General features: G+C 31.7%; 9 protein-coding genes and 1 pseudogene across 11 annotated transcripts in view; 6 read left to right on the top strand and 4 right to left on the bottom strand.

The window, feature by feature from the left end:
• LOC130813060 (dolichol-phosphate mannose synthase subunit 3) overlaps positions 1 to 5,257 on the top strand; it is a 5,317-nt gene extending 60 nt beyond the window's left edge. Inside the window, exons 1-4 of the mRNA XM_057678766.1 lie at positions 1 to 218; positions 1,036 to 1,162; positions 1,280 to 1,387; positions 4,921 to 5,257. The exon at positions 1 to 218 is cut by the window's left edge and continues 60 nt beyond it. Of these exons, the coding sequence (XP_057534749.1) occupies positions 1,061 to 1,162; positions 1,280 to 1,387; positions 4,921 to 4,980 (270 nt within the window). The 5' untranslated portion in view covers positions 1 to 218; positions 1,036 to 1,060 and the 3' untranslated portion in view covers positions 4,981 to 5,257. The remainder of the gene's footprint in view (positions 219 to 1,035; positions 1,163 to 1,279; positions 1,388 to 4,920) is intronic.
• Positions 5,258 to 5,778: 521 nt separating this feature from the next.
• On the top strand, positions 5,779 to 12,069 carry LOC130813061 (DNA-directed RNA polymerase subunit 10-like protein). Its single transcript, XM_057678767.1, has 4 exons — positions 5,779 to 5,972; positions 6,124 to 6,182; positions 8,165 to 8,259; positions 11,576 to 12,069. The coding sequence occupies exons 1-4, from the start codon at positions 5,937 to 5,939 to the stop codon at positions 11,599 to 11,601; spliced, it is 216 nt and encodes a 71-aa protein (XP_057534750.1). The 5' UTR covers positions 5,779 to 5,936; the 3' UTR covers positions 11,602 to 12,069.
• Positions 12,070 to 12,556: 487 nt separating this feature from the next.
• LOC130813059 (protein-S-isoprenylcysteine O-methyltransferase B-like) lies at positions 12,557 to 15,993 on the top strand (annotated as a pseudogene).
• Positions 15,994 to 17,427: 1,434 nt separating this feature from the next.
• Positions 17,428 to 18,190, bottom strand: LOC130813058 (probable calcium-binding protein CML44). Its single transcript, XM_057678763.1, has one exon. It carries the CDS (start codon positions 17,991 to 17,993, stop codon positions 17,517 to 17,519), a length of 477 nt encoding a protein of 158 aa, XP_057534746.1. The 5' UTR covers positions 17,994 to 18,190; the 3' UTR covers positions 17,428 to 17,516.
• A 724-nt stretch (positions 18,191 to 18,914) lies between these two features.
• On the bottom strand, positions 18,915 to 25,186 carry LOC130813057 (ethylene-responsive transcription factor-like protein At4g13040). The gene is made up of 7 exons (XM_057678762.1): positions 24,791 to 25,186; positions 22,573 to 22,625; positions 22,379 to 22,479; positions 21,452 to 21,575; positions 20,637 to 20,817; positions 19,344 to 19,465; positions 18,915 to 19,226 (listed from the first exon to the last, which is right to left on the bottom strand). Exons 2-7 carry the CDS (start codon positions 22,616 to 22,618, stop codon positions 19,210 to 19,212), a joined length of 591 nt encoding a protein of 196 aa, XP_057534745.1. The 5' UTR covers positions 22,619 to 22,625; positions 24,791 to 25,186; the 3' UTR covers positions 18,915 to 19,209.
• A 7,506-nt stretch (positions 25,187 to 32,692) lies between these two features.
• On the top strand, positions 32,693 to 35,367 carry LOC130813056 (wound-induced basic protein). Its single transcript, XM_057678761.1, has 2 exons — positions 32,693 to 32,866; positions 35,007 to 35,367. Exons 1-2 carry the CDS (start codon positions 32,796 to 32,798, stop codon positions 35,077 to 35,079), a joined length of 144 nt encoding a protein of 47 aa, XP_057534744.1. The 5' UTR covers positions 32,693 to 32,795; the 3' UTR covers positions 35,080 to 35,367.
• A 3,603-nt stretch (positions 35,368 to 38,970) lies between these two features.
• LOC130813053 (uncharacterized) lies at positions 38,971 to 41,346 on the top strand. Its single transcript, XM_057678759.1, has one exon. It carries the CDS (start codon positions 39,743 to 39,745, stop codon positions 41,087 to 41,089), a length of 1,347 nt encoding a protein of 448 aa, XP_057534742.1. The 5' UTR covers positions 38,971 to 39,742; the 3' UTR covers positions 41,090 to 41,346.
• Positions 41,347 to 41,822: 476 nt separating this feature from the next.
• On the bottom strand, positions 41,823 to 46,404 carry LOC130813054 (fructokinase-2). The gene is made up of 5 exons (XM_057678760.1): positions 46,168 to 46,404; positions 44,866 to 45,276; positions 43,076 to 43,210; positions 42,838 to 42,954; positions 41,823 to 42,110 (listed from the first exon to the last, which is right to left on the bottom strand). The coding sequence occupies exons 1-5, from the start codon at positions 46,333 to 46,335 to the stop codon at positions 41,979 to 41,981; spliced, it is 963 nt and encodes a 320-aa protein (XP_057534743.1). The 5' UTR covers positions 46,336 to 46,404; the 3' UTR covers positions 41,823 to 41,978.
• Positions 46,405 to 48,762: 2,358 nt separating this feature from the next.
• LOC130813052 (galacturonosyltransferase 8) lies at positions 48,763 to 52,003 on the top strand. Its single transcript, XM_057678758.1, has 3 exons — positions 48,763 to 49,163; positions 49,620 to 50,867; positions 51,411 to 52,003. Exons 1-3 carry the CDS (start codon positions 49,032 to 49,034, stop codon positions 51,684 to 51,686), a joined length of 1,656 nt encoding a protein of 551 aa, XP_057534741.1. The 5' UTR covers positions 48,763 to 49,031; the 3' UTR covers positions 51,687 to 52,003.
• A 3,529-nt stretch (positions 52,004 to 55,532) lies between these two features.
• On the bottom strand, positions 55,533 to 66,588 carry LOC130813051 (nuclear transport factor 2-like). 3 transcript variants are annotated; one of them, XM_057678756.1, is made up of 10 exons: positions 66,294 to 66,588; positions 66,108 to 66,174; positions 65,881 to 66,018; positions 59,225 to 59,513; positions 58,851 to 59,116; positions 58,284 to 58,443; positions 58,042 to 58,163; positions 57,897 to 57,956; positions 56,605 to 56,671; positions 55,533 to 56,162 (listed from the first exon to the last, which is right to left on the bottom strand). In XM_057678756.1, exons 2-10 carry the CDS (start codon positions 66,162 to 66,164, stop codon positions 55,888 to 55,890), a joined length of 1,434 nt encoding a protein of 477 aa, XP_057534739.1. In that variant the 5' UTR covers positions 66,165 to 66,174; positions 66,294 to 66,588; the 3' UTR covers positions 55,533 to 55,887. The 3 variants fall into 3 exon arrangements, with proteins under 3 accessions (XP_057534739.1, XP_057534740.1, XP_057534738.1); XM_057678757.1 differs by having other exon boundaries at positions 58,851 to 59,113; positions 66,294 to 66,582; XM_057678755.1 differs by having other exon boundaries at positions 66,108 to 66,166; positions 66,294 to 66,576.
• Between the last annotated feature and the right edge of the window lie 3,757 nt (positions 66,589 to 70,345).

Genomic DNA, 70,345 nt, shown 5'->3' with positions numbered 1-70,345 from the left:
TTGTAATATCCTCTCTCTCAATAAATAAAACTTTTCTTAAAAAAACAAATTCATACTCATCTGCAATCCTAAAACATTGCAGATTCATACTCGATTCATCTGCAGTCCTACAAATTCATCTACAAGGACAATTCTTGACTTTAATCATATAGTCCTACAAGCTATAAGAACATTTCTTTGCTTGATTCATCAGTATCCTTCTATAATTCATCTAATAGGTCAGTCCTTCGATCTCTCAAATGCAGCTATCGATTCATTTTATTGCTAGAGTTTCTAGGGTTTTGCAAATTAGAGTTAGATCTTCCTTTTTTTTGTTTGTATTTTCATCAATTTACGAACTTTGACCCATAACTTTAATTGTGTTTTGGTCTTTTTGATTGATAGTATTTGGCAACAAATGGGAATTTATGTGATTTCTTTTGTTTATATCTTTGGAAACATAAGGGAAGAATAATAAGAAGATCTTACTAGAATATGCCATTTTTCTTGGCATTGTTGGCATGAAATATTAATATGAGATGAAGGGCCTGTTATTTAGAGCTAGTAAGAACAAACAAATCAATTGAATGGAGCAAAGTTGAACTCAAGTGAAATGACTACGACTGAATTGAATTGATTTGTAGCGTAGAGACATGACCGAAACCTATTAGGGCTATGAAGTTTTCGGAGGCTGTAAAGGGCACAAAGAAAATGAAATTACTAAGAAGAAAATGAATGTAAGATCCCTAAAAATGTTAGGCCAGTAGACCTTACATAGCATAAATAGACTAGAAAGATTAACACAGTATATACAAATTTCATAAACTAGCATAAGGAATCAAAAATTAACCATTGCTAATCTAGTATAATGAAATTTTCTTTTTTGATGTCGTGCATTGCAAGGATGTTAGACCACTGAATAATTGGTATTACTATAAGAAAAAATGGTGGTTATATATTGTAATGACATTTTACAACCTTTCCCCTTGGGGGACTTTTTGTATTGGTTTCATCTGATGCATCTTGCTTTGCGTTGTTATACTTTATCAACGTCAGGACACAAGCTTTCTTTTTTATTTAAATGAAGCATATTGTGAAGATTTTGTCTATACTGGTGGCAATTGCTGCGTTATGGATTAGTCTCCTTCGTACTTCAGTAGTACCACAAAACCAGACTTGGCTGGTGAATCTCTAATCTTTATATTTTACATGTTCTATGCTATATTCTATCGATGTCCTTGCTTGTTGTTCTTATGTCACTTTGCATTGGTCTCAAATGAACTCACTTTCTGCTTTCCAGCTGCCTGTTTACTTGATTATATCATTAGGATGCTATGGCCTATTGATGGTTGGCATAGGTTTGATGCGCTTTCCCACCTGTCCTCAGGCAGCAGTGTTGCTACAAGAGGTAAGTCTTCGTTTTTCAAATAGTCATGCTTACTTGCTTCCATCTTGAGATATAAATTTGTTTCCCTAGCTCTGTTTGTGGGGTTAATGGAAACGGGAGGGAGAGGCTTGATACAAGACAGAAAGGCACGTTTTTATATGGGGCAGAAAGAATATGAAAGCAGACTTCTGACCGAGGGGCGAAACAGGGAGAGGACTGCCTCTCTAATTTTGAATTCTTTAATATTTTTAGTTTGTAAATGCCGAGGTTAAATTTAACTCGGCTCCCTTAAATTTGTTGAAATAATTTTGGCCTCTCCACATGAAGTTTCTGGTTCCACCCTGCTTGTGCCTTGTAGTTCTCAGATCTTGAACATTCCTAGATATGAGGGTGCTTTTTTTACTAACCCCTTGATAAGAGAGAAATCTACATCTTACATCTAAGCTTTGGATAATTGTAACAAAGAAAATCAATTTTGGTTATTGGAATTAGAGATTTGCTAAAACCTAACAATTTAATGTTGACATTCATATTTGGATTTTTCTTTTCCTTTAAAATCACTTCTCATTTACTCCTACCTTTTGATTTTAACTTGATAAATTTTGGATTTTGCTTTTCCTTCAAAACCATTACTCCTACATTCATATTTGGTAGAACTATAAGATGTGTGTATAAGAGTGAAACAAAATGGTGAAGACACTATCCGAAATAGAAATGTTGCGAAGTTAAAGGAACAAACTAAAATGAATATAGTGAGAATAGGGAGTATAATAAGGTTGCATAAAAGTGCACCAATGTGAGCCAAATAATGTGCCTCACTCTTCCCAAAACTAAATTCAAATTAATCACTGTATAAGTTGGATCCTTTTTATGGTTTATAAAACCCATTGTAATTTGAGGGAATATAATTCTATTTAATCAATTTTGGTTCTATTACTTCTATTACTTCTATACATATTTATTTCATTTGATCAAATCTTATTTATGGTCTATTTTCTTCGACTTACTTGCTACTAATTTTAACAGCAGAACAAAACTTATTTGAAGTATATAAATTCAAATTTTAGATTATTTTCAATTCTAAATTTTTAGTGCCAAAATTCAATTTTACTTTCATTTGATAAATTCCCTTCAGTGTGACACTAATAACTCCAACACTAATTAGCTCAGTTTACTTGAGTTGAAGAGAACAATCCCTAGTGTTTATACAATGTAGTTTGGTGTTTTGTACGAGCTTTGATATTCTAGTTGAATAAATTTTCTTTAATAGGATTGCGTTTGATTTTAACATATCAAATTTGGTTAAAATTATTTTATTAGGACCAAAGATTTATAGTTCTCGAGTTTCGGGTTATAATGGATTATAATAAAAGTGGCTCATCAAATTGTGTGCACTTCTTATTTACGTGAAGTTGCAGTCGATGCTTGCTATCAAGGGTCACTGAAACAACATCGTTGTTATCACTGACAAGCTAGGTTGCATGCTTCAGACTCCCTAAACAGAATTTTCTAACCCATATAGTAGTGTTGGTCTTATGTTTACCCTTAATGGCACATCTAGGTAGCATAATAATTCGTATTGCAAATCTCCATTTAAGCTACCCATATTGAATACTATGTTTAATATCCGTTGTGTGAAATTGAGCTAAGGTTCTCAAAAAATTCACATCGAATGATCTTCTTCATATCTAGTTTTCCAACATTGTGCTTTAATTCTCTATGACGAAACGACAAATCATACACTGTCACTTGGTTAATATTTAAATCTTTTGATTATAATGCTTCCATCCACATCTCTAGTTTAGCATTGACCACATCTCTAGTTTCCTCCAATAATACAATATCAATAGGTTTCAATTTCATTTGCTTGATCCACATGAGCAAACTCTCATACTCTACATATCAATATCAAATCTAATGAGTTTGGGGGGATTTGAAGATAACTCTTGGAAAATATCAATATCAAATCTCCTTTCTATTCATGCTTTGGGGGGATTTATCCTAGCAAACCACAATTCTAATGAGTTTTATAAGTCCTACTTTAATCATAACTATAAGTACATGAGATTAAAATTAGAATATAACTTCAATAAACTACTAACAAATTAATATATTGTGTAATTACTATCTTAATAGTAATTAATCTTTTAAGATAACTAAACTTTCCCCTGCCTAGCCGTTGTATGCGCAAAATTGACAAATTGAGTCAGAATATTGTGTCAACTCGGTGATTTTAGGCGAACATTCATCACCTGCTTCTGTGTGTCTTTATAATATGCTCGTAAACGACGTCTTAGCATTGCTCTCTTCTAAATCTTTGGCACTATTCTTTCATAGGCAACTACTGATTGCCAATAATCTGTCACTCGACAATGGAGGCATCGACTCAGTGCTGATATGGTTCATGTACGTGGGGATGCTAAGCTAGAGTTGTGGAGGCAGGCGTGTTAGAACCAAGTAGAAATAAGACCCTGCATATAGAATGTCGTTATGGCATAGAGATCATAGATTTATAGCACAGGGGATGTCAAGTTTGGTACAAAGGAATTACTTTTAAATGATTTTTTCAAGTAGTTTGACTCATTTCGCAAAACGGAGATTTGATCTTAATGTTAAGTATCTAATTCAGTGGTGTGTCTTGAATTGAGAGTTTCAACCAAAATATACTTGGTGATTAAGTTTAAAGGGAACATTGTATCTGCCATCAAACCAACACTATAAGAGTCTTGCCTTTAGAAGAGATCATTGTAAGAGGATGGGGGAAGTTGAGATCCATATGTTAAAGTTGATGCAACACCCTAAAGGATATAATTTGAAAAGAACACGTAAGAAAGGGTCTTGTAGCTGAAGATTTGAAGATAAAATGGGAGAATGGTGTTTACTTTGGTTTGGTTTTGTGCAAAGATATTCAAAATGCACTTGTTAGAAATGTGACCCATTAACTTTGAGGGGCTTAGAAGAGGAAGAGGTGAGAGAAAGACGACTTGGATAACAACAATGACGAATGACACAAAGAACTGCAAAAGGGAGGGTTGCAAGTTCAATATGATCCTCATTTCAGATACGGTTAGGTTGGGAAAATAAGTTGCAAATTTGAGTGAAGTTTAGGGTCCCTATTCTTTTCCTGTAACATTTTGGTAATTCGATCGCAAGGAATGCAAGTCTTTTTTGTATCTTTTACAGAATAGTAAGGTATTTAATAGATTTCCTTTCGTATTGATCATCAGAGACACGCTAAATCCTTCTTGCATTTTCCATAACAGTAGTATTCATTCAAGATTTTTATGGTTTTGCTTTGTTTTTCCTTAAGTTTTTTGTTAGCCTCTTAAAATGTATAGAAAATGTGAATGGGTTATATCCTTTTATGCAAATTAGTCCTTCTAAGTAGTTCATGGACACTTCAATATTGGCAGTCGTTTGTCATGATTTCTTGCTGATACTGATAAATTATCATGGTTGATAAGTTCCCACTCCCAAGTGTTCTGTTTCTTTTTTCACATTTCCTGTTATTAATACGGTAAATTTAACTAAACGTTTTTATTTTTATTTTATAGGACATTGTTGAAGCCAAGGACTTCTTAATGAAAAAAGGAGTCGATGTCAGTTGTGATTGATCGGCTTAACAAGTGTGGCTCAATTTGTGCGAGAAAGCAACAACAAAGTGTGTTATATAGATCATAGAAAGCAGCCTTTATCAGAACAAATCACGTTTTAAAGATTTTAGTCTAACTAGACATGGCGATGAGTCGGGTTTGCTAAGTAATTGTATTTTGAGGCTCAGTTGCTTTTTTAGTCATCTTATGGATGGCACAACTCTTCTGATTCCATCTTCAATGTTGAAAATGCGTACCATAAACTATTAAGATTAATGTATATGGAGTCATTAACAAAGACCTTGTTCTTTTTTTTTTTTTTTTTTTTTTTTTTTTGAGTGGTGTTCATTTGCTTGATCTAAAACATAGCGAAACGCCATTTTGAGTAATTATTTTCCATTATGTTTGTGGGAGCATGGAATAGTTTGCTGATACTCTTCTGTAAGATGGTGATATCATATAGTTGTAGCCTCAATTTTATAAAAAATAAAACAAAACAAAAAATACACATTTTAAGAAAATTGATATGATGTCAATTTTGATTGTTTAAACCCTCATTTTTGTAGTTAAAGTAGTTACTTTGGGTTGTAAACTATCACATGTTAACATTTGTTATTTAGATTTTGACTTTTAATTGTAAATGATCGATTTTAAATTTTGCCGTTAAATTCTCACATTTGTAGTCAAATTAGTTAAAGTATACTTATGGTGTTAAAATAATTAATTGCCTTAAAATAATTACTCACAATTTTAAAGTATTCATTTATAATCTTAAAATGATAAATTAAAAAAATAAACACTCAATTTGGGTTATAAATTGCCAATCTCAAATTTTGGTGTTAAATACCCAATTTTGTAGACTAAAAATAATTTCTTTCGATTGAAAATCGCTTGGGCACCGCCATAGTTTAAGACGCCGAAAGTGAAGCGACGACTCAGACTAGAGAAAGAGAAAGGTGTTGATAGCATCGTAAATCATGATTATTCCTGTTCGTTGCTTCACCTGCGGCAAGGTAAATGTCTCCCTCTCTGTGTTTCTCAATTCATCTTTCTTTCTCTTTCTCTTTCTAGGGTTTTATTCGCTGACCAATTTTACCTTAGGGTTTTGCAGATAAACCCCAATCGATTATTCTTTCGGCTAACTTTATTCGTTTTCGCTGTCAGGTGATTGGAAACAAATGGGACACTTACCTTGACCTTCTTCAAGCAGATTACAGCGAAGGGTACTCCTTTTTGCTTTCTTTATTTGATATTTAACTCATTTAGTAATTCTAATTCGTTAATGTATGGTTCTATTTGATTTTCGTTCTGAGATGATAATTATTGCTTATTTGAAGGGGTATTGTGGTTTCTGTCTTGAATTTTAATTTTCTCCTCTACAGTTTGTTCTGTTGTGTTAATTTGTTTTGATAATTGAGCTTTATGGGTTCAAATTAGATTGCCATCGGTGATGTTACCAATTTCTTTCCTAGTAGCTCCATGGCTAACTTCATTGAATAGAATCTTGTGAAAGGTAGTGGCAATGGCTCTAAGTCGTTGGAATTAACGATGTATCAACACTTAATTATGTTAAATGGGTGAGCAAGGGGGTGGTGGAGGAGGGTGGGTGGACGTCGGAAGTTGGAAGAAAGGTTGGTGGCTGCCGAGAAGGAAAGGGGTGGTGGCCGTTGGGGAGGGCATGGGTGGGTGTTTTTTCATTTTTGTTATTCTAAAATTTTAGAAAGTCAAATAAAATAATATTCATTATAAGGTAACAAGTTACCAAACCATGCCAATGGAAAAATGACATTGTACTAGGGATAAAATGGTTAATAAAAATTTGGATTATTGAAGAGAAATTATGATAATGTTGCATTATTGTGGGTAATTTTTCTTTTAAAAGCTGTGTTTATAATTATCATGAGTATTTTCGCACAGTGATAAAGAATGCTTCCTGCAATGGTAATGAACGCTTTTAAGCTTGTTTACTATTCTCTTTATTCCTTTTTGTTTGTCCACTTTACTTTTTGCCTAGTTTAAAAAATAATTTTTGAGCCTTAGTGCACCTCGCACTTTTTTAAAATCAAAGGCTGCTTCTTAGTATTCACCATAGTTACATGAAACGTGTGATGTAGCCACATTCCGCGATCTTGGACTGTTTGCCTCCAATCACCACTAAACGTATCTAAATGGCTCGAGGTGACGTCTCGATGTAGACTATCTTTTTTAAAAGGTATTTTTGCCTTTATTTACAAATTAAAGGAAAAAGAAGGGAGGAAAAAAAATGAATCCAAGAAAACTAAAATTTCATTTAAAAATACGTTAAAGAAAAAAGTTAATGTAATTTTATTTTGTTTTCAAATATATTTTTTATACATATTTTATTTCGTACCCAATCGTTCCCAAGTCAATTTAGGTTGTGTTCCTTGTTCTCATTGTTGTTTGTCGTTCCAAACTAAGGTAGCAATCGTGTTCACATTATTTGGATGTTTTTCATAAACTTCTTTTCTTTCATTTTTCTTGTTTAGAAATTATTCATTTCGTAATGTTTTTTCCTTTTTTTGGCTTTCGATTTGTGGATGTGTTTGTGTGCATAGTTGTAAAAGGCGTGAGGCACCTTAAGGTGCCTATGGTCTCAAAAGCCTAGCCTCTAAGCTGCAGACCAAGGTGCTAGCCTTTGGGTGTTAGGCACCTCAAATCTTGGAAAATAATAAACAAATGCTCTTGAAAACTCGTAGAAAAAACAAGTAATGAAGAAAAGTGAAAATATACTTGGTGGGTGATCTCATCAAATGGCTCAATTTAAAACTAAGACCAAAAGGCGCTCTGAGGCGATTGACTTAGGTACAATAAAGCGCTCTTGCAGTGATCGACTTGGGCACTATAAGACGCTTGCCTTAAGAATACGCCTAGCCTATCAACGTGCCCAACCCATCGTCCACCCAAGGCGCTAACCTTAGATGCGCGTGTGCCTAGATGATCCTTTTAAAACTAGCCTGCGTGAGAGATTTATGACATTTATTGTTGTTTTTACTGTTCTCCTACATGGTCTTGTGGTTTAATTAAGTGCAAGTTGATCTTGTTTGTACCCTTGTGTGAGTTTTCTGTATTTTTTTATAAGCCCTTACTATGAAAAAACCTAGAGGCTGAATTTTATAATTCGACTTACAGACAACATATCTGTTAAATATGACAAACTTTTCTGACTTATTATGCTGCTCCGCAGGGATGCTCTTGATGCATTGGGACTTGTCCGTTATTGTTGCAGGAGGATGTTAATGACCCATGTTGACTTGATCGAGAAGCTCTTGAATTACAACAGTACATTTCCTTCGTTCTTTTTCCTTCTTCACCAACTTTTTTTTCCACTCTGCTCCATACACTTGCACTTACAACATTTGCACTTGGAGCTCATTCATGTATTCATTGTGCATATTTTGTGCTCTTTAGGCTCTATTTTTATGCTGAAACAAACAGGCCTTGTGTTGTATTTTAGTGCTTCTAAGTTTTAACATTGACTATTATGGATGAGTACCTTACAGTACCATCTTTGTGCTTCTCTGGTCTGAATTGCAAAGGATGAATGATTGTGTTGTGCATTTGATTCGAACCTACAACACAATAATGTCATAGCATTAATTCCTAAAGATTTAGGCTGCATACATGAATGTTGAAACAATCAACCAGTTTCAATATTTGTCTACATGAATTCTTTTTTACCATTCATTTCACCTAGGCATGGCAGAAGTTGATTTGACCTATTAACCGTAGCTGATTCAACCTATTAACCCTACCTGAACCTTACCCGAAATAATTGAGTTTGGGTTGAGGTTTTGACCCTATTAATTAAATAGGTCGATTTCGACCTGCTGTCTATTAAAAGAGTTAGGTTAAGGTTAAAATTTTAAACCTGAAATAATGTATTTTACCCATTTAGTTATATGACTTATTTTCGAGTCAAATCATTTGATATAACATGAACTTAATTCATTTGATATTATCCTATTTATATAGTGAATACAAAATAAAGAACTTATAAACTAAAAGTTTAAAATTGAAATCTAAAGAATAAGATGTAGTCAATATTAAAGATCCTGAAACGGAAACAAAAAACTTTCAATGGGTTAATATAATATTCAATACTTGTGACACCAAAACCTTTTTATGTTTTTTTATTCTATCCCTTAAAGGATATTCACTCATCCATCTAAGCTTTCGCTCTGACTATTCCCATCTTGTTATAATGATTATTTCTAGAAGCTTGACATTCTTATCCAAATTGTACATTAGATTCAAATACCGAAAAAAATAATTTAGCTTTTATCACTTTTAAATTCTGGATCATTCTTTTGAGGGATTGTTTTCTTAGAGAATTGTGGAATGCTTATCGTTTGGTTTTTGCGTTGTAGTTGCCCATTTTTGTGGTCTGTCCCTTTGAGGTTGTTTCCCCTCTTGATTGGATTGATAATGTGAGCTTTTGCTCCTAATGTAGCAAACACAGTGGGATAGCAATAAATTTTGTTTGAGATCGTCTTATTGTGACTATTTGTGGTAAGGGTTCATCCATTCATACAAGGAATCCAATTTTAAAAATGAATACATTAATATTCAAAGTGGATGTTTTAATTAATTTAGTTAAAATATTTAGTCCAATTCGTAACTGTCTCATAATGTGACTGCCTTAAATGAGAATTTGTCATAGGGTAGATGGAATGCTTTTAATCGATTTGTATAAGAGGTCATTTTATACCAAGTTTTGTTGATATGGGTCGTTTTTGATAAACTATTCTTGATAGTGAGAATTATAAGAAAAAAGTTACTAGTTTACTTTAATGTCCTTGATTGAAATCAGAGTAGTGAACTTCCTTCTAAGGAAACTTTCTCTTGTATTCCTCCAATTCAATGCAAATGTCCCATTTGCTTTTGGAAAGAGTGAATAAAACTTTCAGCTTTGCGTGTGTTAATTCTAAAGTTTTCCAATTTGGGTTTATTTAAATATCCTAACCTTAAAGTTCATTTATTTTTAAAACGTTGAAACAAATTTGTGAGTATATAGGTCTTTTATAAAATTAATAAAATTGGGCCAAATGACATCACTTCAGTAATCCAAGAAAAATTACAAAATATTAACAAAAATAATTGTTCTTTTTATCTTTTCATGCCAAACCCATTATCCATGTCCACACTGACCCATGACCCCACAACAACACCCCTTTTTCACTTTGATACTACCACCATTCCCAATAAAAACCTGACTCACAACCGAATTCCACAAAAATTTAACCTAGAGGTTGTTTGGGCTGGGGATGAGCAGGGAAGAGTTTTGACTCAAAAATACTATCACCGTGTGGAGAAAATTTTAACCCTGAAGTGGGAGCAGTGTAACGTAATTTGCCACTGATTGCCTAAAATCGACCATTATTTGCCTTTTCGACTTGTGATTCGCAAGAAGATTAACGAATCATGTAATATCGGTGGGAAGGGACATGGAAGAGAATTTTGTAATTATTTTTATAATTAAGTTAAAAAAATGAGAGGTCAATAAGGATAGAGTTCTGAAGAGAAACAAATAAGGGTATAGAAATTCTCATGCACAAGAAGAGTCAGATATGTTGACAAAAATAGTTCCTAGAAGCACGGTTGAGCGTTGTAGCAAGCTTGACGGGTTGAGCTTCAAATGATCGCTGAAGCATTGTCGTCTCCTCCGTAATACGGCTAGGGAAGACTATCGGGTGTCCAAGCTCACATTTGTGTTATAATATTGTGTGTCAGTTGTGTTATGGCCTAGTTATTACAACTTTGGATTAGCTTAACTTGTAAACTTTTGGGGTGTATGTTGTCTTATTTTTGCTTACAAAAGGGGTGTTGTAAGGTCAGCTAGTAAAAGAGGGTAAATACCTTAACAATCACAAAAATAGTCGGAGAGAAAGGGACCCAGTGTTCAGAATAATGTTATCATGATCGAGAATTGGGTCGCAGAATGAAACCAGGAACAAAACTCACCAATTTTCAAAATTTGAGTTCGGGTCGATAAAATTTTATATCTGGATTCTGAGTGGTTGACTGGATTGATTCTAAAGTGGAAAGGGTTTACCAAACAAAAGATAGAGAGAGATCCCAACGCTTGACAATTTCACTTGTTCAGTTGTTCACAAGGAATTGCTCAATTAGAGGTAGGCGTGGATGCATGGTTGTGATGTGACTCTTGGAAGTCAAGAAAGTGATAGCATAAGATAGTGGACTGGCTGACTCTAAACCTGGCTAAGCCGATTGAATTTAAATCTTTTTGAATCCGATAAAAAAAACGTCATGAAAGGCTGGCTTCCCTTTCTGAAGGGCTGTCCAAAGTAAAGGTCTAATGGAGTCGAAGCTAGGAAGCTAGGGTAGGTTCGTATAGACAAAGAGCTGGACTTATTAACTTTCAGTGATGTTTTGTACTAGCTATTCCTTTTCTTGCCGCTGGAAGAGATTCCAACTATGCTTACCTCTAACAATACTAATGCAATCCGAGCTTCTAGACAAAAGCAAAGCCTAAATACTTGATTTTTGTTTGTGGGTTAATAGTTCTAATATCATATTAATTTAATTCTTGATAAATTACATTGACATGCCGATTGACCTGAATTTTCTCATGCAGCACTCGACAAATCCGACACAAGTTGATGAAATGAAGCATGCAGAATCCCTGCTTGAAGAATCAGGAGTCTTTTATCAAATAGTTATTTTATCAATTAGTTAGGGGAACGTTGGTGGGTTATGTTTTCTGTAGTGATGATTGATGAACGTTCAGTGAGTAAAACTAATGGATATGAAAGATTGTTATCATTTGTTCTGGCAAACTGTTTATCCTTCTACTACATTCTTTTGTAAAATCTTTTCTTGCCCTCCGTTTTATTATAACTACTCTCTTCTATTTACCATAAGTGTCCTATTGAATCAAGTCACTGTAAATGTCTCAATTCTATTTTTGGTATGTTAATTTTACTAATTTATCCTTATTAAACTTAACTTTTTACTATTTTACCGTTTATACTTGCTAATTTTACTTTATCCCTATCAAAATTTAAATAACTATATATTTTTTAATATGTGGTTCCATTTGATCACCTAAAAAATAGTGAAATGTCAAATGGAATACTTTGATGAATAAGAGAGTATAATTTAATGATGTTACTCTGATTCATTATGCTCCTCTTTCCCGTTGATGATTATGAAGTATAAACTTCATATAATTAATTAGATTTGACATCCATTTTAGTCTTTTAGAGGATAAAAAGTCTGAAATTAAGGTTGGAACTTGGTCACGACGTCTTAGTTAAAACACAGTCGTATGTCTAGTTGGTTTATCTTTGCATAAAGCCTAATCAAAATTTTGCTTGATGGAATATATATATATATATATATATATATATATATATATATATATAAAATGATGCATATTTACTTAAAAATTACATTGAAAACTTTGCAAAAATTAAATAGAAAGAACAAAAAAGAATTGAGGGCGTAAAACAAAAGAAATATAATCCTCGTCATTGTCATCATACATAATATATTCTGCAATTGAAATTATGATCATATTTTAATAGGGATGAAAGATAGCTACTCATGCTATAAACAAAAAAAGTGCAGCCAAAAAATTTCTCGATTCGAGAAAGACGGGCAAATGGCAAATTCAAAGAATTCGTCGAAAATATAAGCTGCCACATACTCATGGTCTCTAGTCCCTAGCAACTCAAATGGAATGTAAAGTATTCTGGTATTGCACTTGTTCATTAGAGTATAAACGAAGGGGCAAAATGCGATCCTCATCAGAGCATACCTCTTTAGTCATAAATCAATAAGGGTGACCACCCACAGTCCACAATCCTCTTTTCCAGTTACCGGTAATCACTTGGAGCAATCTCTTCCAATTTGATTTCCTCCTTTTTCCCTGCTTTTTGTCATTTTGTTAGAGAAAATTGATTCGATTCATACTTTTCTGTACATTTTGTGTTTTTTATAATATTACTACTACCATTTGATTTTTTTTTGAGTATGAACTCGAATTAGACAATTATTACCCAAAAGTTTGGGTTTGATTACTATTTTTGGATTTGGGTAATTGTGATCTGCTGCTCTTTTTTCATTGAAAAACCTCAATATTCAACCCTTAGGTTTTGTATCTTCATGCTATCTCCTTCAATTGTTTATTCTGCTGATTTAATGGTGTTATTCAAGAGCTGTGTATATTAATCTCTCCTTGTTCCTCATTTCCTTGGACTTCATCTGGGTAATATTTCATATCGAGTAATTCCTTACCAAACATGTCTAATTTCGAGCAACATTAAATGTTTGATGTTTCATGATTTTGTTTATTTGCTTATGGTTTGTGAAGATTTGGAATATTGGTAGATTGTTTTTGGGCTTGAATAGTTTGCATTATAGGGTAGCCTGAGGGAAAGGGAGGGCTTGGTCAGATTTGATCCTAGGACCCTGCCCGGAAAAAATATTTGCTCCAACCGTGAGAAGACGTGATTCTTGGGATTGAATAGTTTGGTTTGGGCAAGTTATATCATTGTGCTCTAACTTCCATGTTCTTTATGATAATTTCAATAACCCCATCGGCGAGGATAGTATTAAAGGAGTATTACCTAGTGTGCATTGTGGGATGATTGAACTTTTGTACAAATATTGATATGAGAAATGTTATTGATGGAGGTTTGGAATGCTAAACTAACAATTAGGGTGAAATTGACTGCACCTTTGGCGTCCTAGGTTCTTAGGCATCACCACAACACAACAACAACAACGTTAAAGTTTTTATCCCAAAAGATTGAAGTCGGCTACATGAATCACAGTTCGGTGATTGTCCACATGAACTTTCTTTCTTCGTTAATTTCAATTTTCTACTAACTCGAACATAGATTCAAATCCTTTATATACTTTTCTACTCCTTTCCTCAAATCATCCTCATTCTTCCTCGCCCTCCTTTAAATATTCCGATTTCAACTTTCTACCTTTCTTACCGGTTCACTTATACTTGCGTTGTACATGCCCAAAGCCCCATACCATATTAAACATTCTCTTTCATCTTCTCTACAATATTCACGACTTTCAAATCCCTTTTTATGTCTTTGTTTTGAAATTTTTCCCTTTTAAGTATGCCAGCTCATTCATCCAAGCGTTCACATTTCTATTATTCCCATCTTCATACAATGATTTTAACCAAAAAGCCTACATTCTGATTCACATAGTGGCGTTTTGTCTTATGCCCGTATGATAAAACGTGCCCTTTATCTTTAGGGATACACCTCAATCACAAAATGTCTATTGGTCGCTCTCCACTTTTGCCACCCACACTTTATTCTATGAGTTACATCTTGTTGGATATCCACACAACACTGTAATATGAACCCAAGGTGTTTGAAACATTCAGTTGGAGTAATATCTTTGTCTTCCAACTTAATCTCATTTATGCATCTTCAAGACTGTTGAAATCACTTGTGCACTCTTCTTGCCTCATTTCCTCATGAGATAGTTAGCCTATTCTTATGTTCTCTTCTAAGTTTTGTCTTCCCACAATCCCACTTTGTTGCGAAAATCTCATTTAAGAATATGTGCATTTGCAGAAAGTGACTATTTTGGTATTAAAGCTCAATGTAGAATATGCACAAGTACAATTGCTGAAATAGCTAATATCTTGGTTTTAAAGTTGAGTCAAAAATATGTACAATTGTTGAGGATGACTAAGAACTCTAGTTTGATCAGAAGTTATTACTGACACTGTTGGGGTAACTTCAAAAAACGTGATATGCTCTGTACTTTTTCTATCTCTTTGTCTGCTGCAATCTAGGATTACCAATTCTGCTTATTTCTATTCATTGGTCTGTAGTCTTGTAGCCGAGCAAGACACCTTCATTAAATCAAGAGCTATTCTTGTGAGAGACCGTATCTCGGTGAGACGACTTCAAAATAAAGAGCTCATATGCTAATAATTATATTAGTTGAGTTATTCAACCCATATATGGGAAACGTTTCACGGTGAGACTGTCTGAGACAAAAATTTGTGTTAAATCAAAATGTGTGCCGAATGCCTTATTATAGTCGTCTTTTTGGTATATATAGCAATTTGTATGGCTTAACGTGTGTTTCTCCTGATTCATAGTTGTGAACACCGAAGAAGGCATTGAAGCAATTATATTGTTATATGATGAATGATCAATAAGACTTGCATCACTTCTACACGTTCGCTTGCTTTCCGGAAAGAGAGTCATGACGACATTCCAGCATACTGCTAGCACCCAGTTATCGCAAATGTTTTTATCAATCAGTTTCTTTCACATTTCGGAATACTTACTAGCCATCACAATTCATGGGAAACGGAATGTTACCCTCCAATCTCTATTGATAAGCAAGGAATACATACTTGCCATGCTTTTCTCGCTGCTGGAATACTTCGTCGAATATAAGTTCTTCCGTGGGCTGAAGGAGCATACATGGATAAGCATCGTGGGTCTGCGATGGTTGTGATCAGTGAGATCATACGCAAACTAGCAATCCTGACAGCCGGAAGGGTGTTCACACACCTTATCAAAATACGTCATGAACAGCATCATAGATTGGTAACCTACGGAATCTATAGTTTTGTTCGGCATCCTGGTTACAGTGGCTTCCTTATTTGGTCAGTCGGTACTCAAATCATGCTCATTAACCCTATATCAACCGTTGCGTTTGCTATAGTCGTTTGGCGTTTCTTTGCGAGACGAATACCATATGAAGAGAAATATTTGAGGCGTTTTTCCGGAAGTGAATACGGGCAATATGCGCAAAGGGCTCCTTCTGGCATACCATTTGTGAAATAGTCTTGCTAAATTTAAAATCATATTAATGGTTTACAAAATATTAGGTTGTGTCTTGGTTGTCTTGGAGTTAGGTTATGTTAGGAAGATATTTTTTTTAAGCAAGAAACTTTTGGAACTAGATTGATATTTTAGGTACATTTGTATTTTGCAAAATATTATTGGATGTATATGTTATTTTAATTAATAGTTTTATATTCACTCTGATTATTCACACTAATTAATCTATTTGGTTTTTACACTTATTTGTATTAATTCAATTTTAAATATTTCTAATTAAGCATAATTAAAATTATAAAAAATTATTATTAATAAAATTTACATTGAGACAAGTCATAAAATCTCACTTAATTATATTTTAACTTTTAAATTAAGAATAAAACATAAATTAAAAGTAATTAATAAATAATATTAAAAAATCAAATGAGACAACTGCATTAGGAGCATATTATCATCAAATGTGTTAATATGTTTTGACACATTTTGAATTCAAAACCCATCCTAAAATTGTACGATTCATGGATACGAATCTTGGTTCTATCAGTTTTGACCTGCGAATCTAGACTGTCATTTTTGTCGTTCTTAAAAATAAAATAATTTGAATATGGATTTACATGAACCCGGTCTAGATTCCACCGGTTAACCTCCATAATATGGAGTATTCTTGTTTCGTTGAAGGCGGTTCAATAACTCGTGTTTCTTGCACTTACTAATGTACGCGGGTCAACTCACAGTAGTACTAAAGTAATCAATAATATAAAACGAATAAGTCTTTGGTCCAACCTCTCATTTTACAGAAAATAAAGCCTAGAAGCTTTTACGTAGAAAGTGTCCAAATTCCCAAATGTGTAGACGTAATGACCTTTACGCGAAAAACAAATACTCGTTTTATGGTTTATAACAAGTACATCATCTATTTCAATTTACTTATAATATTTGCTTTTTTACACAGTTTAATACACTAATTTAATTTTTAATAAATCTAATTATGTATAATAAAAAATTATATAAATTTAATATTAATAATATTTAGTGAGACGAATAAAATAAGATTCACTTGACTATATTTTAACCTATAGATTAAAACTAATCACAAATTAAAAATAATGAATGAATAGTATTATTTTTGTCAATGTTGCAACTAATATGGAACGGAGGAAGTATATTTTCTATGAAAATTATAAAACCAAAAAAGTGTGTGTGTATATATATATATATATATATTATAGTAAAGTGTCAAATTGATAAAAAAAAATTACATTATAAATATAAATAAAGAAAAAGTGTGATTCATCAACATAAATAAATATATAGATAAATTCATATGACAGATCAAAACAAAAATATTGCAAATGTTTTGTATGTTTTTTTCAAATAGAATTTACGAATTTTAATATCAAACTTTGACTATGATTTCCCATCGATCTATATGAAAAAACATACTTATGTGGGATCTTGATGGATTCATCTCAACATATACTTTCTAAATATCAATTTTTTTAGAATTTTTAAAAATTAATAAATAAAATTATTGACTTTAAGCTTGCATTGGAATCTGTAAAAAAAAAATACATAAAATGAACAAATGAAAACAGAGGAAATAATGTGATGTGTTGATGGACTTTAAAAGCCGAGCAATATATAAAAATAATGAAAGTTGCTAAATTTCATATTTACCCCATATGATTATTACATAAGTAGTATACATTAGATTACATAAACTAAAAGTTGGATGAATTAATGTGCAAGCATCATCAATTTAAACTCACTAAAATCAACATAACCATCACTATTAACGTCATATTTAAGCATAATACTATCACAATCTAAACCTCCATATTTATCCCACATACCTAATTTCCAAAGCACACTTTGAAGCTCCTTTGAAGAAATTAACCCATCCCCATTTAAATCAAACACCTTAAAAGCTTTAAGCATTTCCATATCTTCATCTTCCATTATTTTATAATCATCATTGTAATATTTATTATTATGATCACACCCCAATATTAAGGAACAAAAATCATCAAAACTTAAACCATCTTCACCTACTATTAACGCAAGGTCGTCGTTTTCATGAGCGCAAACCCCGGTTTGTTCGAGCAGCCGTGTTAGCTCGTTTAGGCTTAATATGCCATCGTTGTTTCGATCGAGTGACTCGAAAAGTCGACGTGCATCCAATGTGCTAAGAGGAGACATCGTGACACTAACCATTATAACGCAATTATTTGATGGTAGCTGTTGGAAAATAATTTAATTTAAAAATTAAATTTTATTTTTGAAAAACTTGAAAATAATTATATGTGCAACTAAATGCTACTTAAGCTGCTATTTTTGTTTATTATGATTTTTGATATGTAATATAAAAAGAAATAAGTATGTATATATAGAGGGAAATGGAAAATGGAAAGATTAGTTTGGAAGTTTCTAAGAAGATTGTTTACATATATAGAAGAAAACTATGGATTCTATTTTTAGTCTTCTGGATTATTATGAAGGAAGAAGGGGAGGAAATTGGTGTTGAAATAATGGATTATCTCCTAATTCTTATCTGCTTACGTACAACCGTACGTGAACTCAATTTATTTGAAAAGTCTTATGCGTGTGTTTAGAGCATGTACAATTAATTAATTAATTAATTAATAGTGCTCAGCTCTTTGTCTTCTAATCAAATTGTCTCATTTGATAATATATGAAAAAATGTCTACATGTTTTTTCGGCTCATAATCGATAAAATATTTTACGCCATTTTTACCTGTGTTAACTATTCTAATTTTCAAAAGATGTTGCTAGCACCCCTATGGAATGCCTTGTTTGAAATTCCGGTCCAAAAAAGTACTTGTATTTAATTTTTCCGACATGCAAACCAAGAAGATATTTATTGTTGTTTTAATTGGTCATTATAATTTTTATTAAATATGAATGTTGTGATCACCCTTGTATGCCTACTTTGAAATTCCAATCAAAATGAATATATATACTCCGATTTTATCGACACGCAAACCGAAAATATATTTGACGTCGTTTTCAATGGCCCTAATAGTTTTTTTATAACAAATGTAGCGATCACCTTTATATATTGGAAACATAGTTTGAAAGTTCAGTCAAAATGAATACTGCAAACTCACAAACGTATTAAACGATGAAATGGTTATTAAAAAACGTCAAAAAATTGAATGTATTTACAATTAAATGTGAAGTGCCAAGATATCAATCAGTATAAGATGTAAGATACGTTTAAGTCTAAAGTCTAAAGTCTAAACTATTCATCATCCCTTTAGAAGTTAGAATTTAAGAGCTAGGTAAGTTCTGTAATCTGTATCTGCCTTTGGCCTTCGTAAATTCCATATATTGGTTGATTAGCTCGCTCCTTAGCTTGTTCGCTCTCCCGGTCACAACTCGGAATCGTAGCACGACGATTTTGTATGGCCTATACTCTTCTGCCTCCTGAAGGTTCATACACACAGGTTGGTTATTAGAAGCTGCACTGCACTGAACTGATCAAAGCATAAAAGGATTAAACAACTGATTTTGCAATATAAAAGGCTAAGATAAATAGTATACTTTTGCTAATAATAGCCCTTCGAGTGATGGCCAAGAATTCATCCCACTTGAGCTTTTTAAGTTGTGTCTTCTCCTCTTCCGGGAGCTCTGTATTTGTTTCCCTCCCACACATAAAAGCAGCTCTGCAGTATATCACAGTTTTTAGATATTATCAAGGAACCAATTCAACCAAAAGCTTAAGCTGACAGTGGTCCAGGATATGTTATATACTCTAACACGCTCCCTCACACGAGAGCCTATTGAGCTAGATATGTGGATGCGCACAAGCACTGAATATTCCACTTAGATTAAGGGTGGTTGAGATTTGAACCAGTGACCTCTTGTAACGTTGGCCTCTGATATTATGTCAAGGAACCAACTCAACCTAAAGCTTAAGCTGATAGTTGAGGCTCAGGATATGTTATCTACTCTAACGGATATTAATGAACTACTATTAGGTATGTAGACGATGTTGAACTGAGAGTCTTGCTGACTGCAGATAATTATTTCTTGTGATAAGAATATGGTCTGCCATCATACAATCTAACCTTATAGCTGGGAAATACTGGGTATGACGATGATGACAGGTAGACAATACTACTCAAATTTGTTATTATACAAATCTCTCCAAACTCATGGGGACAAAGGGAGCATATAAAAGAGTATGACACAAAATGCTCAAATATATGCCTAGATTACTTACAGCCTAACATTATATATGCTTACAATAACATTTCATTACTCCAATGCAATGGTTCTAACGGACTATTTAATAGGTGATAATAAATAGTGGTAGTGGGACTATAAAAGTTAAAACTAGCGTAATTTTGGTTGAAAAATCTCTTGGCGATCTTGATGGTATTCTTTGTTCAACTTCAATCATCTCATTTTTTCTTCGTAAATTCCATTCCAACGCATTACTATTGGGAGAGGTGGTATTAGGTGGTAATGGAAATTTGTAAACAAAAAAACTTTTTTGAAATCAAAGTTTCATTATCATGGGAATGACATGAAACTTTTGATGAAATTTTACACTATAAATCATTCTCATTACCACCACCATTTAGTACCACTAACCAGACGAGCCGTAGCCTGTAAGTGGCTCCACCTAAAGTAGGGTTTGAGAAGGTTGGGTGTAAGCATTATACATGCTTAGAAAATAAAGCCACCGTCTTCTCAATGTGACGACCTCAACAAGAAACTTATATTCCATATTATGTCTTAGATGGGCTATTGAACCCATTTATAAAATGTGTCTTACAGTGAGATCGTCTCATACAATAATTAATTTTTGTGAATTATGAAGGCACGCACCTGTCATATAGATGGGCAGCATCTGCTTGCAAACTGAAAGTACCAAGATGAATTTGTTTCTTATCTACTTTAATAGCAGCTTGCCACTTATTATTCTTGAAGTAAACACCTCTCTTTTCATTTTGCTCTTGATTAACTATCCGTCTTCTCCGGTGTTGTTTTCTTCGTTTCACTTCTGGTTCTAAAAATGGAAATACAATCACAACATCAGTTGCACAAGTTAATATCAATCTTTCCTTATTCTACTTGTGAAAATTAAATCATGTAATGACATTTACGGCCCATTTGGTTATCGTTATTAAAAGATAAAAAGGACTAATGAAAAGTTCATATACAAGTTTAATGATTATGCTTATTTTACTTTAAACATCCATTCCAATGGTTTCTATTTGGAGACGGAGTCGGATTTAGGGGTTGGCAATAGTGTCAACTGACACCATTCAAATTATGTGAAAAATTATATACTTATAGATCCCAATATATGTGTTAGATTAATTTGGTTGAAGTTTTGCTATGTGAATGTATTGACCTAGGTTCAAACCTCCTTAAACACATTTTTAAAATATATATTATTGACGTCATATAATTTTGTTCTAGATTCAACACTGTCTGGAGATGTAGTATTAAATGGTAATGAAAATTTTTAAGGAAAAAAATGTTTTTATGATCAAAATTTCAATACTATGAGAATGACATAATACATTTTATGAAAGTTTATACTACAAATTATTATTATCACCATTATTTAATAACAACAACCAAACAAGCTGATCCTAGCCAATATAACAAGCTTTAGAACCAGAGTTATGACCAACCTATAGAGTCCTGAAAATCCGATTCTTTTGATAAGATTGTAGTATTAGGTTGATTATGCTGACCATATGAATGGCTAGACTCTGAAACATTTGAAGCATCTATTTCTTTTGACTGATCATTCACCTGATTAAATACATATAGTCCCATCAAAATCATAGTACAACTACACAATAAATTTTAGTTAAGTCTATTTATATTACATATTTTGGCAATTCTACAGCCTAAAAACAAGTAACAAGTAATATAAATTCAAAAGATATAAATTAATGTCAACAAATTTAAGACTCTTTAATTTAAGGAGCTCTGTGTAGTCATACATTTTGGATATGCCTAGAATTACCTATAAGTCCTATAAATATTATTTTCCAAAAATGGCAATGATTATTTTATGACACGTAAAAATTCATCATCATCATCATAACTAATTTATCCCAATCATAGGATTAACTATGATCAGGGACCGGGAAGAGAAGGACGGTAATAGCTCATACCTATAAACGAGAGTGCAGTCAAAGAATTCCTCGACAATTTTAACATGAAATAGTATTAAAAGGAATTAAGTTAATGAACTAAACTAGTAACGTAAAAAAGATAAACAAAAAAAAATAAAGATCACACGGATCTAACGTGTTTATTACCAACGTGTTAAGAATGGCGTATATAGCCCTAAAAACCCTAATTAGAATAGGACTTTTGAAAAACTAAACCTAATTAGATTTGGACTAATTCTAGATCTAGAAATAATCAAACAAAACTGAAAACCCACAATGTAACAAAGTTTTAGAGGTATTGAATTAAAAACTACAAAGTGAGTACACCAAGCTATATAACTCATATTATTACACATTATTTAATTTTTTCATATTACAAAGACTAATACTCTTTATTGCATTTTGCAACATGTCCATAAAAATTGGAAAACTTACATTTTCAACGTGTATATTGAGATCATCAAAAGGAATGGGAGGCACACTTGAAGTATTTGAATAATCAACAGTAAGTTCAGGGAGAAAAGAACTCCACACACCTGCAACATTAATAGTTTTAATATTGGCCACACAACCAAACCAACTTTTCAATATTTTGTTCAAAATGTACAGAGTAGAATTCCAAAAAATACCAGCTGTGCTAATTCCCATGAGCCTGCGTCTTCTTAAACTCACCATTCTTTATCTAACAATTACAATCAAAATTTATATAAATTACTAACACGCGTTTTGTACGTATACACTGAATCAACACACAGTACCATCACAGTTCAATATTAATAGTTTTTTTAATGAAAAGATCGAGATAATGAGATAAACAGACACGAATCTAAATCATGGGCGGATTTAGAGGGCTCCCACGCCCGCACGGGAGGGCACTGAAATTTTGAAAAAAAATTGTAATTAATAGGAGTTGAAATCTGAGATCTGCACACTGTGTATATGCCGAACTACCAACTGAGCTACCTGTATCTTTTGTTAGTATTTGTACTTGCTTTTATAAATACCATAAACAAAGTGATTGATATATTGAAGACTATATCTGATATTCAATTTCTTTGTTGCTTCAACTTGTTGGAGATGGAAATTATCATACCCATAATAAAGCGTTGTTACTTATACATTGTTGACTTATTTTATTAGAACTGTATTTTTTCTTTGTTAACCTCATAATTAAATTCCACAAGTATCCTTATTAATTATTATAATTACACTCATAATTCATTGGTTAAACTTACTCGATTTTATTATTCTAGGAATGGAATCTTCTATAATACTAATACTTTTTATTTTAATAACTGATAGGACAAATACAAATAACTCATTTTTAAGCTTTTGAGTTATTTTGTTTGCTGAGAATACATCGTAACTAATATAATATTCGTAAAAATTATGATCTGTGTCCGAGAATATTGAGTGATCTATTCCTTTCGACAAATAAAGCCTTGTTTGTTTATTTGTTTAATTTGTATCTTATTACTATACGGTTCAAGATACGAAAATGTTATAAATGTTTTTTAATTTATAATTCAAAATGAATTTCCTTCTAAAATTTTTATTGGATAATTTGTATATTAATTGTGCTTTCACTGAATGCAAGTTTTGGATCCGCCACTAATCTAAAATCTAAATTGTACCGTATCTAAAAAATCCAAAAAGTGCAAGTTAAACCACAAATACATCAAATAATCAACACAAATAAGAAGTCTTTCATTATTCGTATAGGTGATTTTCCAAGAATAAACAAACCCACCCAATAAAAAAATGTGGAATTCCAAGAAAAAGACCACAACAATTATACTTTTTTGTTTTATTCCAAGTTTTTTCCAAGTCAACCAAGCCAACTACTACGAGTCTACCACCTTTGTTTTAGAGGAGAATGTGAGACAGAGGATTTTCATAACAAACTACATAATCATTTAAAATTCATCCGCTCAAAATAATATTTAATCAGATGATTTTTTATTATAGATAAGGTAAGTTTTTGGTTAGAGCACAATTAAAAAAGGCTCAATCTCTTAAAATTCTAGTTGATGGACTAGACACTTAAAATAATTTACAATTTATAATTAGGTTTTTTTATCAAAGAAATATTTATTTAATCATTTAAAAAGTATACATGACACATCTATATTTATAATAATAATAATTATTATAATATATTAGGATTTGTCTCTATTATTTTTCAAACAAACATTAAAAAGTAAAAACTAGAATTGACCCTTTATAAATATTTCTTTCAATTTACCTGGAGCTAATAAAATATAAGAAGGGAGTATATCTTTACTAAAATAATAGGGAGTATTAAGAAAAATAATAAAATTTCATATTATTATGAAAAAGTTATTTTAATATGAATTATTTTGAACAAGTCAATTTTAACGAGTCTTGAATTTATTTTGTAACAAATTTCTAACTAAAAGAAAATAGAAGTAATAATGCATCAAATCATAAATAGAAAATTTTGCATCAGATCATAAATAGAAAATTTAGAAAAATAAAATCAATACTCGCATTACTGGTTCAAATTATATCATGATTATAATTTTAAAAAAAAAATCAAAAGTTTACCCAAATAACCTACTCAAAGATCAACAATAAAGCACAATACAACTACATTACCCCAAAATTGTAAACGCAAAATTGGTGAATATTGAATACCCATCAACATTTATTATTATTTTTTAATTAAAAAAGGGGTTAGCGAGTATCTAATTCAAAATCTTGACCTAAATATTGATATTTAATCAGATAAACCCTGATTATTAAATAGCCATGAACATAAACTAAGAACCCATCAATAATAAATTAAAAACATGTAAATTAGCGAAAAGCGCAAGATTTTCATACCTGTAAAAAGAGGGCAGTCGAAGATGACGAGAGAAAATCAGAGCAGAAAAGGGCGCCGAACGTAAGCTATATTTTTCCGGAATTAATTATTATATAGCTAGTAGAGTTATAGAAAAAATATATCTTTTTCTAAAATACATGTTTTCTAAAATATAGGAGAATTTGTTATAATAAAAAAAAATTAAGAAGTAGTTGATGATCATGCATCTACTACCTCTTTTTTAGTTCATGAAATTCCCCTATTTTATTGGCATTTTTCGTAAAACCTTATACCCTGTTTGGGTGGTGGTTGTTTTAAGAGCTTAAGAGGGAGAGAGTGATTTAACTAAGAGGTGGGGGTTGATGAATAAATGAGAGATGGTGCGACGTATGCTCCAATAATCTCACTGTTTATATACTTGTTTTTTTTAACGTTTGTTTTTACAAACAATTCAATACATATTAATTTAATTTTTTAATATAATATATTATAAAAAATTATAAAATATTAATATTAATAATATTTGCACAAATCAAACAAAATTTTAAATATATTTTAACTTACAGGAATTAATTACAAATTATGTGTGATGACCGAATAGTGTAATATTTCTAATATTACAAGTAATTAGAATGGAAGAAGTATAAGAATTAAAAGTGGTAGACCACGTGTAGATAAGAATTAAAGTAAGTGATAATACTCTCTAAAATAATAATATTACAGAGTTAAAGAGATAAACTAAAATGAAAAATGGGCAAAGTCTTAAAGATGAGTATCTTATTATATACTTCCTCCGTTCCATTATACTTGTTACGTTTGACTTTTACGCAATTCAATGTGTAATTTTGTTTATTTATATAATGAATTATACGCATCTAAAAATTATAAAAAGTTAATATTATGAAAGTATGCGATTAGATGATTCAAACAAGATCTTGACTATATTTTTACTTACACATTAGCCGCAATACATAAAATAAAGCTTGAACGATGAATAATGCACATAACCAAAATGTAGCGAGTATTCAGAACGGAGGGAGTATAAAAAATAGCTCATTCTTGCAGGGGCGGAGCAAAAATTGATAAATTTTTCGAAGGCCCTGTACAATTTTTAAAAATCATCATACTATTCTAACAACTTTGTATCTTTAAACACTAACATATACTACGTAAATTAATAGTAACGCCCTAACTTTTTAGACCTCTGTGCAGTCGAACATATTAAACATGCTCAAAACTTCCCCTGAATTCTTGTAAATCACCACTTCTACCCTTGAGATATTTTAGAATACCCATTATGGAAGTTTTGAAATCAATTGTTGATTTACCAATTGTTGAAGGGTTTTTTGGTAAATGCTATGTGCAAATTTGTTGTTTTTTCTACTTCTTTCGTTCTGTTATACTTGTTATATTTGACATTTTACGAAATTTAATGTGTTATTTTAATTAATTATATATTAAATTATACACATCTAATAATTATAAAAAGTGAATATTATAAAAATATACAATTAAACAATTCAAATAAGATTCTAATTGACTATATTTTTTTTTATATTAACTACAATATATAAAATAAAATTAAAGAATAAATAGTGTCAATAATAAAATATTTGTCACGAATGTTATCTTTTAAGATCTTGTACAATAAAAGGACTTACCAAAACTACCAAAGGGTCACTAAATGGCAAAAGATGAGTACTTTTTGGTGTGGGTGTTATGATATGCTTGCTTGGTATTTCGGGATAGAAGGATCAGTCTGCACAATAGAGGTAATAGGTAATGAGGTATACAGTACAAGTACAAGTACAGCAATAAGGAAACACAAGTTTGCATTTTTTTTTAAACAAATCAATTGAGGAGGTTCTGAGTATATTCAACATGTCCGACTGTATTGAATTTTGAAAATTTGGAGATCTCAATACTAAATTACGTAGTATATATTTTTAAAAATTATTTGTTGTAAATATCGTAATTTTTAAAATTGCACAGGACCTTTAAAATATTTGTCACTTTTTGCTCAACAATCTAAGCCTAATTGGTGTGAACAACTCTTTATGACTTTACTATTTAGAAAGTTATAAGAAAAGCATTGCAGACTCAATGACCGTGGAAGAATGCTTTAGAAAGATGAAAGGTGTTTGAAATGAGTTAGACGCAGTTGATCTATTGCAATATGCAATTGTACCACTTATGTTATGGATGACAGATCAATACAAAAAGTGTAGCAAAACCAATGGGATTATTGGAGTAACACTTATCTTAGTTATCCAGTAGTAGTACAATAGTTTGGTGTAGGTGGGTAGCTACAAACTTAAAACAATATAAACATACACTTGTATTGAAAGAGACAATAAAATACTCTGAAAAGTATTTGAAAAGATCACCACCACCGACGGGTCTTTGATTGGATGGGCCGTCGCCCATCTGCCATACAAGCGTGTGAAAATTATGTGGCCCACTCGAAACCCAAATTAAACCCAAAAGAATTTGTGATCTATCTTTAACCACAAACAGCAAAATCTTGGGAGAGAAAAACGTGTTGTTTGCCCAATTCAATTATTATTATTATTTTTTCAATTTTAAGATATAAAAGATCAGTTTTAATGTTTAAAAGACCAATTTTAAGGTTTTAAAATTGACTATTTAAGTTATGAAATTTGACGATTTTAAAACTTAAAAATAACAAATTTTAAGATTTAAAAGAGTAGAAGACTTGAATGACTAATTTTAAGGATTAAATTTTTCATTTCAACTTTAAAATAGAATGATTCAAATATTAAAATTGGTATTAAAAAAAATTAAGATTGGCCTTTTAATCTTAAAATGTTTTTTATGTTTTGAAATTGGTATGTTAAGGATCCAAAAAAAATTTCTAGGTCTGGGTCAGTCGTACGACTTAGACCGTCTTACATGAGACTCATTAAATCACAAATTTTCAAATGAAACGATATCATTGTGAGTCATCTCAATTGGGTTGGTCTAATGTATATTTATTGTCTTAAGTCATCACTTATAACCTCAAATTGATCACTTTTTATAGATTTAAAATGATCACTCCTAACCTTAAAGTGATTACAATTATAAATTTTTTTTGGCAATTAATGAAAAATATATTAACTAAAAAAACCTTTTACAACCTAAGCTATAAAAAGAACACTTTATAAAAACCAAAAAAAAAAATAGCTAGTCTCTTGAGAGACTGTCTCTTAGAGAGTCGTCTCTTAAGCCCAACCCATTAAAACTTAATGCCTATGTACCGTATTTTTAATACTTACTTATATTATTCTTAATGCTTACTTATCATATCTTTAATGTCTACTTACAATATCTTAAATGTCTATTTACATTATTTTTAATGCCTATTTACAATATTTCAAAAAATATATAATGAGCAGACTCAATTAGAAAAGGGCTCCCACAATAATTTTTGAAAAAAAAAAGCTACACAAAGGCGAAGCTTACAAGAAACAAAAACAATCAACGAAGCTAGAATAACTAATGTAAATAAAATTTTATTTGAATATATATATTTATAAAAAATCATATTATAAATTTCCTTCTCCTTATATAAAATATTCTAAATATAGTCAACAAAATCAAACAAAAGAATAGTTTTTTATATGGGTTTAACCATTGGGAGCTATTATTGGACAATCCCTTCCTTATTCTCTTCCCTATGAGCATTACTTTATTGCAAATACTCTTTAGGTTGCATTAATTAATTACTAGGAATACCATGTAAATATGTCACATTTTTAGTGCATGCCAAATGCACACTCATTACTCTTACTTTATGAACAATATTATTGGGAGTTACTAAATTTCGCCACCCCTTTTCATTTTATCGCCACCCCTCTTCCTATAAAATTACGTATTTGCCCCTGAAGTTTAAAAAATTACAAAATTGCCACTCCTTACAAATTTCTTATTTATAATAATAATAATAATAATAATAATAATAATAATAATAATAATTAACTTTTTATATTCTTAAAAAAGAATATAAATAAAATTAATAATAATAACAGTAATAATAATAATAATAATAATAATAATAATAATAATAATAATAAAAACAACAATAATAAAATTAAAATTAATAATTAAAAAAAAAAATTGAGTCGCCCAGAACTGGACGATTGAACCATGGTTTAGTCGCCCAATTTTGGGCGACTCAATTTATTTTTTATTTTTTTTTTTTTGCTTTTTGGAAAATAATAATAATACTACTAATACTAATAATAATAACTTATAGATTAATGTGGCCTATTAGCTCAGTTGGTTAGAGCGTTGTACTAATAACATAAAGGTCACAGGTTCGAAACCTGCATTTTTTATGAACCTGTGACCTTTATGTTATTAGTACAACGCTCTAACCAACTGAGCTAATAGGCCACATTAATCTATAAGTTATTATTATTAGTATTGGTATTATTATTATTATTTTCCAAAATGCAAAAAAAAAAAAAAAAAAAAAAATTGAGTCGCCCAATTTTGGGTGACTCAATTTTTTTTTCTTTTTGGAAAATAATAATAATATTATTATTAATTTTATTTATATTCTTTTTGAAGAATATAAAAAAGTTAATTATTATTATTATTGTTATTGATATAATAATAATAATAATAATAATAATAATAATAATAATAATAATAATAATAATTATTATTATTATTATTATTATAAATAAGAAATTTGAAATGAGTGGCAAAATTGTAATTTTTTAAAAATCAGGGGCAAATTCGTAATTTCATTTGGAGGGGGGTGGCGATAAAATGAAAAGGGTGGCGAAATTTAAGGATCGGGATATTATTCTCGCTATTTCACAATATTATTTATATTTAATTTTATTTATATTTTAAAATGATTTGATATAGATATATTTTAATTTTTTTATAATTATAAAAATTATATTTGAAATTTTATTTATTAAATATTTTTGGAAATTGCACGTGGTAACCTAAAATTTTGAGTATTCTACATGGTAACCAAAACTTAAAAAAAATCTACGTGATAACCTTGAGGTTAATCAAATTGTTCCACCGTGACCTTTTTGCACATAAAACGTTAGCAAACGTTAATTTCGAAGCTTTAAGGTTGTTGTATGTCTATTTATGCGACTCACCATTTTAAATACCATCAGTTTCAACCTTTTCCCCAAAATATAAACTCTAACTCTTGCGGGAAAAAAAAATATGATTTGGATGAAAGATGGTAGAGTTATGGTTTATGTTTTGGGGGGAAATGTAGAAATTGATGGCATTAAAATGGTGAGTCGCATAAATAGACGTACAGCAACGTTAAAGCTTCGAAATTCACGTTTCCTAACGTTTTATCAGCAAAAAGGTCATGGTTAAATAATTTGGTAAACCTTTAAATTACTGCGTAAAATTTTTTAAAGTTTTAATTATCACGTGAAAAATTTAAAACCTCAAATTATCACATAAAATTTCTCAATAATTTTATGAAAAAAAATATTTCAAATATAACCAACGAAATAAATTAAAGCTACTAAAATTAGTGCTTGTAGAGTAATTTAATGAAGAAATTGTTTTGTTGGGCTACTCATAATTGCATTTGTCTCCAACTTTCCACAATAAGATAAATACCTTTTATATATACGTATTTCTCAATGTTTTGACCTATTTATAGGATATTTCTCTTCCAGAGTCGACAAGTGTACATGCATAGAAATTAGAAATAACACAAATAAATGTATAAACTGTATTATTGAGAAACGCGCTTTATATATGGCCAAAACTTATATATATATACTATAAATATATATATTTTTATTTAAAATCTCTTAGATGATTTCTTAAAAAAATACCTCTAAAATAAGCAATAAAAATTTGTTTGATTTCTAGTTTTGGTCAGTTGAGGAGTACACGAATTAGTTAGAACTTAGAAGAGGTAAGAAAGACAAAGAGTGTAAAATGCGGTAATGAACTAAGGTGTAGAATTTAATTGTTGCATAAAAATTGCCTTTGTCAATGGCTTTTTCTAAAAAAATTTCATTTACTTAATTTTTTATTTATTATATATTTGTAATGCCAAAAGAGTAATTGACACGTATATACCTTACGTCTCTAAGAGATTGCAACACTAATAATTGACACAAGTATTGCAAAATTAGTAAAGACTATTAAATTACATGAAAAAAAATTAAAAGCGAGAGAATATAAGGGACTAATGAGTGGATAAAAATGGTGTTAGGAAAGTCATATAGTCTAGAATATTTTGTATTCCATTGTTTAAGAAAAGTGTATTTTTTTTGTTTTATATCTTTTGTTGTTTGATTGGTGTTTTAGTTAGCCTAGGTTTTCCTAATGATATATTATACCTACTTAGTTGTTTGTAAAAAAAAGGCAGCATTTTGATTCTCTAGTGCAAACAAATCTTCATGAAATTGTGAGAATATTACCTAAAATAGTATTGTAAATTTAAAAAGACAAATTAAAATAAAAAAATTAATATTTTAAGGAGAGAGAGAGTCCTGAAGAAAAAATATTATGCAAGTTCATTTATCATACACCGAAAGAAAAGAAAATAAAAAGACCATTAAAAAAATAAATTGCAAGAAAGCAAAGTACACAAAGTATTTGTATTGAGCAAAAATATGTTTGCAATTGTAAGTTTGATTTAAGTACAAGAATCTCAAGTTTTGTGAATTACTCTTCATAGATTATGTTTAGTTGTAGTTGACAGGATTATGTTTAGTTGCACCCTCTTACTACTCGTGTGGTCGATCCGACCAAATCTACTTCACCTAAGGTGAGTTGAATGATGTGAAATTTAATTAATAGTTTACTTTAAGCATATGATGGACGTGTAGCAAACAGGCCGAACTCAATAAAGTAGTGATCAATTATGTCTATCAAATTCAATAATCATGCAATGAAACAACTATGAATTGAAGGAATACTCAAAAAGCATAATAAAATAGTAAGAACTATTTTTGTGAGAAATCGTTTGACCGTGACAAAAATAGCTCATATTTTATGATGGACAAATCATTCGCAAAACACAAAAACTTGGACGAAAAGGTCTCATTATGAGACCATTAATTTGGACCGGTTCAATTCGCGCGTGTAACAACATTTCAACTTTCTGGGCATTTTTCAATTTTGATCTTAAGATCAAAATTGAAAAATGCCCAGAAAATGAAAAAATGTCTAGGTTGTTACACGCGCGAATTTGACCGGCCAAAATTGATGGTCTCATTATGAGAATGTCTCATCCAAGACTAGCTATTCACAAAATATGGGTTGTACATTATTTTTACACAAATTCTTGTGAGAGACAATCTCTTTGAGAGACCATCTCTAATTGGACCAACCTATTACATATTTTATATAATATTGCAAATAAGCATTAAGAATAATATAACTAAACATTTAAGATATTAAAAGTAGGCATTAAGAATACGATAAGTAAGCATTAAGGATAATGTAAGTAGGCATTAAGAATACGGTAAGTAGGCATTAATCTTTAATGAGTTGGCTTTGAGATACATCTCTCAAAGAGACGGTCTCTCAAAAGACTAGCTGTCAGTTAGTCTTTTGAGAGACCGTGTTTCAAAGAGACGTATCTCAAACTCAATCCATTAAAAATTAATGCTTACTTATCGTATTTTTAATGCCTACTTATATTATTCTTAATGCTCACTTACCCTATCCTCAATGTCTACTTTTAACATCTTAAATGTCTACTTACATCATTTTTAATATCTACTTATTATATTTTAAAAAATAAATAATGAGTCGGCTCAATTAAAAATAATTTCTTATAAGAATTTGTGAATCATTATGGATCAAACTACAGGCCCAAAAAATAATAAAGAAGTTTTGGGCCTTATGATGTCAAATCACATAACCGACTTACTACTAGTATTGGACGCGCCTTTTTTAAAAGGTTCTCGTTTCAACCTAATGAGAAGAGTTTACCGCATTTGTCGAAATTTCTGGGAACTCTAATAAATTCGGATTCTAGGGTTTTTGAACAGAAAGCAAGAAAACACAATGATTTACGACGTGAATTCGCCTCTCTTCAGATCCTTCCTTAGTCAGAAGGGTGGAGCTTCTGAGAAGAGGTACTTTATCTTCACTCTTGTATTTAAATTTGATTATATATTGTTTCATAAATTGTTCGAGGGTGAATAAACGGATTCCTTATGCCTGTAACATTTTTTTCTGTTTAAATTGTTGCTAATGATGCTTGGTTTATGAGAAATGAGTATAGAAATATGTGAATTGTATGCAAGGATGTTAGACAGTAATTATACTGACTTTGATTGTTTAGTTCTCACGGTTGCTAGGATTGAAAAATTTTCTTACGAAGTAGAAAACAGTAATGCCAATGTAACATAATTTGTCAACTAATTTGCAAAATGGTCTAAAAAGTAGCCCAAAACCAACAATAATACATTTTCTTGATTCCTAAATCCTAAGGCTCAGTGAATTACGTGACACTTAATTGATTTAAACAATTGCCCAGCATTTTCACTTGCTTCCAAACCCAATAAATGGCTATGAAAAGGCTACATATTGTGTGAGAGCCGGAGAAGGGGTGACAGGTTCCGTACTTTCAGTTAAGTCGCTCTAGCAGCCGTCCATTTTTATGTTCTTTCTGGACCAGTGTTCCTGGATACAGTGTAGCAAATTCTATTGGCCCTTTGCTGTTTGCATTTGCTACTCTGAACATCTTATGCCTCTATTGGCCCCATGCTGTTTGCATCTGCTGTCCGTGGACATCTGCTCCACTGTTCTGGGCTGGTTATTAGTATTCTATCCGTCTATTTTGTTCTACCTTTCTTTTCTTTGCGTAGGAGGATAGTCAAATCTTGACTGTAACCAAGTTTGGGAAGTTTTTAAGTGCACTATTTCATTGATAAAAAGTTTTATTCCTTGTTTGTAAGGGTGTCCATCGTGTATTTTTCTTGAATATGTTCAAACACAAGTCTAACTTCTGTTAACTGCTCTATATATAAGAGTTCCCCTCGAGTGTAGAAATTGAAAAGTCATTAGAGATTGGTTTAACTATTTTGTATGTTTCCAATTTCATGTCTCATATCCCTTATTTTGCTTTGTTAAGGAGGTTATGTCAGTAAGTTGTAGGATAAGTGCTCTCTTTGCCAAAAAGAAAATGGTGCAATCGATAAAGTATAACTTGTACAAATATTGGAGCTTACAATTATGTTAGAGAGGATAGAATGTTGATTTTGATGAACTTTTTGCATGCTGGCTTACTTTTAAAAGGCTAATTGTCCCCAATCCTTGTAGCCCTTGAGTGTCGTGATCGCGACAATAGAACGTTGATGCTGTAAGGAGTGATGCAGTTATTGCAACGCCTAAATATCGGTGGAAACCATAAGATATCCCTTGATATTTCCCTAAACGCAGTTGTTTTACACTATTACAACATGGGAATCATCGGTTCGTTCTTTAAGAACTTTTACAACGCGGCCGATGATATGCGTTGCGGCCTTTTGTTTATACTATTGGTGTGAGGCCCCCAAAACCCAAATATTTTTTTTTAAGAACCTCAAAAATAATCAAGAAACTATAGTAAATGTTGAATGCACGGATTATTCTATTGTATTGAGATTTGATACTCCTTTTGTCCTATAGGGTACATTTTCTTGAGATTTGATACTCCTTTTGTTCGATAGGGTACATTTTCTTGTGCAAATTAAGAAAAAGGAGTAAAATAAGTAAAAAAAAAATATACATTACGGCGAAGTAAGAAAAATATGTGGAGAAGATTTAAAATTAAGTTTTAAAATAAAGAAAGAGTACTGTAGAATCTGCTAAAAATAGAAATAAGTCAAAATCCATAGGACGAACTAATCTATAAAGAAAAACTGTGCAAACTCATAGCTTAGAAATGCGATAACGGTCACAATCGCGATAACAAAATGTTGATGCGGTAATGGGAGTGATGCGGTTATCATAACACCTAGCTATCGATCAAAAGCATGAGATATCCCTTAATATAGCCCAAAAATGCTGTTTTTACACCTTTACTTTGCGAAAAAAATTGGTTCTTTCTTTGGAAACCTTTACAACCTGACTGATTTAATGCCTTGTGTGTACATTTTGCAAACCCCATGGTTGCATCTGCCGAGTTCTCCTTATAATCTGCATTTACCTCTTGTCCGAATTTTCTATCACCCCTCGAGTAAATTTTTTTGGCAAATTTCTGATATTTGAAAATTCGCCTTGGACGTGCAGGAAAAACGAGGAACAAAAACCCAAGGAGCAGAGACCTAAAGCAAGTGAGAACAAGCCTGTCATGAACGAGTAATGTTAGAGTTTGGCAGATTGATTCGTATGAGCCATGTAATTTACATCAATTGTTCCTTGAGTAAATTTCTTTTGATCAATGTGTTAAAGCCAGCTTTGAGCTTGTGAACCTTGAGTAGATACATTGGTATTGATATTATCTTTTGAACCTTATCATTCGAACAGTGTGCACTGTTTTGATATCTCATTCATAGCTGAACTAACTATATGGTGTACTATGTCTCCTTTCTCTTTTGTTCCATACATTTTGCTGGTCCATTTTTGTTCCTCGAACTTTCACTGTACAAAATGTCTTGAAATACTTTGCATTGAAAAAATGGTAAAGAAATTATTTCAGTAGTGCATGTTCTCCAAGTACAAGACTAGTAGAGCAAGATTTAAAGTGTTGGAATTGCATGTTTGAAGAAGTGCATGTTCTCTGACGAGTACAGAAGCATGAAGTAATGCTGTTTTCTGTTTGCCAGTTTTCCTTCATGTTTACGGAATTGAGAAGGTGTGGTGAAAAAGACCATAAGTCGAGGCACTGGTAGTTAGGTACGTGTTTTTGGTGTTTCATTCACTCATTAGTCAAAAGAAAGAGCTTTAATTATTGTTGAATGTTGATACCAATTACTCCCTCTGTCTCTTCTAGAATGCACTTAGTATTTTGGACAAAATTTAACGGAAATAAAAATTGAGTTGGAGAATAAAATATCATGTAGATGATAGAATGGAGATAGTGTTTAAGCTTGTGTCGTCGTTGTCATCAACCCAGTGTATTCCGCCCACAGAAAATTATGAGCAGGGTCTAAGAGGGAAGGAAGGCGATAATTCATACCTATAAAAAAGAGCACATCAAAAAGCCCCTCAACCCAAGTTTTAAGTTTGTGTATGGGATTAAAATGAGAGTGAGATTATTGCAAAAGAACTAAAGGTGTAAAATTAGGAGGACAAACTAAAATAAAAATTAAAAATAGTGTAAATTGAGATGAACAGACGGAAAAGCAATGATGGTGTTGTCATCTAAGTCTTTACATTTGGGAATAGTATTAGTGGGTGGTTCTTTCAAGCCAATCTCCCCCATGAATCATGGTCCATGGAATTTGTTGGGGTGAATCATGAGTGGGGGTGATTTTTACCCTTCTCTTTCCCTTTCTTTTTCTCTTAAGCTCATTATTAGATTCTTCCACCATTTTAACTATGTTTAGCCTTTTAAGTTGGTTTGGTCTTTAGATTTATTATTTATAGAAGTTTTTTTAACCTTGTTTTGTTTAGTAAAATTAATTATTCAACGATATCATCAACCAATCCTCTATACATTAATAATAACTTAATCATGATAGGTAAATATAATCGAAAAAAAAAATAGTTATTTGAAAGTTTACAAATTATATGATATAAATATAACTTGTGTCATGTTTTTTTTGTCTTAGATTGTTTGTAATCTTTTATGTTTACCATTTGTTTCTTGTCTTTCTTAGTCTCTTAGTCACGTTTACTACGTCATTTTAACCATTATCACATTACTTTCTTTCTTCTATATAATATTTTATTTCACTTGATTCATTTTTTCTTTAAGTTTTATTTAATATTACTAAATATTTTTTTGAATAATTTATTTATTCAGCTAGCTGAAAAGCTAATATAAACAACAAATAATTCCAACTAATCAAACAAACCATTACAACAACCAAACAATTACATCTAATGAAATTTTGCGACAAATATTCCTAGTGACTCATGTTTTAAGCATATGTTTGGAATTGAGTCAATATTTAAGTAACCAATACAATCTAACTAAAAAAGTTTTAAGATATTTAGGAGTAAAAGGAGGTCTAAAATTGTTGTAAATAAACGGGAAGGAATAAGAGCAAGAGAGAATGGGGAATTTTAGTCCATTATTTTAAGCCTTTAATTACAATTGTTTTTTTATTTGGAATATATTAAATTGTAATTCTTACAAGTCAGAAAAGAAATTAATTCGTCTCATAGATAATAAGAAATGTGAATAATCAAACTCTTTATTAAAAATAAAGTCATCAACTACTAGATGATTAATATACGATTCTCAACATCAATTATTTTATATTTACATTATGTTTTCTTAAGTATTCATCCTATATTTTAAAAGGTAATAACTTAATTCCATTCACCATAGAGTATGAAAATAATTTCACAACAAAAAGAAAAAAAAAAAAAAAAGTTAAGAGAGCAAGAATCGGTCAAATCAAAGAGGGAAAGTGTGGTGGAAAGGGGAGGAGAAAAGAAAAATCTAAGATTTCATTTTGTAGATTTTTAACCACCATTAACAACTAAAAAGTACACTAAAGGTAAATTGGAACAATTATATGGGGTCACCCTCTAGAGGTGAGATCAACCGGCTACAAAATAGCAACAACCAAATACTTTCTTGGTCTTGAATAATTAGTCTTATTATGTTCTTTATTTTAGTAAATCTGTCGTATTTTTATTTTTGGTTATAGTTATATTTTTTTTAATTTTTATTTATACATTTAAGTTACATTTTCATCTTACCTGAATATTTGTATTTAGGGCTATTTTTCTAAAACGAAAATAAGAGTGTGCATAAATGAGGGTTGAGGAATATCAAGTACCATGCATTAACTAGAGTCATAGCCATTAACGTTACCTTCCTCTTGTTATCACCTTCAATTAAATTTCCATCCTTTTAGTATTCATAGTTACAAGCTATCCAATTTATTCATGATACACCTACAAGAGGTGTATATATGTATATTTTACCTCTACATACACTGTTATTTACTTAAATAATCTTGTAATAAGAGGTGTAATATGAGATGCAAAAGCCAAACTTAACTCCCTAGCTGCCTTTCAATTAGCTAGAGTATATCCTCCAATTAACAAACAAGTAATAACATCATACAACAATTACTAGTTTATTTAGCATTAATATCCAAGAATATACACTTTTACACACCTATTATTTTTAAGAGTATAGATATTGGTAATTAGAATCGAGCCAAAAATTGAAAAAACTTAATTTATCACAAACATTTAAATTTGATCCCAAAAATTCTAACATTAAGCTGTTAAATTTGTTCAATTTCTAAACTTTAAATCCAATAGATAGTAAATTCGCAAATTTTTAAATGAGATAGTTTCATGGTGATATTATTTTTATTGGGCTGACTAATATATATTTAGTATGTTAAAGTGATACTTACAATTTAAAGTGATTAAATTAAAAAAATGAGTTAATTATATAGATTCGTCTCTTTATAAAACGGTTTTATACAAGACGACTGTAGTAAATTTGTTTATTTAACTAAATTTCATGTTAAAGTTTATTTGCAACCTAGTGTTAAAAGTCTTAGAGATGAATTTATATTCAAGTCAGGTTCTAATATGGTCGAATTTTAAGTTATTTGTTAGTCAACTAAAGCTTGTTATTATAATCCCTAAATGGGGGTAATAAGATCTCATAAGAGATTTAGAGGCAAAAACTTTGTGCGAGAGTATCAATTAACCTAACAATTCTTACCTTTTCTAATGCACCTACTAGAAAGTTGATGTTTTTTATTCGAGATAAAACAAAAACCATTGACCATTACACTGTAAATCTCAATGATTTGAGTTGGATGAAAACATGCCGCAAAGGTTAGAATGATAAGGTGTCCAAGGCAGACTCGTTGACTCGATATTTTTCTCATCCTGTAATTAAATTCGATTTGATTTGACCCTACATAAAAATGGACTAACATTTATGTAAAAACTAATATGAATACAAGACTCGAGTTTCAATCGATCAGTCATAAAATTTATTTTTCTTTTAATCTCACTCACTTATTTATGATCTTACTTGTTATTTATCTTATTCATCAATGGCGAACTAATAATTAAAACAGAAGGAATAATTTAATAATTAAAACAGAAGGAATAATTTACAAACATAAATTGGCCATTGATTAGCTCCTTAGTGGTAGGCTAAGGGAAGATAAAAATATGGGTGAAAATCAAAATCAAAAGTTTAGATATAAAAAGTGGTATTTATAGGTGTTCAACGGGTCTAGTCACATTTTAATGGGTTATTACGGGTCTGGTCAAAAACGTGTCAGGTCATTAACGGCTCTTGGTGTAAAGGGTCGGAATTCATTGCGAAAAATATTTTATCACTTATTTTTATATTTTTATATGATATTTATTATATAAATAAGTGAATCAACCCAACGGGCTATAAAAGTAAAATAAAAAAGCTATTTGATGAGCTTTTAAAAAATGGGTCAAAGTGGGTTAGATTTAAATGGATTTTAACTCGTCCCGGCTCGTTTAACATTTGACATGATCTACCCCGATCTATTTATAAATTTAACCCGATCTAGCCCGTTGAACACCTCCAGGTGTAACTAAGATAATAGCCGTTTTTCAAATTGGCCAAAATAGGTAGTTGAAGATAGTATATAGAATAATACAATATGCAACATTTTACCTCACTTCCCATTGCCATTTGTCTCCAATCTTTTCCATTAGTTAGTTACACTCTCTCCCCACTCTCATGCACTCAATTAGCTTCTTTGTCCCTCTATCAATTCTCTTTCCTTTATTCACGCCGGTTTCACTTCTTCAATTCCTACAATCCTCACATTTCTTTTTACTCAATTGCCAAAAAAACATCAAAATAGAGTCTCCATTAAACTAAATAAAAAATGACAGAATATTACTTCCAAAGCACCAATTCTTCCACAAAAATGATCAAGAACAAGAATAAATTCTTTGATTTTACTTTTATTTTTTCCTTTATGTTCTCTCATCCAATTTACTTTTCTTACTTAATCTTCTTCTCCCCTTGCCTCTTCAAGTTAGTGTCTTTTCTTTCTCCTCTGTTTTTCACTACTTTTCTTCTTTTTCTTGCTCTACTTACAACTCTTATTCCTCTTAATTCTATTATTAATTCCAAAGAGGGTGTGTTGATTTCTGCTTATAATACTCTTTTGGAGAATTCACATCCAAAATTGGGTGAAGATGGAAGATCAGAGAATGTTGAGGAGTTTGAAGTTTTTAAAGTTGTCTTTGAAATCCCCATTATTGAGGTAAGGGAAGAAAACCCAATGGGAAATGGTAAATTTGGAGAAAACCTTATTGAATTTGAGAAATTTGTAGAAAACCCAATTGACAATGGTGAATTTGGAGTAAACCCAATTGAAGTTGAGAAGTTTGAAGAAAACCCAATTGAAAATGGTGAATTTGGAGAAAACCCAATTAAAGTTATGAAATATGAAGTGAACCCAATTGAGGTTGAGAAATTTGAAGAAAACCCAATTGAAAATGGTGAATTTGGAGGTAACCCAATTGAAGTTATGAAATTTGAAGAATACCCAATTGATTTTTTTGAGGAAAAATGTTTCCAAGAGGGAAAAACAACAGGGGATAAGTGTGAAAGTTTGACTATGGAGGAAAAAAAAGTGGACACAAAACCCAAGAAGGTAAAAAAAGAGGAAATGGTGATTAAACAAGAGTCAATAATTAAAAGATGGGAATCCAATGGAATTGAAGAGGTTTATAAAACACCAAAAAGTACTTCTTTGAGGTTAGATGATGATAAAAAATTTACTAATTCATTTTCACAAATTGGTATGGGTAGTTTTGGGTCTATGAGGAAGGAAAAAGAATGGAGACGAACATTAGCTTGTAAGCTTTTTGAAGAGAGGCATAATGGAAGTTGCAATAACTTGAATGTTAATGGTGGTAGAAGTGAAGAAGGGATGGATTTGCTATGGGAAAGTCATGAAATTGAGTCAAACAAGGTAAAGTCAAAGGAGGGAGAAACTAAGAAGAATAGTAAATCAAGAGATAAAATTGAAGATTTAATGATGGTAAATGATGATGAAGATGAATATTATGATGATAATGGTAAGTTTTGTTGTTTACAAGCTTTGAAAATATCAGCAGGGAAAATGAATTTGAGTATGGGAATGAAATTTTCCAAAGCTTTTAAGGGGATTGGATTCTTGCAAAGTCATGTGAAGAAGCAAACAAAAAGAGGGTACAAATAATTTTTTTATTTTGTGGTTTTTTTTTTCAACTTTCAATTTTTGTTTGTTTTTATGGTTATGTTAATTTTGCAATAATAAATAAATGTGTACCAGATTTTTATTATGAATTATTTAGAAAAGCAATGGAAGAGTGTAAATATGGATGCTAGTTGAAAAGGGGTGTTTTCAATCTTCCACAATTGTTTCTTTTCATGGCTTTTGTATCATGCATTGTGTTCCCCATTTGATATGGCATTAGCTATCATATCTTGGCTAAAGTCATAATGTGCATGATTAGACAACCTACAATTGCAAAAGATTTTGTTTTGGAGCTTATGTACAATTTTGTAATTTTGTTAGCTTATGCACATTTTTTTCAATTTTTTTAGATGATTGATAGATTAGGGCGTAGAGGAAGACTATGTTAGAATCAAACTTATGATTTTTATTTTGAAAAGTGACATTACTCGAATTGAAATAACATCGGGTTCACAATTTTTTACTTTTGTATAAAATGTGATAAGCTAAAATGATAATAAAAAATAAAAGTGTGATTTTTTTTTTATCGGAGTAAAGTTGAAGAATCCTCTGCTATCAAGAAAAAAGATGCACTAAACCACAAAGGACTCAATACTCCTATTAAGGGAGTCAAACATTTAAGAATAAAGCTACTCTAATGAGAGATTGTTTCTGATGACGCGATTTTATAACAAGGAGCTTATATGCTAATAATTTGTATTAGTTGGTCTATTCAACTCATACATAGAGTGTGTCTTACGAAGAGACCGTCTTATACAAGAATTTATGTTAAGAATATTACAAAAACGAAAAAACAAAAATCTTGTTCCTCTCTAAATTGTTATTTTTATTCTATTATTACATCTATAAGCGATACTCATCAAAAAAGCATTTAGTTTCCTTGTTTGATGAGATCTTGAGCTTGAGAAAGAGTTGGGAGAGCAGGAATGGCACCCTTTTGAGTAGTTGCTAGGGCTCCACAAGCATTCGACAGTGTTAAAGCCTCCTTTAACTTGCTTTCATCCTAATTAATTTTAAAATTCACTTTAGTTACAATCAATAAATATATTTTAAAAATAATGATAATTATCTTTCACATATGAATATATGAAAATCTACTTGAATATATAAGACTAAGAGTAATAATATCATATTTCTTTATACTAGTTGTCCTTGAGGTGGGGTTTGAAGGGCAATCTTACACTTGTTAGTTATAACAAACAAGTAATTTTCGTTTGACCTTTTTTAGCAAACATATCTGCAACTTTACGAAAATAAAAATGGTGTCAAAATGGGTGAACGGTTGCCGTATGTCCTCCCATACTTATACCCACCACCATGGTAAATAAATTTTTCATACCCACGTCTGCACGCGTTCAATGCAATCTTAATTTCTTCAAATTGAATCTTATATCTAATTTATTTAAACCATACATTAACTTTTTGTCAATAGATTATAATAAAAATATGCAAAATTGATATAAAATAGTACATTGTAGGTCACTTTCCATGGCAGATAAAAGTATTTAGACTTATATTCACCTACTATCCACTAAATTCATATCCATACTCTCCTTAATTAAGACAAATATAGCTTATATGATTTAACTCGCTTGTTATTTCTATTGCACTTAATTTAATAAAACATTATTTTATAAAGTCTATTATAATTTGAAATCAAAAACTATATAATATTTGCCCATCAAAATAAAGTTAAATAATTAAATTATGACAGTAAATAAAAAATTAACCTGCAAAATTGAAGTATCTTTGGCAAGGGAATAGAGGAAGGAGCCCACAAATGAATCACCAGCACCTGTTGTATCAATAGTCTTCACAGCAAAGCCTTTTACAGACCCTTTAAAATCCTGCAATATTATGTCATCTAATTTATCCAAATATATTTTAAAACTAAATAAATAAAATCTCTTAGTAAAAGTATATTAATTTTAATTGTTAAAAATTATTTTTTAAAATTTAAAATCAAACCTTAGTGAAATATCTGCAACCTTTTTCACCATCAGTGACGAGCAGAAGTTTAAGACCATCAAACCATAAAGTGTTGACCTCTTCTTCCTTGTTCTTATCTCCTTGTGTTAAAAATTCAACCTCTTCATCACTCACCTTAAAAACATAACACAATCGATATTATTTTTTATGTATAATTAGCATTTTATAAAATGATAACATATAACAAATTATAAAAAATTAAATTATTAAGATTAATGCAATTAATAAGATTACACAAAAAATATGAAACAAATAAGAAAAAGAAAAAAGTTTCAGGTAAACTTAATTATAAAAATAAGCGTCTTTATGTCCGAGCCTAAGGTTAAGTTAGTTTGCAGTTATTAACAGCGAACAAAAAAATTGGTTAGAAAAAATCAAAATTGTTTGTTTGCCGTTAATAACTACGAACAAAAGGAAAACTGCGAACAAAAGGGAAACAATGCCATAACATCAGAAGGGACAAAAAAAACTATAAACATGATTAACTGCCAACAAAACATAATTTCCATTTTTTTCTCTTCTAACAATATGACATTGTCTTTCTTTTGTTCGCAGTTAATAACTGCCAACAATTGACTTTTTTTGACCAATTTTTTTGTTCACTGTTAGTAACTGCGAAACTTAACCTTAGGCTCGAACGTGAAAACGCTTATTTTTGGAATTAAGTTTAACCGAAGCTCATTCTTTTTTTTTTTTTGTTAAAATTGCTTGTTTCACATTTTCATACATAACTTTGATGTATTTTTTAAAAAAATATAATTCACTATAAAAAGTCAAAACAATACTTAGTCAGAGTGTTCCAATTAGAAAGATTCCAATGAAGTATTACATTCTTTGCCTAGATCTAATGGTGTTCATTTCCGCCATCAATCAGTTTCGATCATGTGTTTCGAGTCTAGTCAAAATTAAATTTTACATTCACTATAATTTAATATATTTGAATTTATTTTTAAAGGGTTTAATTATACAAGGTCGGGTAATTAAATAAGTGTGTCTGTCTACATGAGTATATTAATTTTTACACATTTTACAAATAACCTTTGATGACCTCAAATGATTATTAAATAAGAAAAAAAAGCATATTCAAACAATCAAATTAATGACTTGCTTGTCTAATAAAAAATATATAATTATAAATTAAGAAAAAAATATATTTTAAATATATTATCAAACCCGTATTAGTATATAGTTTGTAATAATCGTACTCCATTTGTAGAAACTATGATCGGGGATTTAAGAAGTTTGGTTAAATGACAACAAACCATATTCATCTTATAGTCTTATCATAAGAGCTAGATAAAGAGATTGCTATAGCTAGTGAAACTTACAACTCGAGAAATTAGACAATTAAAAAATATTTACGGTCAAAGTCTAATTAAATGGATGTATTACTACTTCTGTTCTATTATACTTTCTTCGTTTCATTATAGTTGTTATATTTGACTTTTTACGTAATCTAATATCTTATTTTGTCATTTATATATTAAAATATACGCATTTGAAAATTATAAAAAAATATTATGAAAGTATGTGATTAGACGATTCAAACTAGATCCCACTTGACTATGTTTTTGCTTACAAATTAGCCACAATATACAAAATAAGCTTGAACAATGAATAGCGCCAAAATCGAAATGTAACAAGTATTTCAGAACGGAGGAAGTATTTGCTATTTATAGTGATATTTTTTTACGCAACATATCATAATCAATTGCGAATATTTCAAAACGGATAAAGTAAGCAGTAGTAAATAATAAGAAAAAACAAACCTTGATGATATCCGCCTGATTCCAAATACTTAGAATTCCCTCTCTGGCCTCCTCAGCGGATGGCCAGAGAGAAATCCTAAGATTGGGGTCATATGAGAGTAGAACCCTAGCTTGCTTGGCCGCCTTTATGGCTGCCAAGTGAGCTGATCGACAAGGTTCAGTGATCAAACTAATAGAACCATAATGAAACACTTTTGCTTGTTTAATCATGTCAAGATTTAGTTCTGAAGCTTTGAGCAGCATATCAGCACTTGGATTCCTATAAAACATAAATTCTCTTTCACCATTCTTCTTTAATGTTACAAATGCTAAAGCTGTTCGCGCTTCCTTGTCAAAACATACTCCTTTTGTTATTACACCATTTTTTTCTAGTATATCTACTAGCATCTTCCCAAATTCATCGTCTCCAACCTATAACAAAAATTAATTCCAATATTATTATATACGAAAATTTGTTAAAAATAATTTTAACTATCACTTATATACTCAAAATAATTAATTTCTATTATTATTTAACTCAATATAACTCGTACTATATATTGGCCTAATCTTCTTAAAATGAGTCAAAGTGCATTTGAATATTATTGTGAGTTAATTTATGGTGGGGATTATTTTGAGTATATACAAATACAACTCCAACAAATATGTATAAACATTAATTTTTTTTATTATATTGCAAAAATTAGTATTATGGTGAAAATCTATCGTTACTTTAAGATATTAGAATTTAAAAAAAAAAATTAGTGTGGAGATCATGTAAAACAAAATCACTAAAAAAAAAGTTTTGGGGTATTAAATAATAAGAAAATGAAAGGACTAATAAAAAAAGAAATATGCTAACAAATGCCATATAGGCCTTCGTTTATAAACCAGTTTAAATAATAAAATATAACATTATATATTATTAATTAAATTATATAAATGACTTTTTTAAGTGGTAGACAAATATTTTTTAATTCACGTGGTGGTCTTGAACTTCCTACTTTTCCACGTGGTAGAGAAAAGAGTGTTTTTTTTTATAATTTTATGCTATTTTTACTCAACGTAATGATATTTTTTCAAAAGAACAAACGTCGTAATCACTCTAATTGACCATATATTTCGAAATCCAATAGAAATAAACACTTAATTTAACCAAAAATCTAACATTTTATTTATCACATTGAAAACTTGAATACTCAAGATTACCAGATGGATTTAAAAAATACTTGTAAAAAAGCCAAAAACTCATTGTCATCCACCCATCATGTAGAGTTTTCCTTATTTTTATATTTATTGTATGAAAATTGGATGGTGTATTACCTTTCCAATGAAGGCGGATGTACCACCAAGTTTGGCAATGGCACAGGCAACATTGGCGGGTGCACCACCGGGAGCTTTTATAAAACCAGCAGACTCGGCCAACGAAACACCGGCTTCATCCGGTACCAAATCAATTAACATCTCTCCAAAAGAAACTATTGACGCCATTTTTATTAATAAAATGATAATCAACAAGAAAGGAATTATTAAATTAAAGATTAATTGAGGTTATGAAAAAAGAGAGTTTATGATAATATAATTCTATCCATAATTGGAATTGGATTAAATAATAGAGTACTTCTTTATTATGCATAAATCGGAGGATAAAACTAAATCCTTATTTATAGGTTATGTTATATAATCATTACGGTTATGACTTATGATATTCTATAAAGTACAATTTTTTAAACAAATAGTAGCTTATCTTATGACTTGTCAATCATTGATAATGTATCTTAATTCTTAAATTAATGAAAAGATAATCTTTTAAAATTAAAAAATAAATAAATTATATTTATTAATGAGCGCAGAAAATATTGTTTGTGTTGAGTTTGGGTGATTATGACGTAAAATGATGCATTTTCGTACTTATTTAATTTTTTGGTACCTTATATTTCATTCACAAAACAAATAAACAAAAAAAGGGCGACGTAAAAAACCATTTCAGTACTAGTGAGAACAAGTGGGATTGGATGACAAGTCACTCTAACCTTGGAAAGCTTTGAAAGGAAAGGAATCGAGATTAGGTTGGAATCATGAAAAAACACTATAAATGCTAGAAAGGAGTGACAGGCAAAAAAAATTGACTTACTTATCTACACTCATTTCAGAACTTTAATAAATTACAATCTAAATCAGATGAAATTCTTTGAATTAATTTCATTTATCTTTCTTTATGAAAAACATTCACTTTTAAACTTTTAAAGAAGGTATTGTACCTAAGTAGGAGTCTAAATAAATGGTAGCTATGTTTTCGAGTTTTAGTGGCACAAGGAGAGTGTTTAAATTTACTCTCGTTCAGCGTGAAAATGATACAATTTATATCCTTTTTCTTCGAATAGTAAAATTAGTAATACATCTCATGAGTCATGAGCATGATGTGTGGAGTAGAAGCAATGCTTTTGATAATATCCTTTTATTTTTCTTTTTATATTAAAAATATAGTTATTAATTTCCATGTCATGCAAGAATAATAAAATTCATTTATACGAGTCGCAAAAATAATGAGTTTTTAGACTTGATAATTACGTTGTCACATGTGTGTTACTAATGTCAAGTACATACACTAACGGCTTGTTTGGTAATCGGTATTAAATGGTAGGAATGATAATAGAAAGTTAGTATAATTTTGGTAGAAATAACCCTTGATAAATTTAATCGCCATACTTAGTGACTTTCAACAATCTCATTTTATTCACAAAATATATTCTAATATATTACCATTTAAACATATGGTATTAGGCAGTAATAGAAAATTGTAAACAAAAATAAACCAAACTTTTATGACCATTGGAATGACATTGATGCATATCATAAAAATTTACATTATAAATCATTCACATTACTATTAATTAGTACTGTTAACCAAACGGAAACTAAGAGTTATACATAACTTGTTTTTGAATTGAAGAAAGATAGATCCAAGAGTTATTGTATGTTGAACGACCAAATAGTAAAAGTATTGTTTTAATACGTTTAGAATTGAACATAGTACTCTCTACTAATCATGCGTGCAGGGATTTAGAAAGCAAGTATGGCAAGAAACATATTAACTTTAGATAAGCTTTGTTATTTGTTTGGACTCTCAGTGAGGAGCATCCAATCGTTATGTAAGAGAACGGTTTCCTCATTTTAGTGAAACTATTTGTATAATTTTTAAAGTTGTTTTAAGCACCATGATTGATTTGCCAAGAGACACAATAAAACTAAGAAATCCTGAATACAATGAAATGATTACACAAATCAAGAATAATGCTATATACAAACCTCATTTTAAGGTAATTTCATTTCTATAGAAGCATATTTTAATTTCGAATGTATTTCCCATTAAGATGTTGATCATACAGTAATAGTGAAATGACAAAATTTTGTAATGACATCATGAAAATTTAAGTGTCGCAAAATAACAGCATCTAGCCTCTTAACGCTGATGTATAATTATTTAGAATGTAATTATTCTACAATAAAAATGTACTTTTAATTTTATTTTCAATTTACTTGTTCGAATATGTATCAATTTTTTAATATTAAAACAACCTTTATTTATTTTATATTTATATATTTAAATATGCAAGCTTGTTAATATCTTTTCAATAAATCACGAACATTTATGTATTCAAAAAATATAAACAAAATATCTTAATTCAATCAATACTATTATCTTCTTATATATAAATCATATATAAAAATATTAAAAAGTTAATGGGAATTATAAAAATCTCAATTGCATGTAGTTACTAATCCTACCTATTCTAATGATTTTTCATGTGTTAATAAACAATAAATGATGATTTTAGAGTTTATGGACAAAACACCATCAAATCAATCAATGTAACACCCTTTTAAGAAATTTAAAATAAAAATAAAAATCAGTTCACTCCACTTTCTACTAAGCTACTACCTCACTCCCTCTTCTTTCTTTCTTCTCCGTGTTCTCTCCTCCCACCGACGAAACTAAACCAAAAAAAAAAAAAAAAACTCTTATTTTTATCTTTTTGCACAACGCTTCTTTAATTCTCTCTCTTCTGATCTGATTGTGAACGATTCCATACACTGTAAACAATAACAAATCGAAGTATTTGTGTAATTGCTTTCTCTTTCTAGGGTTTGGTTGTAGGAGGAATAGATAGCAGGAAGGTTCTACAATGGCGAGGCATGTAGTGTCGGTTATCACCTTCAAACTCCTCGCTTCTTCGATCGCCGTCGTTGTTACTATTTTTTTCACACTTTCGCTTTTCTTCACTGAAAATCCTCAGCATTCGTCTATTGCCACCTCTGTAAGTCTTTATATCATCGTTTAGATCTGTTTTTATTTTATGATGATGTTTGATTTTATGATTTTATTTTTATTGCTTTGATTGATACATATGTATTTTACATCGATCTCTATTAGGCATTGATTTTGCTTGAATTTTTTTGAATTGTCGAGTTTAATGTTTCATTTGGATTGCTTTGTATCGCCTTCTTCTTTGGTTAAATTGCGATTCCGTTTTCTGTATTGCATTTTGGATTGAATTTCTTCGGTTTCGATTTTATGAAACTTTCGCTTTCATTTGTAATTTTTTTAGTGGCTTTTGATGTGAAATTACGGCTTTAGTAAATCCTTTCTCGATAGTGCAATTGTTACTTTTTCTAAATTATTGAGGATGCGATAGTTTGATTAAGCCATTTCAAGGCAGTTATTTTGTTGTCAATAGTGATTTTGATATTATGATTATTTGGTGAGAGAATAGGGTTACAGTCCTCAGTTACTTGGTGGCGGATCTTTTCGGAGGTCAGTGCTAGCACTGAAATCAGATCCTTTGAAGTCACGGGTTGATCAGATCAAAAAACAAGCCGATGATCACCGAAATCTTGTTCTGGCGTATGCATCATATGCTAGGAAACTAAAACTTGAGAACTCTAAGATGTTGCGAATCTTTGCTGATCTTTCTCGGAACTATACGGATCTCCTTAACAAGCCTACTTATCGAGCTTTATTTGAGTCTGATGCTCTCTCAATAGATGAATATATGCTACGACAGTTCGAGAAGGAAGTGAAGGAGCGAATTAAGATGACTAGGCAAGTGATTGTGGAAGCTAAAGAGTCTTTTGATAATCAGCTTAAGATTCAGAAGCTTAAGGACACAATTTTTGGGTTGAATGAGCAGTTAACCAAGGCTAAGAAACAAGGGGCATTTTCAAGCTTGATTGCTGCAAAGTCCATACCGAAAAGCTTGCACTGCTTGTCTATGAGGCTGATGGAGGAGCGTGTTTTGCAGCCAGAGAAGTATTCTGATGAGGGCAAAGCTCCAATCCCTGAGTTGGAAGACCCTAACCTTTATCATTATGCAATATTTTCGGATAATGTAGTTGCAGCTTCTGTGGTGTTGAATTCTGCAGTGAAGAATGCTAAGGACCCTACCAAACATGTGTTTCATGTTGTGACAGACAGGATGAATTTGGGGGCAATGCAGGTTATGATGAAGATGAAGGACTATAGTGGAGCACACATTGAGGTGAAGGCATATGAGGATTACACATTCTTAAATTCATCTTATGTGCCGGTTTTAAAACAGCTTGAGTCTGCAAACTTGCAGAAATTTTATTTTGAGAATAAGCTTGAGAATGCAACAAAGGATACTAATAACATGAAGTTTAGGAACCCAAAGTACTTGTCCATGTTAAACCATTTGAGGTTTTATTTGCCTGAAATGTATCCGAAACTGCATCGGATTCTGTTTTTGGATGATGATATTGTTGTGCAGAAGGATTTGACTGGGCTATGGGAGATAGATATGGATGGGAAAGTAAATGGAGCAGTTGAAACATGCTTTGGGTCATTTCATAGATATGCGCAGTACATGAACTTCTCACATCCCCTGATCAAGGAGAAGTTCAATCCAAAAGCATGTGCGTGGGCATATGGTATGAACTTCTTTGATCTGGATGCGTGGAGAAAGGAAGGTTGCACTGAGCAATACCACTACTGGCAGAACATGGTAAGAAAACATTCCTTCTGTATGGTGTTTATTGCATATGTATCTATCTCTGTTCAGTCTGTTTTTTCCATTCATGCCTTTATGGTAATACTTAAACTAGAAGAATATTTTTACATATTGTAAGACCCTGATTCCTAGGTGTTGAACTTTTAGAGTCAAGTACTCTAGGTAGTAATTGCACCCAAGTTAGGAAAACTAATTGACAACTTGTGCCATGGTCTTTGTCAAAAGTCAAGATAAAAGTTATTTGGAGTTTATGTGTCTTGATGCTCGGTTCATGAAGAAAATGTTATGGATTGCACAATGTGATGTCGGTATGAATGGAATATTTGAACTTTATTATTAGCGATTGTTTTGGTACTTCATTTTAGTTAGTTAGACATGATTGAACCGAGTCACATGAGGATTTATATTCTGTATTTTACATTTTACAATTTACTAAAATTGTATCCTTTTTTCCCATGATTCATCCAAAGATCTTTAGGTTTAGGGTGTTTAAGTTTCATGTGTCATTGCTAACACATTATTCTCCTATGATTGCAGAATGAAAACCGAACATTATGGAAACTTGGGACCCTACCCCCAGGTCTGATCACTTTCTATTCAACAACAAAACCACTCGATAAATCATGGCATGTTCTTGGTCTCGGTTACAATCCAAGCATAAGCTGGGATGAAATTCGTAATGCTGCTGTTGTGCACTTCAATGGAAACATGAAGCCTTGGCTCGACATTGCCATGGGCCAATTTAAACCACTTTGGACAAAGTATGTCGATAATGAGAATGAGTATGTCCAGGGTTGCAACTTTGCTCTCTAAGCTTGAATCTCTTTTAAATTTTCACTGAAAATCTGTCCTCTACTTGGTCAACTTTATAAGATCCCTCTTCATCATTCCACTCAATTTGATGATTTAGCTACCTCGATCTACAATTTAGGAAATTTTTTGGTCAATTTAGGATTCTGTCCAAATAGCATTCTAAGTTGAGTTTAATTATTTGTGACTCCCATTTAAGGCTACGTGAAAATTTGTTCATGTATAAGTTGACAGGACTAGTTGCCACACCACTAAATGTATATGTTGCTCAACTAAATATTGTTGGTATAAATTTCCTGCCTCATATATTCATTTTCTTACCTGTTTATTGTTATCAGAAGTACTAATGCTGTAATGCATCATGAAAAACACTATTTTTGCTATATGCTTAGCTGATTGATTATTACAGTGAAGCTTGACTGGTTTGACATCTTGCACCCCTAGTGTTTGTAACCCAAGTCACTGTAGAAGCAGAATTAGATATGATCTTATGATCAACTTCTGACCAGACCCTGACACCATACTTTGCTGCTGGGATTTCGAACTTGTGTATCCTGTAACTGGTCTTATGGAGTTCTTGCAAGCACCTCAATCCGAGTCACTAAAGGCTTGTACGTTGAGCTACATATGACCTTGAATCAATATAGATTGGCCGCAAGTTGAGGTATGATTCGAAGCATCCCAATGAGCGTCTCTTTGATTTTGCATAAATTGGCAGAGTTTGTGTCCTAAAAAACATTTCTTGTATTTGCAAGTTAAGTTATCACCACCAAACTCCTGTATAAAGTAAGCATCATCTTATAGTGTCCTCCTTAGAAGAAAGTTTTGGTTTGCAGAAGAGCAGCCTTTTTGAATTTTATATACCACATGCTACCAACAATTCTTTTGTGAATTTGAACTCCCAAATATTTAGCATTGAACAAGTGGAGTCTGAGTTGCGCTGATTAATTTTTATGGACCTAGACTTAGATTTATAAAAATTTTGGATCCAGATCCAGATTTGTTTGGTCTGAGGTTCTAAATAATGAGTCCTAAATAGGTCTTACATTTAGTGTTCATACTTTATTGTATTTTTTTCATTTTAAAAAATTTTAATTATGGTTAAAATGAGTTCATAGGTTCTATATATGTTTAAAATAGTCAAAATAAATATAAAATGAGTTTAAAATTAACTTTGCGTTGTATAATGGATTAAATTTAGAATGGGGTTGGATCGTAAAAGGGTTTAAAAATTAGACTCTATGGATCTCAAAACTTAGAATCCAGACTCTAAAATTAAGGATGGGTCCAGTAGGGTGTTTGATTTCATTTGAATTGTTGTCAGCAGAACATCAGCTATACTACTTTACAAACAAAGAATAATAACTTTTAGAATGTTTGTATTTTGTAACACCTACACTTTCACTAATCTTGCAAGTCGTTGTCAAGAGGCTTCTTTTTAAGATAACACTTTCTGAAGCTTGCAAATTTGACCCTTTGCACACTCCATTCCTTCAGATTGCATATGCATCTCTTCAAGCATTAGAATGGGCCAACAATTACTTGTTGCAACTCATTTTAACCATGTTGAGAGTTACAATAAAATTAACGCTTGCTTTTGATTATAACTTTTAGCTACTAATCTAGCCTTATACTTTCATGACTTCATCAACTTTTAGCTTAATAATGTACGCCATTTGCAATAAAAGGTTTTTTTTACCTTTAGGGTGAGCCGTAAGTTGTTAAGTGTTATTTTTATTGCTCTTTATTTCAACCATCTAGTTTTATATTGCCTCTTTATAGCATGTAAATTGGATAGCTGATTATATATAATTGACTGCATTGTTGATGAACATCATTCATGATTATGTAATATTGCACTCGCGTGCTGAGGTTTGATTGCAATGAAAATATCTCAAGAAGGGATTTTGTGGGTTCTTGATGATTTTCTCTTCTGATTCTAGTCTTGGCCAATTTTTAAAAAAATACTATCAACTTTGTAATAGTATCTTCTCGCCAGCCATTATGTTGTAACTGAGAAAATATAGGCAAATCGATATCAATTGTATTGCAGTGTTTTATATAGGTATGACATATATAATATTTTTTATGTGTAATTCTTTTTTACAGGTAAGGAAAAAATAATTCTTTTCACGTAAATGGAAAATTTTTCATGAGTAATTTTCAAATCAACTATAAGCATTAAATTAAATACAAAGATCAAAGCGTTCGTAATCTTGTAGCTCTGTTTTGTTGATTATTATATGTTGATTGGGAAACATACGTAAACTTTTGCTTGATTTTTCTATGCATAGCTGCAAACCCCTCTTTAATTTAATTTGTAAATCCAAAATAAAAACAGTAATCAAGCTCAAATGTTTTCAAACTAAGATTCATCTCAAACCTAACTCACTAACCAAACATATTTTAGATCCAACAGTTGCATTTTATAGCTATATCCAAACTCATGCACCCCCAAAAATTATAGGAACATACAAAAAGTGGAATTTAAACACTAAAACTAAGATTTATTTTAAACGCTATGAATCCAAGTCTCTATGGGTTGAGCTACAACCATCCCATGTTGAGAAATCCAAAAATGCAATGGAAAAATCTGGTCTTATGACTCTTATGTATGGAGTAATTTTTATAAAAATACAACCCTGTTTAGCACACCTTAACAAAAAAAAAATAATAATAAGTAAAAATTAATTTTATTCAGTCACAATTAGTAAAATTCAATTTTAAGTTGTAATATACAACTAAAATCAATTAAAATTAGTAAAATCAATTTCAATCATAAAAAATCAATAATCAACAAGTAAAAATCTATTATAATCAGTAAAAATCAATTTTATTCGGTAAAATTAAATTTCATTTAGTAAAAACCTATTAAATTAAAGAAAATTAAAAAAAAAAAAAGATTTTTTAATAACTTTAATCAAAAAATAAGCTTCGGCAAAACTTTATTCCCAAAATAAGCGTTTTGGTCCCAAAGCTAGGCTCGGTCCGTAATTGCTGTTACTAACAGCGAGTATAAAGAAATGGTCAAAAAATTTAGTGAAGGATAAAGTAGCTATTACTAACAGCGACATATGGTCAAACTGGTCAACTATAAAGTCGCTATTAGTAACAGCAACCTTATACGCACCTAAATACAGCAGTCTTCTTCCTCCTTCCTCATTTCACATAACTTTGTTTCACAGACCTAACCCTTAAAGTCGCTGTTACTAACAGCGAACAAATGTTTGACCTGATTTGACCAGGTTTGATCATATGTCGCTATTAGTAACAGCGACTTTTTGACCATTTCTTTATACTCGTTAGTAACAGCATTACTTACCGAGCCTAGCTTTAGGGCCAAAGATGCTTATTTTAAGAATAAAGTTTTGCCGAAGCTTATTTTTTGATTAAAGGTATATAAAAATCTTATTTTTTTTCAAATTTTCTAAATTAAACAGGGTCAGTCAAAGTTGCATTGCAATACGAACAAAATTGACAAATACAAGCCTCCTACATTAATGATATATTCTCTACTTCCACTTGTAGAACAAGTTCAATAAATTCAACGTCTTAAGAACATGGGAGAAAGTAATGAGCACCACAGAAAGCGTTCTGTAACTGAAACTCATCACAAAACTTTAGGCAAGGTATACTTTCTTCAGTGATGTGTAATTAATAAATCTCAAACGAATAGCATCAAACAAAAGTAGGAAAAATATAGAAATAACTACTTGGATCATTCAGTAGGTTTCGAGGAACCAAACTTAAAAAACTTCGAATTGGGATGCCATTTCAATTTTCAAGTTAATGCAAACATATACAATTAAAAAGACAAACACGATTTAAAATCAATCATTCGAATCCGAATACTCAATTCCATTTAAATACTGATTAATCTACTATACCCACAATTCCAATTGAGATGGCAAGAGTCTTGCATACTTGCTAAATATACCTCAGACTAAAATTAGATATTAAAACACCCTACAATGCACATCAAAAAGGGCGTACTTCTAATACTCTAAAGCTCTTATGCTAACCTAGTGTATCCCCAAAAACAGATCAAAATTTATAAAGGATGGAAATAGAGTGAAGTCATTTCAATGTTCTTGTCAAAAAAAGTGACAAAAAAATCGAGCAGATACTGCCCAAATACTATTTCATCCACTAGACAAATCACTTAATTCAAGGTATTTAACTTTACCAAATACTCTTTTGTATCTCAAGACTGTGCAGGTACCCTTTGTGCCCTTGAATTCGCAATACCAGATCCACCACCACGGTTCGCACGCCCACCTCCAAACCCAGTTTGATCATTCCTGTTAAACCCTTCACTACGATTATAATATCCTCGACCACCACCCCTGTTTCCAAAGTCGTTTCGGAACTCCCCCCGGCTATACCCTCTACCTCCCCCATAAGTTCCACGACCTCTGCTTCCCTCGCTTTTGTTGAATCCACCTCCTCTTCCAGGAGGATATCGTCCTCGGTTAAGCCCTGCAAACAAAATTGCAGTCAGCAGATTATACTGGGAAAACTGAGTCGTTGATGCACAGTATACAATGAAGGTTTTGGAACACTGTTATATTAGTATTAAATTTACAATTTACCCAAAATGCAAGAAAATCCAAAAAAATTTACCTGCCTCAATTCTTACAAAATTAAGGTTACGCAGTTTTGGAAAAACAATATCAAGTTTCCAGACTAACAATAATTAACTTTATGAGCTAAGAAGCATATGGCCCATGACTAGAGTGATCCAGCATCATCAAATCAACATCAAAAATCCTTTCACCAATTCCCAGCCATCTCTTCCTTAGTATTTTCACATTTTCTAATTTCATTCCGGGGGAGGGGGGACTAAAAGCATAATGTACTTAAATCGGCAAACTAAAATGATTAAGGGTCCAAGCTTACATAAATATTAAATCCAACATACCTCGGAAACTAGGGGACTTCTTTTCCTCAACCACAACATCGCGCCCACCAATAGGAATGGGTGAAGCCTAATAGAACAAAATAAAAACAGTTCAATAACAAACCATATTAATGAAATCAATAAATAACAAATAAAATAAATAATAGAAGATGACAAGCAATAGCAAATCTGCTTATTATCAATGAGAATTATTTTCAGTACATGATGCTCAACTCCTGTTAGCAGTACTATAAAGCTAAAAAAGAAAGAAATGGCTCCAAGTGGATGTTTCAAATACCTTTGGTCCATATTTCATAATAGTGGAGACATCCAACAAGATATGACCCATAAAATAAGTGTGGATGGCAAAAATAAAGAGCAAACACTGGAATATTATATGATTGAGGTGTGCTGTTAAAATTAAAAAGCAAATATTATCAAACGGCTATTATATGGATTTAAATGTTGGGCTGTAAAAAGTAAACATAGTAGGAAAATGAGAGTAGTGAAGATGTGAATGTTTAGATGGATGAGTGGATATACCTTGAGAGATAAATTCAAAATAGAAATTGATGAAATGGTTTAAGAGTTCTAATTAATGAGGAAAAGATGAAAAATGAATCATTTAAGATGCTTTTAGCATGTGTAAAGAGTAACCGGTAAGGAAAATTGATAGTTAGAACTTGGGGGACTTGATAAGAGGGTGGGAAAGACAGAAGATGACTTGGAGGATAGAGTGAAAAAAATTAAAAGATTTAAATTTACAAATTGAAATGGTATAAAATCAAAAAGAACGGAAGAGAATCCATATGGACGAACATTGGAACTAATATATTGGTTCATATAGAACCTCAATCTTTTGGGATTTGGACTTTGGTATTGTTATTATTGTTGTTGTGACACTCAACTCTTTAAACAGATCAGCTGCCTAAGGAGTAATTAAATGTCAAACCATAAAATAAGTACTTCATCATGAAGCAATGACATCATAATAACATAGTTCTAACAGTTCCACAAAAAACTTTCAATACTACCTTCAATCCCAAATTAAAATATCAGAATAAAACTAAAATGATTTCAAAATTTTATTTCATACATTTTAGCAGAAGCTTTTATATAATTAGCTGGAATCCCTATAAAAAAGATGAGCTGACAAAGTTTTAATACATAAAAGAGTATGCAGGTCTACAAGTAAAAAACGATCAAAGGTTAACTAAGCTGGCACAACCTAAGCGTTGAAATTACAGAAGAATAACTTAATTTACAGATATAAGCTAAAAAAAAAACTTAATTCAGGAAGTTGAACATCATACCTCTATAGCACTGTGTACAGCACCAGCCTCTTCAAATTCCACAAACCCAAAACAAAAACCCTGAGCCACACACATGTCCCCAGTTTACAACTCAATTTAGATGGAAACTTAATGTATTAATCACATCCAAGTATTGCATATGTACCTTGTTAAGTCGAATTTGGATACCATTACTTTTAATTTTACCAAAACTCTTAAACGCTTCCTCAACCACAGCAGGAGTGACATTAAGAGGCAGGTTCTTGACATAAATTGAGTGACTATCACCTGCAAACGTAAAAAGATAAAGAGGAAATACACCATTTAACTAATAGACAGAAGCAAGTAGATTTCAAAGAAGAGCATAGTCATGAAATAAAGTAACCATATTACAGTTGTCTAAGATACCTTCAGGCTCATGGTTATTTTCGTCCTCAAGCACATCAGTATTTGAAGGTGGGACCAGGGCCACAGGAGTGGGAGTGACTTGCGTCTTTCGCTCTTGAACTCTAGGCATGGCTTTCGAATAGTTGGGGGATGGTGCGAGGACAGGAGTATCCTTCATGACCTTACCCACCACAAATTACAAGTTAATAACTAATTGGTCAACTTTTGAGGATTTCCATCAACATTGCAAAAATGAGTGTTCTAACCATTTGTACTTTGCCACAAAAATAATGATACACTTCCTACAATTATTAATTTTTAATGTTTAGATGCAACAGAGTGACTTTCAAATTTGACAAATGCTCAACTTTTACAACTAACATATCTAATAATCTATTATTAGAAATCATAAGATCAATTAGATTTTAATATGCAGCCAAGTATGTTTGTAAGTAGCACAAAAAAAAAAAGAAAGGCATACGAATTCCAAAACTAAATCAACACATTAAGAAATCCATACACAGCTATCTTTGTGAAGACAACTCAGAGTTGTAAAGTTACAGTGGTTAAAGATAAGAGCCAACTTACAATTGAAGCATAAGATTTTTTTGACACTTGTGAGTCATTCGGAGAGTCAGCAACAACTTTGACATCTGCTTCAACATCCTGTGATGCAGTAGGCGGACTTGGAGCTTCATCAATAACCTCTGCGACAAGCTCTTCTTCTACAACTGGCTCTTCTTCCACCACTTCCTCAACTGCCTCAACTGAAACATCACCATTGTCATGAGGATGGAAAACTTCTCCATTGGAATCTCTATTAATGTGATTCTCTTGAACTGGTAGCTTTTCTACTAAAACAAATCAACAAAAAGCATGATTCAGATATCAAACATTGTAAGCAAGGAAACATAAGCTCTTATCTACGCTGACAAAAAAAAACGACAAAAACAATTCATTACCTTGACTGGCTGTATTCGGTGCTATACCATTATCCTGTATTTCATTATGCGGATTTTCAATATGCTGAAAATCACCCTCCACATATCTGAATATGTCATTTAAGACAAAATAACCTTTGTCTTGAGGAGCCAGAAAAAATGTCTGAGTGAATCCCCGTCTTGAATCATCATCATTAACCATAAATCCAGTCACAAGAACAATCACTCCTCCGTTATAGGATTCTTGCGCATCAACAAACTTCAGATCTGCCCTCAAACTTCCATATGACTGTATCTTCTCATTTATAGCCTGAACGCAAACAACAGAACAGGCTTCAATGTAGGGGTAAACAACAAATAAGAAACACTTCCATTAATTCCACATAGCATGCACGCAGTACCAAATAAGAAACAAATCTACACTGCCATGAATCAAAGGTTTGACATTTACAAAATAAGAGAACTGATCATGCACGCAGCAGCACATAGTGACCTTAGGTTGATTGTAAGACACATTCAAACACACAATAAGCCAAAACAAAGAAAGAAAAGTCACAGAAACCATAAAACAGACTACGGTCGGGAGCCAAACAAATAATTACAACCCAAGGTATCTTTTCAAATCCGATCCTTTGACCATATTACAGAATGCTATCAAAAACTATTCATTAGTAGTACACATGTTAAGACATAGCTAAATTTAGCGGAAACATAATTCAAAAACACAAACAAAAAAAGGTACTACTCCACATGTTATTATCCAACATGTGTTGGGTGTCCAGCCCAATTTGGGAGTTATAATATTTTTGGGTCTTTAAATATTTGGACCTACCTATTATAACTTTGGGTTAGCTTCCCTTGAAAGCTTTAAGTTGTCATTTTTTTAGTCTTTGTACAACAACAAACAGGGGCAGCAATTGCTAAAAATCAGCAACAAAACAGTAGAAAAAGAGAGAAAAAGTGGGTTGTTCATTTAAAAATCAGCCTGCAGAGTTTCGATCAACATATCCGATGGAGAGGCAAACGTGGTCCAATTTGGCTCATTTTTGAATATGTTGTAAGGGACACATAAGGCTTCAATCTGAACATTGATGATCGGGTTTGGTGATCCGGTGTGCCGGAGAACGTACCAGAACAGTAGCTGTCCTGTTTTTGGTGAAATTCTCTTCATTTTTCTTCTTTTATTGTATTTCTCTTGTTGTTGATGGTTGATGGTGGGTAGTGCACTTTGTTGGATTGCTATTGGTGCTTGTATCTCATTTTATCATAATAAAAGTGACTTGGGTGGACTCTCTTGACTAGTCCCGTGGTTTTTATCTTTCACACCGAAGGGGTTTTCCACGTAAAAACCCTTGTGTGTTGTTATTGCCTATTGTTCATTATTGTTTGTCTTTTGATGCTCATTGTTGGTTATTATTGGTGATTGAAGTGAGTTAGGGTTTAGTCTTGGTTTGGTTGATAGTTTTGCCTAAATAGATCTTGGTGTGGGTGTTGTTGGAGTTGTTATCAACCCTTTGTGCCCAACAATTGGTATCAGAGCGGACGTATATTTAAGCTAAATGAAGACTAGTACTAGTAGTAGTGATTCCATGATTAAGTTGACATCAACCAATTATTCCATATGGAGACCCATGATGGAGGACTTGTATTGTAGAGATTTGTTTGAGCCTATTGATGTAACCACTTGTTGTGATGATGGTCCTACTTGTAAACCCACAAAACCTGAAAAATGGATGAAAAAGATTGGGTAAAATCAAAGCGAAAGACTTTGGGTACCATTAGACAGTGGATTGACATTAGTATCTTCAATCATGTATCAAAGGAAACCAATCCTTATGAGTTGTAGAAGAAATTGGAGTGTCTTTATGAAAGAAAGATTGCTCACAACAAAGCTTCTTTAATCAAAAGACCTATTAATTTGAAGTTAAAAGGTGGAATATCAGTGTCCCAACATCTCAATGATTTTCAGGACATCATTAACAAGCTGACGACGATGAAGATTGTTCTTGATGATGAGTTGCAAGCTTTATTCTTGTTGAGTTCTTTGCCGAACAGTTGGGGAACTCTTGTAGTGATTATCAGCAACTCTGCTCCAAACGGTGTACTTTCTTTGGATGTCATCAAAGAGAGTATGTTCAATGAAGTGTTGAGAAGAAAGGAGATGGGAGTTGATAATTCACAAGCATTAGTTGTTGAGAACAGGGGAAGAAGCAAGAGCAAAGGTTCTAAGGGGCGTGGTAACTCACATAGTAGGTCCAAGTCAAGAGAGGGAAAGAAGACTAGGACTTGTCACTATTGTACGAAACCTAGTCATATTAAGAAGTATTGTTTCAAGTTCAAGAGAGCAGAAAAGGCAAGAAACACATGGAGATCGAGACGATAAAAATACCGCAGCAACTGTATTTAAGAGTGATGATGAGGTCACTTTGATTTGTGCAACTTGTGAGTGTCATCATGTTGATGGCTCAGACTTAGAGTCGCTTGTAGATGCAGAAGCTTCTTACCACTGTGTCCTTAGAAGGGAGTATTTTCAAAGCTACAAAGTTGGTGACTTCGGTAGTATGAAAATAGGTAATCAAAGTTCGGCGAAAATTGTTGGCATTGGTGATATTCGAGTCAAGACAAGCATCGGGTGCATGCTAACATTGAAAGATGTGCGCCATATTCCTAATCTACGCCTTAATTTGTTGTCTGGAAATGCTCTAGATCGAGAAGGCTTAAGACATACTTTTGGTGATGGTAAATGAAAGTTGTTTAAGGGCTCAATGACAATTGCTCGAGGTGATTTGTGTTGCACTCTATACAAAACACATTTGAAGGTGTGTTCTGGTGAGTTGTATGCGGTTGAGGAAAGGTCATCTCCAAACTAGTGGCATCGGAGGCTAAGCCATATGAGTGAAAAAGGAATCAAACTCTTGGCTAGCAAAGCTCTTATTCCTGTTGATACTACAACTTCTCTTAATCCTTGTGATCATTGTTTGGCTGGCAAGCCACATAGAGAATCTTTCGCTAAGAAGTCTACTAGGAAGAAAGAAAAATTAGATCTTGTGCATTCGAATGTTTGTGGTCCAATTGAGGTGGAATCTCTTGGTGGTAATAAATATTTTGTCACTTTTATTGATGATGCTACGCGAAAAACTTGGATTTACATATTGAAAGCAAAAGGCCAAGTGTTCGTGACATTCCAGAAATTTCATGCCATGGTTGAAAGGGAGACAGGAATAAACCTCAAGTGTCTTCGAACTGACAATGGTGGTGAATATACGTCAAATGATTTTGAAGGTTATTGTTCTCATCATGGTACAAGGGACGAGAAAACTATTCCAGGAACCCCACAACATATGTTGCAGAAAGAATGAACATAACCATTGTGGAGAAGGTGAGGTGTATGTAGAGGATGTCAAATTTTCCTAAGCCATTTTGGGTTGAAGCTGTGAATACCGCAGTTTATGTGATCAATCAAGCTCCGTCAATTCCTTTGGGTTTTGAGATTCGAGAGAAAATGTGGAAGGGCAATGATCCTTCTTATTCACACTTGAGGGTATTTGGGTGCAAGGCGTTCATGCATGTTCCGAAAGAGCAGAGGCTAAAACTTGATTCAAAGTCAACTCCTTCCATATTTGTTGGGTATGGTGATAAAGAGTATGGTTACAGGCTTTTTGATCCAGAAAAAGGGAAGGTTGTAAGAAGTAGAGATGTGGTGTTTTATGAGCACAAGATGGGTGCAGATATTCTGAATGTTGATAAGGCTACTACTTCAGATTTGCCACTTGCTACTGATGATACTTCTACTCCTATTCCTTTGAATCGTCCAGCAAATGAGGAGGTTGATGAAGATGTACTTGATAATGTTGGTGAGGTACATCCTGATGGTGATGCACTTGATAAGCAAGAATATGCTAATGATGATGATGCTCCACAACATGAAGAAGAGGTTCAGGAGCAGGGGGGCAACTTGTACCACTAGTCCATGATGTTGAGAATGCAGACAATGCAGAGGTTTGAAGGTCAACTAGAGGACAAATACCTTCAAAACGATATCCAAGCTCAACATATATCCTAGTCACTGATGAGGAGGAGCCACAACACTTCCAGGAGGTATTGTCTCGCAAAGACAGAGACTTATGGCTTGAAGCGATTAGGGAGGAAATGGATTCCTTGAAAAAGAATGACACCTACGAGTCGGTAAAGCCTCCTAAAGGTCGAAAAATCTTGAAGAACAAATGGGTTTTTAAGAATAAGAAAGATGATGAAAAGATAGTGAAGCACAAGGCCATGTTGGTGGTGAAAGGTTGCAACCAGAAAAAGGGCATTGACTTTGATGAGATCTTCTCACCGGTTGTCAAAATGACTTCTATCAAAACAGTGTTAGGATTGACTGCAAGTCTTGATCTTGAGCTGGAACCGGTTGATGTGAAAACTGCATTGTTGCATGGTGATTTGCAAGAGGAAATCTACATGGAGCAGCCTAAAGGATTCGAGGTTAAAGGGAAAGAAAAACTTGTTTGCAAGTTGAAAGAGTCTTTATGGGCTAAAGCAGGCACCAAGGCAGTGGTATAAGAAATTTGATTCATTTATGAAAAGCAATGGCTATAAGCGAACTTCAGCTGATCCTTGTGTGTACTTTAAAAGGCTCCCTAATGGTAACTTCATCATTTTTCTTTTATATGTTGATGAAATGTTGATAGTTGGGCAAGATGCTGAGATGATTCACAGTTTGAAAGAAGAATTGTCCAAGTCATTTGATATGAAGGATTTGGGTCCTACTATAATTCTAGGCATGGAGATTTCTCGTGACAGAAAGTCCAAGAGATTGTGGTTATCACAAAAAAGAATATATTAAACGGGTGCTTGAAAGGTTCAACATGAAGCAAGCTAAGTCAGTTAGTACTCCACTAGCATCACAATTCAAGTTGAGCAGGAAAGATTGTCCTACAACAGAGAAAGAGAAAGCACATATGTCTCCCATTCCTTATTCTTCTGTTGTTGGTTCGTTGATGTATGCTATGGTGTGTACTAGGCCAAATATTGCACATGCAGTTGGCTTGGTAAGCCGATATTTATCCAATATGGATAAAGTTCATTGGGAAGCAGTGAAGTGGATCTTAAGATACTTATGGGGCACCTCCAAATTGAGCTTGTGCTATGAGAGTTCAAATCCTATTCTACAAGGTTACACTGATGCAGACATGGCTAGGGATGTTGATAGCAGAAAAGTCTACCTCATGTTACTTGTTTACATTTTCAGGGGAAGCCATCTCATGGCAATCCAAGTTGCAAATGTGTGTAGCATTGTCTACTAATGAGGCAGAGTATATAACAGCAATGGAAGAAGGGAAGGAGATGCTTTGGTTGAAAAGGTTCCTCAAAGAGTTGGGTGTGAGCCAAGATGAGTATGTAATACTTTGTGATAGTCAAAAGTGCTATGGATTTGAGCAAGAATGCCATGTAACACGCTCGTACCAAACACATTGATGTTAGATACCATTGTTTACGAGATGTGATTGAGGATAATCAGATGAAGCTGAAGAAAATTCACACGCACAAGAATAGTGTAGATATGTTGACAAAGATTGTTCCCGGAAGCGAGGTTGAGCTTTATAGCAAGCTTGCCGGGTTGAGTTTCAAGTGATCATTGAAATATTGTTATCTCCTCCGTAATGGGGCTGGAGGGGGAGATTGTTGGGTGTCCAGCCTATTTCGGGAGTTATGATATTTTTGGGTCTTTAAATATATGGATCTACCTATTATAACTTTGGGTTAGCTTCCCTTGGAAGCTTTAAGTTGTCATTTTTTTTAAGTCTTTGTACAACAAAAGGGGCAGCAGTTACTAAAAATCAGCATACAAAAACAATAGAAAAAGAGAGAGAAAAAGCGGGTTGTTCATTCAAAAATCAGCCTGTACAGTTTCGATCAACACATCCAATGGAGGGACAAACGTGGTCCGATTTGGCTCATTTTTGAGTATGTTGTAGGGGACACATATGGCTTCAATCTGAACATTGGTGATCGGGTTTGGTGGTCCGGTGTGCCAGAAAACGTACCAGAACATTAGCTGTCCTGTTTTTGGTGAAATTCTCTTCATTATTCTTCTTTTATTGTATTTCTCTTGTTGATGGTTGATGGTGGGTAGTGCACTTTGTTGGATTGCTATTAGTGCTTGTACTCTCATTTTATCATAATAAAAGTGACTTGGGTAGACTCCCTTGACTAGTCCAGTGGTTTTTATCCTTCACACCGAAGGGGTTTTCCACGTAAAAATCCTGGTGTGTTATTGGTTATTGTTCATTATTGTTTGTCAATTGATGCTCATTGTTGGTTATTATTGGTGATTGAGGTGAGTTAGGGTTTAGTCTTGGTTTGGTTGATTATTTTGCCTAAATTGATCTTGGTGTGGGTGTTGTTGGAGTTGTTAACCCTTTGTGCCCAACAACATGAACACAAAATTTTCAGTTGTATGACTCAAACACATCAATAAAATTATATTTGAGTAGATAAGCAAAAATATAGTACTACACATAGATCAAGCACTGCGAATAAAACAAACACTAATCATAAAAAGCAAAAAAAATTCAGAAATAACTTTCCAATTGTCCAAGTACGCAATATTAAATTATTCACAGATGCAACAACAAATGAACCAAAAGACAAGCTATCTAAAAACAAGAGAATCTCACATCCATGGTAGTTGTAGAGTTCATAACACCATTATCTCCTGTACGACCAAGCTTACTGACATCCTGATAAAACCGATAGACAAGAGACGGAGATTGCTGAAGTATTGTATAATATTGCCTAGCGAACGCATTACCAACCTAAATCACGTCAAAAAAAATTAATTAACATTTAAAATTAATAAAATAAAGTCAAAAATTACGAAACATATGAAGAAAATTGGACTGACAACTTCAGCAGGAGGAGCAATGTAAACGGAAGGTTCCTGAATCGCAGGTGCTGCCATATCTGAAACCCTAAAATGTCAACAAAAATAAGAATCAAATGAAATGCATATCTTACGCCACGAAATTGAAAAGTAAAATAAAAGATCGGAAAAAATTTATGCGATTTGCGGATAGAACGAAGAAAATACCTGATTGTTTAGTGATTAAGAGGATTTCTAAGTGTGATCGAAGGAAATTGATGATGCGAAGAGGAAACAAGAGATAGAAAATATGAATGAATTTGACAATGGAGAATTTGCCGAGAGTTTCTCTCTCTCCTCACCGGGAGAATGAAGGTTGTTAGGGTTTTGGTGTGGCGGAGGAGGGAGATGATTGCGACGGCGGAATTTGAGAGAGAGAGAGAGAGAGAGAGAGAGAGAGGGTAAGAATTAAAAATAGGTTTTGTTTCGCGAGTGACTGAAGTAAGGACTAAGGAGTGAGTGTGGGAATAAACATGCCCTTGTCATTTTTAAGGAGCATGACAAATACAATTAGTTTACTTAATGATAATTGATTAAGCTATTTTAAATTCAGCGTATCAAAGATTAATGTTTATTTAATTTATTTTTAATGTCAATTTATATTATTCTCAATGTTTATTTATCATTTTCATAATTTCTATTTTTAATATCTTAAATATCTACTTATATAATTTTTAAACCTACTCACAATATCCAATTAAAGATTGTCACTCAAAAAACCGTCTCTCACAAGAATTTGTGAATTGATTATATGACAATATTTTCATTTTTAAAATTATAGCAATTCTATATAACTAACATATTTAATTGAATCAAAAAGTGATTTATTCAATAAATAATTTTTTTAAAAAAATCAGTTAATTTTTGTTTTAAAAAATAATATATCGATAAATTTAATCACGATAATATATATTTACATTATTTTTTGAAGTTATATTTTTGTATTTTTCATACTCATAAATTCATGCGTTGCACGAAGTTTTCTATACTAGTCAGTTAAATTATGCTATTATCTCTGATAATATGCTGAATAATTAATAATATATAATTTTGAATTTTGAAAATATGGTTATTATTTCATTTTTTTTGAAAAATAAAATATATATTTTTTAGTTTACGGTCAATATTTGGTTTGAGCCGAATTTGTGAGAACGTTTCTTTAGGCCCCCAAGTCTTGAGCAACCTAATATAATTAAAAATAATAATAACAACAAAATGTACACAAATTGCTGCACGCATTTTTTAAAAACAAAAAAATTTATCAGTTATGCATAATTAGTTTCTAAAATTGCTCTCAATTAAAAGTATCAATATTCCACGGTAATTTCCATAGAAATTAGAAATTACCCAAAAAACACATCAAGTTCAAGAAAAAACTAATTAAATCAATATGGAGGAATATAATGAAATAATTAATGCTAGAATTTCATTAAGTTTACAACTCAAAATCAATCAAAAAATAATACAAATGAAATTAAATGTATAAATTAAAAATTTTTATTAAATGTTCTTAAAAATATATTTAAATATTTCCTAATAAATATCCTTTGAAAATAGAATTGTTCACAAAGAAAACAATTATAAAGTTTGCTTGTACGAATGTACTTTGATGTATAAAAATAGTTATTATGAATGCTATAAAAATTCACTTTATGAGTGGGATGCAATGGATATGATAATACTAATCTACTTATTAGTTATTATCTTGAAAAGTAGAACTACTTATTATCTTGCAAATTGATGGTAAAGAAAACACCTACTTTAATATAGCAAATTACTTAAGCTGAATGTTACTATAAAGACTTACTTTTAATGCAATAAACACCTACTTTGAATGTTATAACCACTTATTTTGTATGTTGAAAAAACCTACTTTGAATACTATAAACACCTACTTAAATATTATAAACATATATTTTAGTATTATAAATATATATTTCATATACTATAAACATCTAGTTTGAATACTGTAGGAAAATTTAGATAATAAAATAGTGAATTGATTTATTTGGAGAGAATGATGAGTAAATATGTAGAATGGATATTCTTATTCATTTTACATATTCACTCATCTTCCTCTCCAAATAAACTAATTCACTATTTTACCATCTAAATTTTCCTACATTTGGCATCAAGAGCTAATTAAAACCAAGACCTCCAAACAACCTAAACACAATAACCAATATACTCCACAATAAAATAAACCTCTAACCACAAAATTAAAAAAATGACCCCAACCGTTAATTACCCCCAAGATAATTGTGTTCCCACATTTGAGGGAGAAAAATACGAACAATGAGTTATGCAAATGAGGTCAATATTTATCTCCTAAGATTTATGGGAATTAGTACAAGAAAGTTACTTATGAGACTAAAGAGTCATCTTGGGATGAAACAAAAATAAAACAATATAAACAAAATAGGATAAGGGATAACTATGCCCTATCCCTATTATATCGTGGAGTCAACGAGACAATACTTACAACGATCATGCCTGCAAAAACAGCTACTGAGGCTTGAAGGATCCTGGAGACAAAATACATAGGTTCTGAAGAGGTAATTCATTTAAAACTCCAATCACAATGGAGATAATTTGATAATTTATTAATGGCAGAAAATGAAATAATACATTCATTTTTTGACCGAGTCATTAATATAATATATCAAATAAGATTAAATGGTGGTAAAATAGAAGATGAAAATGTGATTCGAAAAAATATTAAGGAGTCTCTCACAAAAATATAACATTATTGCCACGACAACAGAAGAGGTTAACAAGAAAAATTTATCTCAATTAAGTATACACAAACTAGTGGGATCACTACTTGCACATGAAGATATAATTAAAAAGATTTAACGAAGAACCAACAGAACAGGCTTTTGTAAAAATATAATATTAAAAATTTGTAATGGTGAAAATAAAAATAGTCATTGTAAAATTATGAAAAAGTTTAATAATCAAACTGAACTTTATTTTAAATTATGTAAGAAAACTAACCACAATACTAATGATTGTCGGTATAAATGTAAGAGGTGTAAAAAACACACACACCTCGAAAAAGATTGTTGGCATCGACAAAAAGAAGAAGCAAACTATTTCGAAAACAATAATTCCGAAGAACAAATATTTTACACTGGATTAAATGCACAAGAAAAAGTAACATATGGTATATTGATAGTGGTTGTTCAAATCACATGACTGGCAATAAAAATTATTTTGTCACTCTTAACGAAAATGTTATACACACATCACACTTGGCGACGACGAAAAAGAAGATGTCGCCGTCGCCATTAAAACAAAAAATGGCTTATCAAAATTAATTTATGAAGTTTTCTATGTTCCCGGACTTGCACAAAATTTATTAAGTGTAGGCCAATTAATTAAAAAAGAATATATGGTTAAATTTGAGAATAGCAAATGTGATAAAAATAAGGGTCAAATAATAACAACTATCGAAATGGCTTCTAACAAAATATTCTCATTAAAAATGCCATTTGAAAAAAAATTGGCTTTAAGCTCAATAAATGATGAATCCACCTTATGGCATTTGAGATTCGGGCATCTAAGTTTTAATAGTCTAAAACTATTAAAACAAAAAGAAATGGTAATTGCACTACCATCAATATAAAATGAAAGAAAAATTTGCGAAGGCTGTATATATGGCAAGATGCACAGATTGCCATTTTCTACCGCATCTTGGAGGGCCAAGGCTTCTAGAGCTTGTTGATGCAGATCTAGGTATATTTCTTGGATAAAAAAATCAGAAGTTTTTTCCCACTTCATGCAATTCAAAGCCCTCACAGAAAATCAAAGTGGGTATTCTATTCTTAGAATGGATCGTGGCGGAGAATTTACAAGCAACGAATTCAACAGCTTCTGTAAGAAGCATGGAATTAAAAGAGAACTTACAACAAGGCGTACACCTGTAACACCCTCAGAATAGGTCGAACTTTTGAAAACACCTTTAATGAAAACATGAACCAAAACCTACTCATGGGAGTGTTACCGCCACATCTATTTCTAATAAAATAGATGTAAGGCTTAACGACTAAGAAATAACTTAATAATTTTAAATCCAATAAAGGGTCTTACAACATAAGAAAAGACTGAAACGTAATTTGTGTCCATATAAAATTTAAACAACCTAAGGTAAAATTTAAACTGAAATACGACTCTAGTAAAAGCTATATTTCTAAGTGATCCTCACTCCGCGATTCCCA

The sequence above is a fragment of the Amaranthus tricolor genome, chromosome 5, assembly GCF_026212465.1.
Source record: "Amaranthus tricolor cultivar Red isolate AtriRed21 chromosome 5, ASM2621246v1, whole genome shotgun sequence".
Classification (NCBI taxonomy): Eukaryota; Viridiplantae; Streptophyta; class Magnoliopsida; order Caryophyllales; family Amaranthaceae; genus Amaranthus; species Amaranthus tricolor.
Note: the sequence above shows the minus strand (reverse complement) of the source record. Positions and strands in the feature narration are given on the sequence as shown.

What these genes read in the sequence shown, in the direction of transcription:
- LOC130813061 (XM_057678767.1), top strand. Translation starts at nt 5,937, where the DNA reads ATGATTATTCCTGTTCGTTGCTTCACCTGCGGCAAG. An exon ending in GTTGCTTCACCTGCGGCAAG is followed by an intron (nt 5,973 to 6,123) that starts GTAAATGTCTCC and finishes TTTCGCTGTCAG; the next exon opens with GTGATTGGAAACAAATGGGA. An exon ending in GAAGCTCTTGAATTACAACA is followed by an intron (nt 8,260 to 11,575) that starts GTACATTTCCTT and finishes TTTCTCATGCAG; the next exon opens with CACTCGACAAATCCGACACA.
- LOC130813058 (XM_057678763.1), bottom strand. Translation starts at nt 17,993, where the DNA reads ATGGTTAGTGTCACGATGTCTCCTCTTAGCACATTGGATGCACGTCGA.
- LOC130813057 (XM_057678762.1), bottom strand. Translation starts at nt 22,618, where the DNA reads ATGGTGAGTTTAAGAAGACGCAGGCTCATGGGAATTAGCACAGCTG. An exon ending in CATGGGAATTAGCACAGCTG is followed by an intron (nt 22,480 to 22,572) that starts GTATTTTTTGGA and finishes TTAATGTTGCAG; the next exon opens with GTGTGTGGAGTTCTTTTCTC. An exon ending in GCTGCCCATCTATATGACAG is followed by an intron (nt 19,466 to 20,636) that starts GTGCGTGCCTTC and finishes GATATACTGCAG; the next exon opens with AGCTGCTTTTATGTGTGGGA.
- LOC130813056 (XM_057678761.1), top strand. Translation starts at nt 32,796, where the DNA reads ATGATTTACGACGTGAATTCGCCTCTCTTCAGATCCTTCCTTAGTCAG. An exon ending in GGTGGAGCTTCTGAGAAGAG is followed by an intron (nt 32,867 to 35,006) that starts GTACTTTATCTT and finishes TTGGACGTGCAG; the next exon opens with GAAAAACGAGGAACAAAAAC.
- LOC130813053 (XM_057678759.1), top strand. Translation starts at nt 39,743, where the DNA reads ATGACAGAATATTACTTCCAAAGCACCAATTCTTCCACAAAAATGATC.
- LOC130813054 (XM_057678760.1), bottom strand. Translation starts at nt 46,335, where the DNA reads ATGGCGTCAATAGTTTCTTTTGGAGAGATGTTAATTGATTTGGTACCG. An exon ending in CATCCGCCTTCATTGGAAAG is followed by an intron (nt 45,277 to 46,167) that starts GTAATACACCAT and finishes TTTTTGTTATAG; the next exon opens with GTTGGAGACGATGAATTTGG. An exon ending in ATCAGGCGGATATCATCAAG is followed by an intron (nt 43,211 to 44,865) that starts GTTTGTTTTTTC and finishes TATGTTTTTAAG; the next exon opens with GTGAGTGATGAAGAGGTTGA.
- LOC130813052 (XM_057678758.1), top strand. Translation starts at nt 49,032, where the DNA reads ATGGCGAGGCATGTAGTGTCGGTTATCACCTTCAAACTCCTCGCTTCT. An exon ending in ATTCGTCTATTGCCACCTCT is followed by an intron (nt 49,164 to 49,619) that starts GTAAGTCTTTAT and finishes GTGAGAGAATAG; the next exon opens with GGTTACAGTCCTCAGTTACT. An exon ending in ACCACTACTGGCAGAACATG is followed by an intron (nt 50,868 to 51,410) that starts GTAAGAAAACAT and finishes CTATGATTGCAG; the next exon opens with AATGAAAACCGAACATTATG.
- LOC130813051 (XM_057678756.1), bottom strand. Translation starts at nt 66,164, where the DNA reads ATGGCAGCACCTGCGATTCAGGAACCTTCCGTTTACATTGCTCCTCCT. An exon ending in AAAAATCTTATGCTTCAATT is followed by an intron (nt 58,444 to 58,850) that starts GTAAGTTGGCTC and finishes GTGGTGGGTAAG; the next exon opens with GTCATGAAGGATACTCCTGT. An exon ending in GAAGTCCCCTAGTTTCCGAG is followed by an intron (nt 56,163 to 56,604) that starts GTATGTTGGATT and finishes TTTTGTTTGCAG; the next exon opens with GGCTTAACCGAGGACGATAT.